The following is a 72,089-nucleotide window of genomic DNA, read 5'->3' as shown; positions in this document are numbered from 1 at the left end:
TTGCTATAAAATGCAAGCTACTTTCTCTATTTTTTTTCAGAATATGAGTAGTTTTAATTTATAAATTTTCCAAGGGCAGGAACCATAATTTGTGGAATATGATAATAATACCTCAAGGATCTTTTGTATCATTATCGTGAGTGTTGTCTCCCTTTGAGCAGAGGAGATTATAACTTCTCAATCCTTTAGGATATGGTCTTTGTGAAACATTGTGGCTGACTGGTGGTCAGCCTCCTGGAAATGAGTGTCTCCAACCTTAGCTAGTGCTCCACTGGTATAGACTTTGAGAAACCAGGGTCACCCCCATGCCATGATGAGACATCAAGACTTTTGTAGAGGAATCGTAATGACCATAACTCCTATTTTTACAATAACAGCATCCTTCACTAAAGTCCTATTCTGATGCTGTGGACGTGAACCTGGGTTTTTCAGGGTCATATCACCAAAGCAAAATCTGTCAGGTCCTGTCAAGATGGAAAACTTGAGCATAGTGATGGATACCATCGGATTGCCTTGTTCATTGTCTGAGGACTAACCTAGATAAGTTTGGACAGTCTCCTCACGAAGATAACACTTCTTAAGATCGTGTCAATAAAGAGGGACTGAGATCGGTCAACACAGGGATTTCCCAAACTGGCAAGATCACAGATCTCCAAAGTACTGAAAGTTATTATTATCATCAGTATTGTTATGGTTGTTCTTTTGAGACCCAAGGTCTTAGAGTAGTACTGAGTAAATACCTGATGTATTGAACTCTACTTCTTATATGAATTCTTCCAGAATTGTTCCAGGAGAGGGAGAGTGAAGCAAGCACGGACTGAATCTGCTACCAGCAAACACAAACAATGGCCCTGTTTGGCTGGTCACTTGTCTACCTTGGAGATCTCCAATTGTTTCCTAAGTTCAAATCAATTCAGTGTATAAGGTATCAGGCACAGTGAAGCAAGACAAACAAGACAAGACTTCATGTTAGGGAATTTGGAGTCTTTGAAAGGAAAGGGAATTTGAAGTGTTTTAAGGGAAATAAAAAGGGAGGCAAACAATGAAATCTAAACAGATTGAGAGAATACAATATCGTGTTTACTCGGTAGAAAAAGATAGCTGTCATGGACCCAGGATGGCAACTTTTGAGTCATACTTAGCTCTTCTCTCTCTGTCTCTCTCTCTCTCTGTCTCTCTCTCTTTCTCTCTCTCTCTCTCTCTCTCTCTCTCACACACACACACACACACACACACACACACACACACACACACACACACACACACACCCTGCCCCAATATCCATTCACTTGCCAAATCCTGTTCATTCTGTGTCCTCTCTCTGCTTCTGCTAAAACCACCTTTGTTTAGGCTCTCATCTCTCCTTGCCTGGACTATTTCAATAGTTTGCAAATTGGTCTCTTTGCCACGTCTGTCCTCTTTAATCCATGCTGCATATAGCTACAAAAAAAGTCAAGAAGGATGAGGACTGAGAAAAGGACTGTGAAAACTGTTTCCCAGCTTTCCGCTTCCCTCTAATGGTGGTTGTATTGGCTTTGTCTGTCCAAATCTTTCCAATTTAGTGTAATCAAAATTATCCATTTTGCATTTCATAATGTTCTCTATCTCTTGTTTGGTCATAAATTTTTCCATCCTCCATAAATCTGATAGGTAAACTATTCTTTGCCCTCCTAGTTTGGTTATAGTATCAGCCTTTCTAGCTAAATCGTGTTCCATTTTGACTTTATCTTGGTATACAGTATAAAAGGTTGGTCTATGCCTAGTTTCTGCCATACCATTTTCCAGTTTTCCCAGTAGTTTTTGTTCCAGGATCACTTTAGCAGCCACTTTGCAGCAATAATTGATTCCAGTGACCTGAGACTAAAGGAGCTGCTATGACAATCATTTTTTTCAGGAAACTTTTACCCCTTCCCCCAAGATAGCCAGCATTATTATTCCATCTTCCTACTCCCAGAATGCTGAGAGGAATTTGAGAAGACCTCAGATCCCCAAAGCCTTCTGTTTCTGAGGCTGGTTAAATCTTAATGGTTGGTTGCTGATCTTGGAGGCAGAATCAGATTCCAGGGTGAGGAAAGGGTTATCTCAATGCAGGAAACCTATGTCACAGTTTTTGTTCTGAGGCACTTGACTGGGTAAACACTTGAGTTTATTTTTTTAAAAACTCCTTCTCTATTGCTTCTTCTCTCTGGAGAGACCTGGGGCAAATAACTTGGTGACCTGGTGACCATATGCTTGAGCTTCCAGACAAATTGAGAGAAGTGGATACTAACTGGGCTGGAAAATGGGAAAATGAATGTCAGATGGCTTTAATCTCACAGAATTGCAAAACCTTTAAAATTTTTCTTAGTATAATTAGCACTACTAGTTAACTGCTATTGCAGCATTTTGCTTAGGGAAGCCAAGTGAATACCTTTATATACCATTCAGAATCTTTGGAAAAATTCCACTTTGAGCTAGAATAGGTACAACTATAAAACGTTATATTTTGCCTATGCAAAGCCTATTTGGGGCCTTGGGACATAGAGAAGATAGCTCTGACTCTTCAAAGGGATTTTGTTTTCTTTCAGAAATCACAGTTTGGAGGAAACTGGGTTAAAAATAACAACAGGAAAAGATTGGGCACGATGCTGCTGCACCAGACATTGCTAGTTTAGCAGCACAGCAAACCCCACTGCGCACCCACTTTTACCCAAAAGTTGGGACTGTGCGGAGTGGCAGACTACAGATGTTGTTCTTGTAGTTTGGAAGGGAGCAATGGAGGAGGTAGAGGCCAGAATCCATGGGGAAAAGGAGACTGGGCATGAAGTTCCACAGATAGGTCGCTAAAATTAGATATGAGGCAGGATGCATGATGATGAGATGATGGACTGGGGATCGGGAAGACCATAATTCTATTATGAGAGACATATCTCCTCTCTGAGTTCATGTGGCGGGTAACTGCTGCTGAAATATATTTACCACCACACAGGAATGACAGAGTTTTATTATGGTTAAGCATAGGTTCAAGTCTCAGAGAAAACAATAAACGAACCTAAACAATCATTAGAATTCTAACAAGGCCTCTTAATAGACAAAATTATGCCAGAATGACAGAGAAATACTTCTTTCATATAGTGTGAATTTGTATATTGTACAATCTCATATATTCCTTAGGCCATAAAAGCAAAAAGAGTTTCATAATCCCGGGCTTCCTTACATGTCATAAAAAGTTAAACAAACTTAGTTAAAGAGAGTCATAACTTCACATGTAAACAAAGCTAGTTAAAGAAACTTGGGATCAGATTACAGATCAAGCTATATTTAGAGGATTCAAAAATAAGCTGACAGAAGGAGAAGATGTACGTCTCCAAGGAATCAGCGATAATTGAAATTCTTCCTCTGACTTCTTATCTAAGGAAAATTGAAGTCCTTAAGTAAATTTTCACTAAAGTAAATTTTCATGGGACAGGTTTTGGTCAGGGGAGGATAATATTAACAGAAGACAGGCTGTCATTAACCAAAAGTTGTAGGAGGAATGACTTTGAGCCTCAAGCAATAAGAATTAATAAAAGGAAATAAAAAATAAAAAATTTTCATTGCAGTTTAAATCCTATCTCTGACACTTATTAACTCCTCACTTGACCACTCTGAGTCTCAGTTTCTCATTTATAAAATGGGGATAATAAAAGTACCTACCCCCATAGGGTTATTGTAAGCCTCAAATGAGATCCACCTCAAGCTTCCTATCTAAGGGTACTCTTGGGCCCTCTTCTTCCTCCAGTTAATACTATCTCGCTTGGTAGCCTTGGTAGCTCTCATCAGTATAACAAATTTAGTATTGTTATGAAGATGACTCTTAGATCTATATATCCAAGCTGTTCTTCCCTGAGTTTCAGTCTCACATCATTAACATTTTAAGCTAGATATCAAGGAGATATCTTAAACTCAACACGTCTAAAACTGGTTTCATTATCTTTCTCCCTAAAATCTACTTTCTTCTAAATCTTATTATTTCTATCTAAGGCACCATCTTTCTAGTATCTCAGATTCATAATCTAAGTATTATTATGGGCTCCTCACTCCACATATCCAATCAGTTGTCAGATCTTACCATTTCTACCTTCATGATATATCACATCTGACATTTTCTTCCTACTCACACAACTACCACCATAGTTCACTGGTGCCTAGATTTTTGCAACATCCTTCTGATTGCTGTCCCTGTCACAGTTCCCTCATGCTCGTTAGGAAGTTTAAACTAAGCCTTTGTATCCTTGATGACTTAACACAGTGTCTGGCATATGGTAGGTACTTTAAAAATACTTGTTGTTTAAGATATCTACAAGACATCCTATTTAAGATGTCCAGTAGTCAGTTGGATATATGAGGATGGAGATCAGGAGAGAAATTGTGGATAAATAGATTTGGAAATGATCAGTGTAGATATGATTAAATTCGTTGGAATGGATGAAACCACCAAATGAAATAATATATAGGGATAAGAGAAGAGGGTCCAGGACAGCCTGGGGGGATACCCACTGTTAAAAGGCTTGATCTCCCCTCCCCTCCTATCCCCTTCCAGGCTGGGGTGGGGAGCTTAGAGAGGAGAATGATGGCAACATTAATGATATTTTGTATTTAAATAGTACCTTAAATCTCTTTCAATTCTCTCAACAACTCAATGGTGGAGACAAATCTCATATCCTCATCTTACAAATGAGTAATAACAATACAAAAGAGTAGTGATAATAATAGCTGACACTTACATAAGTTAAGATTTGCAAACTTTCTGCATACAATGATTCATTTGGGTTTTAGCAATAATCTTGTGTGGTAGGCGTCATTATTATCCTCATTTTTACAGATGGAGAAACTGAAACTCAGGGAGGTTGAATTATCCGGTCAGTAAGTGACAGAAGCATTATTCAAACCTACAACTCCTACCCATCCTGCTATAAAAAGTGAAGTTCAGAGATATTAAGTAATGTAGGAAGCACAGCGGACAGAGGATTGGATTTAGAATGAGGAATATCTGAGTTCAGATTCTGCTTTAGAATTCTTGATGAAACATGTTACTCACCTGACAGAAGTGATAGACTCAGGGGCAGATTGAGACATATATTTTTTCAGACATGGTCAGTATTGGATTTTTTGTTTGTTTGTTTGGTTATGTGTTATGTGTTACAAAGGCTTTGTTTTTCTTTCTTTTTCAATGGAAGAGAGGGCTAAGTGAAAGGGAGAAGATGGATTTTCACTAACGGAAAAAAATTAAATTTCCCCAATATATTTGTATTTATTTAATTAAATATTTTAACTACATGTAAAATTTTTTAGCATCATTTTTAAAAATCTTGAGTTCTAAACTCCCTCTCTTTCTCCCCTCTCTCTGCATTGAGAAAGCAATCAAATTGACTTAGATTATACATGTGGAATTGTGCAAACGCAATCCATGTTTAATTGTTTAATTGTTTCAGTCATGTCCAGCTTTTCATGACCCCATTTGGGGTTTTCTTGGTAAAGATGCTGGAGTGACTTGTCATTTTCTTCTCCAGCTCATTTGACAGATAAGGAATTGAGGTAAACAGGATTAAGTGACTTGGCCAGGATCATTCAGCTAGTAAGTATCTGAGGTCAGATTAGAAATCAGGAAGATGAATCTTCCAGATCCCAGGTCTGGTGTTCTATCCTTGTGCCACCTAGCTGCCCCATATCCATGTGGTAAAAGAAAACACAGACCAAAAACCAAAACTAATTTAATTTTTAAAAATTCTGCCTTTGTCACTTACTCACTGTGTAATCAGGGAAGCTTGCCCTTTCTTTGCCTCCATTCCTTCACATATAAGGGGTGGGACTTGATGACTTCTAAGATCTCTTCCAACTCTAAATCCATGATCCTGTGCCCTTCCCACGGCCACACAACCTTTACATGGCACAATCAGGACTCAAACCCAAGCCTCTCATGACTCTAAATCCAAGGTTCTTTCTACTACATGATTTTACTTTTTAGTAAAAGGAAGAGGTCCTGGGCTCCAGACAAACTAAATGGTTTGGGCTGAACTTAGTACCTCTAAGGATATGGGGAACCAGAGGAAAGACTAGGTTAAAACCCAACTCTTTGTAGAAGCTCTATGCTTTTCGTAGGACAAAAACACAGAAGTCTTAGGGGGATTGTGGTGAAGAGAAATGGATCTGCATGAGCCAAATTTGAATTATCTGACATTTTAACTTAAGATCAATGTATCATCTCCTTAGCTTCAGTCTGGCAGTGGCTTCAATGAGCTGTAGGGTTGGAATGTTACTGCTGGATTATTGGCAATCATTAACTGAAATTCCAGGAATCCTGGGCAGCATGTGTGGACTTCAGGGGAAAGAAATGTTCTTTCTTCTGGCAAAGCATGGAGGACTAAAATCTGTCCTAGAGCTGACTCCTGGTTGGGAGTCAACCTCTAGTGTTTTAGAATGGCTCAGAAGTGGAATACTGATTCAGTTCGCCTCAGCAGAGACTTTCAAACAGGGGCTGTGTGATCCCTTGGTAGAAGTGTCATACAGGAGATTGCTATTCAGGCAGAAGTTGGACTAAAGTAGGGGTGCCCAGCCTTTTTAAGTCAAGTCAACAAGCATTTATTAAGCACTTTATTATATACCAGGCATTGTGCTAAATGCTTAGAATATGAATATAAGCAAAAAGAAATACAGTTCCTGACCTCAAAGAGTTTACATTCGAATAGGGGAAGACAAAACATGAAAGGAAAAGAGAAAGAGAAGGGAAAGGCTCCCCTCAGGGCATGGTGATGAAGTCCAGAGAGTCAAAATCAAAGCTGAGAAAGAAATGAAGGATGGCTGGCCTGTGCCTTTCTCAACATGGGCATTCTGGGAGGAACTCACCGGTGAGAGAGAGGGGCCACAAAGCTGGAGGGATGTTCCAGAGTAAGAAGGCCACAGGACCAAAGGGAACTTCCAGGTTGAGAAGGCAGCTGAGACATAATGGCAAAGTCCAGAGAGTAAGAAAAGGAAAGGAATGAACTTTTTTTAATAGTAAGGACTCCTTTTTAAAAGTTGAAACATTTTGCAGACCTCCACATACTAGCTATACTATTCATATGTGGTGATTCGTTAAATACATAATAATAAGAAGCAACTATGAACTCAAAAATGCTTTTGAACAGAGTCCTTTGTTCATCGCAGTAGCATCTGTGTCTTTTTGAGGGGGTGTAGCAGCAAATACATGCAAAAGATTTATCCAGTCTACAAAATAAAATGCTTGGTGGGTTTAAGAATTTGCAGGGCTCTTGTAATAATTCTATGATCCTCAGGGAGCTAAGGACCACAGACTGAGAATCAATGGTTTGTAGCGGACAGCCTGCATCCCCACATGGCTCGGTGATGTGGTGAAGAAAGACACGGGAGGCGAAAGAAGATAGACCAACTCTGTTTATTGATCTGAGGGTCAGGGTATTTATAGACAGAAACTGCAAACCTACACGACATTCTGATTGTCTCCTGCCCTAGTGATTTAATCAGTCTTATCTTAAAGACTGTGAGTCTAGAGGGCATCTATTTTACACATCCCTTGTTTTCTGTAATTCTCTTGTTTGTCTCACTGAGACAGCAACATGGTGGAGGGGAGGGGCATGGAGAGCCATTCCAGATGATAATGAGCACAGTCTCAAAGGACAGTTTCCCTAAAGGTCTATCCTGATCTTGTCAATGGCACTCCACCCTGGCCCTCAACAATGCTCAAGATGATCTTTGATGTCCCTTACAACTCTGAAATTTGACCTTGAGTTAGTGCTATCTTTTTTCTGGTTTCTTTATGAAATAGAATTTCCTGGATTTCCACAGCTGAAATCTTTGCATCTTTTTTTGGTCTCCTTTTGTTATTGGTCTGAATTTTGACAGCATATTGTTCTCAATCAGTCAAGTGGAATTTATTGTCTATTTAGTCCTAGACCAAACCTGCACAACTTGGCGTTAGGTAGGGGCCAAAATTAAAATAGGCTAAACTTCTTTGGGTCACAGATAGGTTTTAGTGTCTCACTTTCCAAGTAAAGGTATAATTAATGATTAAACTATTTTGCCAACAAATCATATTAAAAAAGGGGAAATTTCAATTAACATGAATGAATTACACTTATTACTTGACTTCTATTAATCATGAAATTATATTGATGTTAAAAAAATTACTTTGCTGCACTCACTTTGTCCCTGTTCAACATCAATAATGATAAAAAAAAATGCAGCAAGAAGAGACAACTCCTGTGCCTCTCAGACTAGAGAGAGACCGATGATGGTTGGTTATTGCAAGTCATGTGACAAAGAGAGTACACAGTGGCAACCCACCTGCCACAATAGGGCACGATAGTGACTAGTGGAACGTGGGATAAGCAGAGCAGGAACAAAGCACTCGTTACATCTTTACTTTCTTTCTTGTCCTCTACATTTTTTGCAGGCTGCCTGAAATTGGCCCATGGGTCATATGTTGTAGAGGCCTGTCCTAGGCAGAGCTACACATTTCCAAACCTATTTTACTTCTCAAATCCATCCAGATTCCAGAAATTAAAAGGCTGGCTGGCTCTCATGCTGAAATAGAGAGCTAATTTAGAAAGGCAGTTTGTTATAAGTGGAAAAAATATTTGAGTTTCAGTCAGGAGATCAGGGTCCTAATTCAAGCTCTCACTAAATAAACATATTTGACCTTGAGCAAATCACTTGATCTCCTTGACACTTTCCTTATCTGTAAAATGAGAGGGGTTGTAAATTAATGATATCCCAGGTCTTTTCCAATGTTAGACAGTTGTGCTTTGAATTTCATACAGCAAGCAGGGTCATTGATTTCTAGATGAAAAGTCCAAAATCCCCAAGCTTTTAGTCTCAAATTGTGCACAAAATTTCTAGCAAGACCTTCATGAAAGCACTTTTTGGGTTATACCCACTCTCTCCATATTTCCTTGTACTCTACTTTCCATCTCTACCATTCTATTTACATGAATTTATTTTTTTAATGTCACCAATGACTTTCTAATGGACAAGTTCAATGGCTTTTTAAAAAAATTCCAGTCCTCATCCTCATTTGAACTCACTACATTCTTTGTAGTGTTTTTTTGGGAATGTTGTAGACGGAAGCCTTGGTTGGATTCAGAGTGGATTTGATGACTCTGAAGTCCTTTCTCATTCTGAAATACCATTATTTGTAATTGATTGAATGGTTTATTCTTTCAACCAATCATTAAAGGATTTGATACAGATCACAGAGCAGCTCTCACTTTACAGATTTACATACATCTTTTGGATCAATGAATGTGTAATGGCCATGGGTGTGGAGTGATGTAATGGGGTATATGCAAGGAGGATTTTTTATCTGTTTTAGAGTTCAGTTTCCTAGGATCCATGGCCATGAGAATGTCTAGCTTCCAGGTGTTAGATAATAACTCCCAGAATAGCCCCAAGGATTCTAGTTCTTTGAATCATAGTGATAATCCTATTGCACTGCTCTATGAGATATGGGGGGTGTGTGTGACATAATTGATATTTGCTACTCTTGTGCAGAATGACTATATTGCTAAAGTTAACCTGTGAGCTTAATAGTGGCAAGATGCTTTCTTTGTCTTTTACCCTATAAAGCAAGTGGGTACTAGTCAGTGAGTAGGGAAACCACAAGTAATACGTAGGGGAATGCACGTACCTCCCTCAACTGGCCCCCATTGAGGCTTGAGCAGATTTAGGAGAGTGTACAAGCTGTGCTTGTCTCAACTGACCTCATCTAGAGGTAGAAGTAGTTGCTTTCCCCCTCTCACCCACCCCTTCAAGAAGACAATTAGGGAATGCTGTAGGAGTTAGTGCTTCCATTATCAGGAACACTTCTTAGAAGATTAGACTAGAATAAAGCTGATTATTAATCCCTCCAAAGGTGTCTGCCTGTCTGACCAGTTCAAGAGTGAAACTGTTAGAGACTGGAATCCAAAAACTCCAATGCCTCCCATGTGTTATGTGTTAAACATAGGGTACTAGCCAGTCTGCTGTTATAAATATTTTCTCACTCAAGGGATTCAGTTTTGTTTTCATTCTTCTTATAAACTAAGATTGTTAGTAAGATTTTGTAAGATTATGAACTGTGTGTTTGCCAATGGGGAATCAGTCTCTGCATATTGAAGACTGCTATGGATATATTTTCTGAGGTATCCTAGGTGAGAGCTATAAGTCAAAAGAAGTGAGAAAATATAATAAGGTGTACTTAAGCCCTCCATAAGAGTTCTTAACATGAAAGTTGATCATTCAATGCCATGCCTTTACAGAATGAATTTCAGTTTTGACTCTCCCAGCATCAGGACAAAGTAGAGTCCAGTTTAGATCTCCTATGGACAAGAGAGCCTTGGTCAATAAGAGTGCTAACCAAATTAGATTTCAAGATCATTTAGTGACTCATGCTGGCTCCAAGGCACATCTAAGCTGCTGTACTGTCTTAGAAAAGAGGCAATTACATATATAACCTATATTAGATTACGTGCTGTCTTGTGGAGGAGGGAGCGAAGGGAAGAAGGGAGAAAAATTTAGAACTCAAAATCTTATAAAAATCAATGTTGAAAACTATCTTTACATGTAATTGGAAAAAATGAAATGCTATTTACAAAAAAAATTGAGTCATTAAATATGTGACAATAAAAAGAAAAGAGGCGATTTCTGTGGGCTGGCTAAGTTCCAGAGGCAGAGGGGATTAATGAGGAGACTCATGAGATGATAAAGCAGTTACTGAACTATGACTGAAATGAAAGATTCCAGGATTTCCTAATGGAAAATACTCCTTGGTTAACCACCAGTCACATCTACCATTGCTACCCAGGGGAATTGTGGGTACAGTGGGATTCTTTCTTTTAGAGTATGAAGTTGAAAGCACATCTTAACCCTGTATTCCTGCACAGTACACCAGTTTCCCTATAGTGAATTATCAACTCTTCACATTTAGAATGAAAATTTAGGTCTTTGCTTCCTGAAGAAATGTTGGAAGTATAAACTATATTAAGGCTTACATTTGACTTTAACAGGTATGTTGCTTCATTATTTAACTTGACAAGACAATTCACAAGTCTTGTTTTTATATTTCCAACCTATTTTGATCCTAGTTGGTTGACTTACTCTTTAATTTTTTAATTCTTATTCCCCCAAGCCCTCTAAATTAGAAATTTAATTAACTTTACAAGGGAGAAAAAAACCCTCCAAAACCCAAAGAAGGTAATTACTAAATTACTTATTATTCCAATTTCTCTCCTGATTCATAACATGCAGGCTGTTCCTCATCTGGACCCTTTATAGGTATATGTAAGAGAAAATTTACAAGTCAGTTGTTTCAAACTTGGAATATCCTTCCTCATGGAAGTAAAATTTTCAATGGTGGTTAGCCTCCCAGGCTTAACTTATAAGGTATCATGAAAACAATGTTTTTATGGGAAAGTTCAACAAGTTTAATACTAAGCATTTCTTTATTAAGGGCCTAATGTATGAAAAGCACTCTACTAAATGGGAGTACAAAGGTGAGGTGAAATGGAAAGGTGGTTTTGGAGTCAGGAGACCTGACTGCTGTTTGCTGTGTGACTTCAGGTAGGTCATGTGACCTCTCTAGACCTTGTTTACCTCATCTGTAAAATGAGGCGATTGGATTAGATGGCCTCTGAGGTTCCTTTCAGCTTTAAATCTATGATGTCATGGATCTCTGCACTCAAAGAACCTACCTTCTGATGAGAGGGTGTAACATGGACACAGATGAATAAAAAACATTTCAAGACAGAGAGGACTCTAACAACCAGAGTGTGAAAGGCCTCCTGGGGGGGGGGAGGGTTCCCTAAACTTATTTAAGGAAGCTAGAAATTCTAAGGGGGAGAGACGAGGAAATAGTGCATTCCACACACGTACCAAAACAAAAAAGGGAGAGAGAATGCCGTATTGGGAACAGTTAGCAGGCAAGTTTGATTAGAACAGAGAGTTCCTTACCAAGTCCTGTCTGTTCTAACTTCACAACACCTTGAGTTTGTGCTCCGTTCTCCCTTCTGACATGGCCAGCACCCTGGTGCAGGCTCTCCTCGCCTCAGCACTGGTCTGTTGTAATGGCCTGTTAATGGTGTTTATATGTCTGCGTTCACACACATACACACACACACACACACACACACACACACACATACACACTCTTCCCTTCCCTTCTTGTTTTCTGGAAAATTCCATTGTACCCATCTTGCTAATCTAATCACATTCTGACCATGATATCTCCCTACTTAATAAACACCAAGGATATTCCTTTTCACCTTCAGGATCAAATATAGAATTCTCTGTTTCATGTTCCAAGCCCTTCATCACTTAACTCCTTCCTGCCTTGTTCCCCTGTGATGCAGTGACACTGACCTCCTCACTATTCCATCCCCCATGCCTGCAATACTGTTCTTCCCCACGAGGCCTCCGGGCCTCCCTGGATTCCTCTAGGTCTCACCTAAAATCTCACCTTCTTTCAGAAACCTTTCCCAATTTCTCTTCATGTTAGTGACTGAAGCATCACTCTGACTGTTATCCCCCTGCTCAATAACTATAAAAGTTCTTTATTATCTCCAGGAACAAAGACAAACTCCTTTGGCATTCAAAGCCCTTCATGACCTATCTTCAAACTGTGCTTCCAGCCTTATTATCATGGCAAGAGAATTTCTGGCTCTTGCTGACGCCATGATAAGGGGAAGACTAAGATGAGAAAAAAGAACTGGCTACCACTGTGATAAGAAGGGAGCTCTGTGCGATGCTTCCGTTATACCAAAAGCATAATCAAAGTTTCGAAACAAACCAAGACTCCCGATCTGACCTTCCTGATTTGGTTGCTGTTCTGTCCTGTCTGACTCTTTGTGACCCCATTTGGGGGGGTTTTCTTGACAAAGACACTGGAGTGGTTTGCCAGTTCCTCCTTTAGCTCATTTGACAGATGAGGAAACTGAGGCCAACAGGGTTAGGTGACTTGACCAAGGTCACACAGTGAGTTAACATCTGAGGCAGGATTTTAACTCAGGAAGGTGAGTCTTCCTGACTCCAGACCTGGTGCTCTAACCACTATACCCCTAGCTGCCCCTAACCTTCCTGATGCAAAGTCCTTATGGTCCCCCTTTTGAAATGTATACCCTTATCTTTCCCTCCTCCTTTCTGTAAAATTCCATTGAATGCATTCTGTTTATGTATTCCCATTCTATATAGAAGGTGGCCAAAGCTGATGCTAGGAGCTGTTTAACTTTTAATTCAGATGAGCCTGTACTCTGTAAATAAAACTGTAGATAACCATCTCTGGATTATATGATTGTCAGCAATACCTAATCCATTGACCCCTCAGATAATTTTTATCACAATATACATTACTCCTCTTTTTTTACCCAAATTGGCCTTCTGGCTGTTCCTTTAACTCTACACCTAGTCTTCCTTCCTTTTTACTGGCTGTTTCTATGCGTATAATGTAGTCTCACCTCTCACCTCTGCCTTGGTTTCCTTCAAAGCCCCTCTCTATGCCCAGGCTATTTCCTCACTTCCACTCATTTTCGTGGGTTGGGTCCTCAGAGGGTGCCTGATTAGATTATCTCTCTCTTTGGGGTTCTAAGGCCAGCCCTGAGGTCAGAAAGGATTTCTAGTACTGTCATACATGAACCCCTACCAATTTGCTCCCCATCGACTGTTCAATTGGTATAAATTCACAGTCCATAGTTAATCAGCTTTTAATTAGGAACATTTCCTAAGATATGGTAGTAAGAAAAGCTGGTACAAAACATTTTCTCCAAAAAGTCTGTGATTCAGGGTAGCTAGGTGGCACAGTGGATAGAACACTGACTCGGGAGTCAGGAGAACCTGAGTTCAAATCTGATCTCAGACATTTCCTAGCTGTGTGATCCTAGGCAACTCATCGTAACACAGATTGCATCAAAAAAAAAAAAAAAAGTCTGTGTGATTCAGTCTTCCACAGGTACACACAGAGCTCAGGGGAGAGGGCCTAGGACACAAATGGCAAAGTGGTAACATCCTGTTTGAATAAAAATCCTTTTAACCTTGAAGTTTTCATGAAACTCACCTGAGGGGTGGATAGCTCTCTGATTGACTCTGAATGTCAGGATCAAAAGATGCACTTCTCTCTATCCTTAAGAGGTCACATTTCCTAACGCTACTTTTCCTCCATGTCTCTACTTTGTCCTTTCTCAGCTTCTAGTTGGATAGATTGTTTGTGAGTAGTTTGGTCTCTTTGATGATATAATCAATAGGGTTTAGAGACACCAATTCAATGCCTTCTTATTTCAGGTTCATGAATCTGGCTCCTCCAAAAAGCCCAAAACTTAACTCCCAAAGCGGTTGCTTGAATTCTGCAACTGAGAAAGGCTATGGGAAAATTGATACTTTAATGCATTGTTGGTGGAGCTGTGATCTGGTCCAGCCATTCTGGAAAGCAATTTGTCCAAAAAGCCCAGTAAGTTTTGCTTAACTATAACACATTTATAATGAGTTCTGTTTTTCTTGCTTTCTTAATGGGAGTGGGTGGGAGGGAGAAATAGGAGGGACAGAATTTGGAACTGAAAATAAAATAAAATTGAATTTTAAAAAATGAATGTTCCATCTAAGATCTCCTGCTTTTATATAGTCACAAGAATGTATCTAATTCAACACATTTAGTTATCTAATGTGTCCAAGCACTTCACTTCTTCCCAAATTGAATAACTAGGTTGTTCATACTTAGTTTATCCATTTGATTTACTGATTCACGACAGAGGTGCTCACTGATTTTACACCTTATTGTGTAACTTAAAGAGACATTCTTACTAAAAGTATCAGGGCATGGAACATCTGTTAGTTACATCATTTGGTGCTGGAGTATGGGATACTCCTCTTCAGTTTCCCTATATACATATTGTCTTCCCACACAGAATATAAACTCCTTCAGAGCCAGAAACGTTTTACATTTGTCTTTTTATCATGAACACGTAGTAGGTGCTTAATGCATGTTTGCTGATTGTTGACTATCCATCCTTTAAAGTCTAATTCAGACACCATCACCTTCATGAAATTTTTTTTGTTCTGGTACAGTAGAAGGAGGACTGACTCTGAAGTCAGAAGACTTGGGCTCAAATTCATCCTTTGATCGTTTACGTAACCCAGCTTCCTCCCAAGTCTGTGATGTTTCTCATGCTCTTGTATATGTAGCAGGGGACACGATACCTGATTGTTTAAGAGAATGCTAAGCACAACTCTACATACCTGCGTAAGGGAATTAGTAATTGGTTCTAGAGATTCCTGGATTTAGGGTGGGGGAGATACACAAACAGAGATTGCTTGTGACAGGGAGGAAAAAGAGAAAGACTTTGGAATGACAGGTGTGGAAGTCGGCACCATCAGGTCTGTATCTGCTTGAGACTCTAGAGACTTCTAGAATGGATGACCTTTGGGATAGTTATTTGTCTTCTGGCTTGAGCTGAGATCTCATTTCACCCCTAGATGAAGAATACTTATGTATTTTTTAATCTATTCAAATCCATATAACTTTTCTGATTTCTGTTCACTGTTTTCTTGTATAAATGAGTTTACTCTGCAAATTCATTATTTATGATGGTCTTATCTAACTAGCATTTGATGGAAAGGAGCTAAGCTGGCAAGTATAAATAAGTTAAAGGTTACTCTTTCCCTTAAGAGTGGCTTGGGAAATAAATTTACTCCTGAACCCAGGCCCATACCTTAGGACCAGAGATATTTAAAGAGTGGCAGACAGATATTACTCTAGGCCGTTTTATTTCTCAGATATTAAAGGAAAGAGTGCCTAACTCAGAAGCTGGGGGCTTTCCTGCTTCTTTTTCACCTTCCCTAATCCTCTCCTCCCCATCCCCAGTTAGCACTCTGGTGGTATAGATAAGGCACCTGGCTTCCCTCCTCTCCGCAGAAGTGAATTAAACCTCAAATCACATTTATCCAAACCACACAGAAGCTGTCTGTATATTTAGATAACCCACACCATATCTTGCGCGCGCGCGTGCACACACACACACACACACACACACACACACACACACACTACCCTTTGCACTTACTGAGTAATCCTGTGCAAATCACTTGAACTCCTTGGACCTCAGTTTCCTCATCTGTAAAATGAAGGGATTGGACTGGATGACTTTAGTTTAGATCAGGTCCTTCCTCATCTAGAACTGTAATATAGCACTTTAAAAAAATTCTATGACAACTTTGAATAATTGAGTTCCAAAGCTTACTGGCACAGGACTTTCTTCCTCATTGGTGGGGAAGGGTGGGGTGGAGTTGGAGAGAAGAGAGAGAAGAGTCTCTGAGTCTCTTGGGGCTCTGCAGTAGCTTGGGGTACTTCTGGCTTCCAGCTTCAGGAGAGAGGGTGGATGATATTAACCCCATTTAAAATTACTGAAGCGAGAATAAGACTCTGGGAAGACACTAACATGAGAGGAGCTAACCATCTCCATCAATGAGGAGAGAATTTCTTATCATTAGGTTTTGGACTCAGATTAGAGTTGTGTATTATACCTCTTGTGTTCATAGTCCTATCACCTTACCTGATGAGTGGATTCCTTTATCTAAATTTTGTATCTTTTCCCAGTACCCATCATTTCTCTGAGGTCATGGTCCTCTTTGAAAATGACAACATACAACAAACGACAACAAACAACACATAGTAGGTGTTTAATAAAATTTTGCTGATGAATGGAGAAAGAAGAAGCTCTAAGCTAACCTTAAATATCAGTCACGTGGAAGGAGGATTCTAGTGATTCTGCTTGATTATAGCGGGCATAGCAAGGAGTAGTGAGCGGAAGTTTCAGGGAGGCAGATTTTGACTTGTTGTAAGGAAATACTTGCTAATAATTAGAGCTGTCCATGAGTGGAATGGGCTACCAGGGATGGAGTACCTTGCTAATCACGAAGGAGGCCTTTAAGCACATGCTTAATTTCCACAGATACCATGGAAAGGATTTTTATTTGATTACAGACTGGGTTGGATGACTGCTGAGGGCCCTTACAAATCTGAGGTTCCATGATTCTGTAAATCGACAATCGACCCAGACAGAGAATTTAATTAGCAGATTCAAATGACCAAAACTGGAAGACAATCTGAAAGATCCTAGAGCTGTGACCTTTGGTCTTCACCCATCAGCATCTGAGAAATTAAAGGCTGTTGAACTTGGATCTTTGGGAAAAACAACTCTGAAACACTCCCCAGAGGAGTTTCTTGCCTGACTGACCCTGAAAACATTAACAGAGTGCTGAAATCTGGAAGGAGACAATGAAAGGCAAGAAGTCTTCTACGTGAGATTCAGATAGTAAACAAAGGTCCTGGAGAACACAGGGATTTGTTTTCTGTTTGTTTGTTTTAGTGTCAGAAGAAAGGAAGGATTCCGGAGTAAGTGAACATAAGATGAACTTGATTTCTGTATTCCTGCAGAGGAGAATGAAGGGGTTCAGAAGACCTAGAATAACTTTTTTTTCTTTTTTTTTTTTTTTCTTTTTTTTTTCTCTTCTCTTTTTTTTTTATTTTATAATGTTTAACAATCACTGCCATACAATTGTGATTTTATGCCCCCCACCTACTCCCCACTCCCCCCCTCCCTCCCCACGACTGCATACAATTCTGTATAGATTCTACATATACTTTCCTATTGAGTATATTTTCACTATAGTCATGCTATGTAGTCAGACTAAGATAAATGAAAGAAATCGTATAACAAATCAGAACATGATACACAAACACATGCACATACACAAACATGATCTGCTACAATATGTGAGTGACTTCCATATTTCTCTCTCTGAGTGTGGCAGGCATTTTGCCTTGAGATCCTCCATTGGGATTTTTTTTTTTTTTTTGGTAAGAAGTTCTTGTGTTATTACAAAAATCTAAGTCTACCAGAAAAAACTCTCACACACTGTGGTTGTTGCTGTGCATAAAGTTCTCCTGGTTCTGCTCCTTTCACTCAGCATCAGGTCATATAAGTCCTTCCAGGCCTCTCTGAAGTCTTCTTGTTCATCATTTCTTATGGCACAATAGTACTCCATTACATTCATATACCATAATTTATTCAGCCATTCCCCAATTGATGGACATCCCCTTGACTTCCAGTTTTTGGCAACTACATAGAGTGCTGCTATAAATATTTTTGTACATGTGGGACCCTTTCCCATTTTTATAACTTTTTTTTTTCTGAGGTTCTAGGGCTGGTGGGAATATAAGTGGAAATGAGCACAGCCATCTAACCTGATTTAGAAATCTAGAGATCAAGAAACTGCCATCTCTAAATGTAGGAAACTGGGGGTGGGGGTGAGGTTGGGGGTCCAAACTAGTGGATGGGACACGGAAAGGCAGATCAGGTTGGAGTTAGAAAACTAACTCCCTGTAAGCCAAGTGATCAAGACCAGCCTGAACAAACCCAAGTATATTGTAAAGCATTTGCTATTGTTACGTAGTCATTTTTTTGGTCATGTCTGACTCATCATGACCCCATTTGGGGTTTCCTTGGCGAAGATACTGGAGTTTTTTGCCATTTCCTTGTCCACAAGCATTTTCTGGCATCCTACAATGTATATTCCTATATTTCTCTCTATAATATATTCATCTACTATATACATACAAATCTGGCCTGGCTAGATAAGAGTTTTTATTATATTAACCATTAGTTCAAAAGTAATAGTAATATAATAAAAGAGTAATAAAAACAATAAATAAGTAATAAAAATAGTAAATGAATGGTAATAAAAAAGTAACACTACCTTTTTCTTTACAGAGTAAATACTCCTTCAGTGTAAAGGTCTCATAATTTCAAAAAATGACAGGCCAATTTCTTTATCTGATGTCTATAATTAGCTTCTGATCCAAGGGTTTACTTCCTGGTATTTTAGCCATGGAAACAACCATTCCCAAGTGGAAGGAAGGGATGAAATGACTTCTCTGAGGGCACTCCACTACAGAGGCAAAGCCAATACTAGAATTTAGGTCCTCTTGACTCCCAGTCCGATGCTCTTTGTCCTATACCACAGATAGGAATAGGGTAAAAGAATGGAACTATCATTTTGTAGGTATCAGGTACTCTTGAGCATGGAGCGGGTTGGTACCTTCTCTTCAATTTATGTTCTTAGAAGAGCTACTTAGAACAGTGAGAGGTTTAGGAACTTGCCCAGGGTCTCACAGCTGGTAAGAGGCAAGACTTGAACTTGGGTCTTCATTTAGAAATTAGTTTTCTATTCCCTACAATCTGCTGCCTCTCACTACATTACTTCTAAAATTCAGGATCAGAGACACTGAAAGGACTAGTCTTCCTTCTTCTCAGCTTAATTCATGGTAAGGGTTATATTCTTAGCATGCTTCTAAGGGAGTAGTAGAGAGCTTCCCTCAGAACCAGGAAGACCTGGGCTCAAGTTCTGACTATGACATATACTAGCTGTGTGACCCTGAGTAAGTTACTTAACGTCTCTCTGTTTTAAGCAACTTTATAATACCAAGAGTTGAAAAGAGGGTGTTAACCTATAATGATCACTAAGTATTGGTCAGTGAGAATTAAGTATTGTAGTAGAACTGAGACTGATATTGGAACCTACTATTCTCATGTGCACTGTGCTCTGTATCTCTTGTAACTCACATTACAGTAACTCTTTTTGGGGTTACCATGTTGCATTGTTGATTCACTGTGTGTCCGTGAAGAGAATCTATTTAGAGAACTGTCTGAGAAAACCTGCCTGTTCCCTTGGTATAGCTGAATGAAATATACCCTGGATGGGCACAGATGATTCTCACAAGAAATAATAAAAATGAAACCGTGACCCTTGTTGCAAACAACTCAGCATACGGTTTGATAGTTGCTGACGTCTTCACATATGCCTTTTTACTAAAACTGGCCCTGATCTTTTCATTCTTTTGGAATTCCACCCCCGCCCCTTTGAGATAATCTTGAAAATTAATTCCCAAGGGTCTTAACAATTTTGCACTGCTCCGCACAGATTTCCTCCATATGCATTTGGCCAGATCTGGGCACTCTTCCTGACTTTGTTGGCTCACATGTTACTTGTATTTGCACATGTGGCACACTGTCCAATCATGGGAACAGATTGCCATAGAAACATTAAGAGACTTTAAGATTTCACAACTAGTCTTTGTCCTTCTAGTTTCATCTGTAACTGTTCCCAAGGAGGTTTTGATTTTCTTGGATCTCATGCCAAGCTTCAAACTTGTTTTTCCTCTTAATGTTTTTTGCTATTTTGTGAGAGGATCCTATTTATAATCTTCTGCCATTTTGTTTACAAATAAGCTTATAACGCTAAACCTCTGTTATTTTGGGAGGTTTTGCCACTATGATTAGGGCAGCTAGGTGGCTCAGTGAATAGAGCTCCTAGCCTCTAGCCAGGAAGATTCATCTTTGTCAGTTCAAATTTGGCCTCAGATACTTACTAGCTGTGTGACCTTGGGCAAATCACTTGATTTTTTTTGCCTCAGTTTCCTCATCTGTAAAATGAGCTGAAGAAGGAAATGGCAAATTGCTCCAATATCTTTGCTAAGAAAACTTCAAATGGGGTCACAGAGAGTAAGAGATGACTGAATAGCCACAGCCACCATGATTGACAAGGAGATCAAGTATTTGTTTTCTGAAATGGCTTCTTACCTTTGCTGTTGTCATTATTTCTCATCCTTTAAACTTCTCTAAGAAATTAATATAATCAGAATCAACATCTTTGGTTTCAGTTATTTTCTATTTTTCAGAGTAAAAAGCTTATTTAAATTAGTCAGGTTAGAATGGCTATGATTTCTTACCACAGTTGCTCTCACCTTTTAATAATTGGATATAAATTTTGACTTTCTATATAAACAGTCCAATGATCTCACTGATTATGAAATATCTTCCCTGTGTAACAAGTCCTTCCTTTCTGTGAAGATGAGTTATGAAATATGAGATTAAATTTTTGATAAGGTTGTTCAGCGTTTGCCACTTCAAGAATGTTCTGGGTCCTGACTCCTTTCTTGAAAAAAAATTAATGATGAAAAGGGTGTGACTTCTGAGTAATCTACAAGCCTTTGGCATCTATTTCTTAATCCTGAATCATACTTTCATATGTATACATATGTATATAGGTATATGTTTACCTATATATCTGTAGAAGACATATGATACATTTTACTGGGAGAGTCAACCTCCCGTGGGTCTACATTTGTATTGAAGTCACTGAATATCAAGGCAGAGGTTAAGTTGGTTTTGGGGAAGAGCAGGATCTCAAATTCTTAACAGGATTTCTCTACTCCACTCTCTGTAACAAAAGTTGGTGTATAAATTATAATGATCTTTATGACCTGTAAAGGGTCCCCTTGTGTATTCTCATCTGAGCTCTACAGGGCAAGATAACCAAGTGTCTAATAAAATGATGTTACTTCTTGTCCATGGCCACACAATGAACTTAATCCCATCAACTCTTTGTCTCCTCTAAGAAAATCTATAAACTATCTTTCCCTTCAGGTTTTTCCGGGGCCTCATTTATAGAGAAAATGTCAACACCGTTATGGCTGTGGTTGTGGATTAACTTGCTGGTCAATGAATGCAGCTCTTGTGTTGAGAGTGCCAACAGCTCAAGGAATGTTTGTAGGTGGTTCAAAAGGTGTGTTATCCTTCGTAGTTGACAGAGTGAATATAGTGGTGAGTAGATTTGGAATCAGCAAGACCTAAGTTTGAATCTCTCCTCAGACATTTACCAGATGAGTGCTTCTGGGCAAGTCACGTAACCCTTCTCAGCCTTAGTTTCTTCATCTGTAAAATGCAAACAATGGTAGCACCTACCTCATAGAGTTATGAGAATCAAATGAGATACTAAATATAAAGCATCCAAAGCATTTGAATTTGATGCTAAACTTCAGTCCTGAAGAAGACTGAAAAATGCCAGAGCTCTCTTGCTTTTGCCAACTCTTCCTTGCCCTTCATATAGGGCAGGGTATTCATCTCTAGCAATAAGGAGACAGTTTCATACCAATGGACTTTGAGACAACTCTTATACTACTTACAACCCGTGTGACCCTAAACAAGTCGCTTCATGATTTTAGGATTCAATGGTCTCCTTTTGTTAAAGTAATATTAGATGATTTTGAAGGTCCTTCAATGGACCTAGTTAGAAATTTACACAAAGTAAGAAACAATGGATTCTGAATGAGGCCTTGAGTATTTCTCCAATGGAGTCAAGGGTATGGATTTTATAATAGTTTTTTCAGTTATTTAGGGACTTAAAAAAAAACTTTTTTGGGGGCCAATATTGTTAATCCTGTTTTTGATGCAAATTATTGACTTAAGTTTGGCATTTCAAAGAACAGAAATGCCTCATCCACCTTAAGCTATTCTCACTACAAGGTTTATTGGAAAATGTGCAAACCATATGGACAAACCTATTCACACATAAAGGATATGAGGAGACACACATTTTTTCACATATCTCTCTGTAGCCCTTGTCTTTGTTTGGTTCTAAGAAAATTAAGCTGCACACCTAAATAGCCCTATCCTAAACATTAGATGACTTGTGGATCTGAGGGACTGGGCAGTTTTATAATAACAATAGGTAGCATTTATATAGCACTTTAAGGTTTTCAAAGCACTTTACAAATATTGTCTCATTTGGTCCCACAACAACCCTGGGAGACAGTTGATATTATTATCATATCAATAATTATATTATTTTTATTATATTATTAATGGATGCAGAAGCTGATACAGGCAGAAATCAAGTGACTTGCCCAGGATTACTAGTAAGAGTCTCAGGCTGAATATGAACTTGGGTGTTGCTGACCCCAGGTCCCATGCTCTATCCACGACTTCAGTTTTATCCTGAGGTAGACAAAGGGAGCTGTGTTCTGAATGGCTGAAACTATCAGTTGAAGTGGATGTTATTCTCCCCCCGCCCCTGAAGCCCCTGGGTTGAGAAATGTCTGTTGAGTTTCTAGGAAGGGTTGGGCCGCCCCCCCTTTGCCTAGCAGCCACTCTCTGTTGTGCCCCCTTGCCTACCAGCAACTTGGGCCCCTGTCAAAACTGTTCTGTGAGATATGTTTGCTGTTAAAACCGCAAGGCTGTACCGGGAAGTGCCAAGATGCTTAAAAGGCACACACACCTTTGTTCAGGGCTGCCTCCTCTGGATTTTTCCATGAGACAGCCGCTGGCCCGGCTCACAAAATTCCCAATTGACTCTTGCCTGTGCTTTTTCTCGGTCCGTCCATTTCACAGTCTAAGTGGATTGTTATGGTTGTTGCCACATAGTTCACACTTCTGATTTCCTTAGTTCAGGAAGCCCTAGGCTATACTCCTGACTGTCCAGTCTTTCTCTACCATTTAAAAAAAACCCCTTTTCACCCTGCAAGTTTACTCTACCCACAGTCTTCACCCACAGGAAATACTTACTATCGCACATCCTCTCCCACTGATTGGCTGATTCCTTCCAGAACCTCCCCTTTCAGGAGGATGCCTAGGTCAACCATGTTTTCATAACTTCTTAAGGCTTCACTCTGTACTCTCTGGACTTTCTCTGCCATGCCCCAGGAGGGTAACTTCCCCTCTCACCACCCTTTCTCACTCCTAGCTTTTTTAGTTTCCTTTTATGTGGTATCTTCCCTCATTAGAATAAAACCTTCTTGAAGACAGGCACTGTCTTTCTGTTTGTATTTGCATTCACAGGCTGTAGCACAGTGCCTGGCCCATAGTAATTGCTTCATGAATGTTTGTTGCCTTGACTTGGTTTAGAAATTTTCTAACCCAATGAAGATCTGGCAAATTATTTGTGACTTACAGTCTTAGAATGAATGAAAACACATTTATTAAATACTTTCTTTTTACCAAGCACTGTGCTTTAAAGGCTGAGATACAAAGAAAAAAGTGAGTAAGTACCCACCCACCAGGAATTTATATTTTAATAGAAGGAAGTAATACATGTAGGGTAGCCAGGCATGGATATTTTAGTTTGGGATGTCACACTGGTGGTAAAGGGATGCCTTTCTAGTGGCAATGGCAATAGTGATTTGATTATGGTTTCTGAGAAGGACAGCAGTGCAAGATTGGGGTTGGTGGTGAGGGGTGGGTAGAGGAGGGCGATGTTAGAGACAAGAATGGAGGTATAAATGGAGGCCACTTTAAAGAGGATGGCCATGTTAGGGACTCACCAACCAGGGATAGGGGGTTACAGGAGGTAGGGAAGAGATTCCTGAGGTGAAAGAGTTAAGTGGCACAGGACTTGGTCTCTATACACAATATATGTGGTAGGACTCAAAACTGCAGCCTTTCTTCCTGAATCCAAGGTCAGTCCTCCATCTATGGGCATGGCAGAAGAAGCTGTGGGAGAAAAAGAAAAAGTCAGTTTTTAGCTGGACCATAGAGTAGGGAAATGGAAGTAATATATAATGAAACTGGAAAAATGGGTTGGTGCCAAGTTGCAGAGGGCTTTAAAAACCAAACAGAAGAATTTATATTTGATCCTATAGGCAATGGAGAGCTACTGAATTTTAATGATAGAAGAGTGATATAGTCTGATCTGAGCTTAAGGAAAATCTCTTTAGCAGAAGTGTGGCAGATGGAATGGACTGGAGACATACTTGAAGCAGGGAGACCAGTTAGGAAGGTTTTGCAATATTCCAGGTGAGAAGTAAAGAAAACCTGAATTAGGGTGATGTTTTAGATTGTACTATTCCTGCTGAAGTTATGATTGAATATGTGATAGCAGTGTATCTTTGGCATCACTGATCATTTGCCTCACTGTCCTTTATAACCTCCATTGCTGTCTTTAGTTCCTCCTTAATATTTGCAAATATTAGACTTTTCCAGATTGTTTCGAATTCTATTTCTTTATCACCCTGGCTGGTAGTTTTAAAGAGCTATTGAGACCATGCTGCCTTTTCTCCCCTATCTTTCACTGTGCCTTTTGAAACTCTGGCCATTGCCAGGATAGAATTGATATCCTAGACCATATTGAGTCAAACTGTTTAAATCACAAGACTAGTATAGCCTAATGATTCCCACAGTACTCATCATTAGTTTCAGAGACAAATCTCCACTGAACCACCAAAGTAGTTTCTGCCAATCATTTTAGCAACAGGCAACTTTTTGTCTGTGCCTCAAAAATTTGGGTGCCTGCCTCAAAAGATCAGCCCATAGTCTCTTCCTCTATGAACAGTCCAATGTAGCTGATTTCTGTACATTTACAATTTGTCATCCTTTTTGTCATTTATATCCTTTGACTATATCTACTGGGGAATAATTCTTGGTTTGACAAATTTATATCAGTTCTCTACATATCTTGACCATGACATTTATTGGTAATATTTGATGCCAATAATATTCCCAATCTTCAGTTTCTCTTTCCACTCTTTCTTAATTGATTCTATTTGCGAAAAGGCTTTTTAATTTTATATAATAGAAATGACCTCTTTTGTCTTTCATGATCTCCTCCATCCTTTGTTTTGTTAAGAATTCTCCCTCTAGGGTGCTGTTTGTGGAGGGGGGAGTGGAGGGAGGGAGAAAAAATTTTGGAACTCAGAATCTTGTAAACGTGAATGTTGAAAACTATCTTTGCATGTAATTGGAAAAAATAAAATAGTATTAAGTGGGAAAAAAAAGAATTCTCTCTTTAGCCAAGTCTGTGAAATGTATCTCTTCTTGTCATCTTTTTTAGTATCTATTTGGAGCTCTTTGTGTTATATTTTGTAAAGTATTGATCTACATCTGATTTCTGGCAAACTATCTTCTAATTACTTCTAATTAATTAATTACTAATTAATTCTAATTACTTCCTCAGTAATTTTCATTCTTAGTTATACCAGGCACAGGGCCGGTGTCTTATTTTGCTGGTTTCTTGCTTGTACAGTTCCACCCATATACTTTTACATAATCTTTTTTTTCTTCCCAAAGCATTGCTGCTTTTCTTGATTTTATGCTTTTCCACTATGAATTTTTGTCATTATATTCAACCATATAATAATTCATTATTATTTCATTAAGTCTCTCAGGCTGATTGAAGTGCTAAACTTGCAGTCAGGAATCAATTCAAATCCTGTTGAGGTTCAGGGTGCTGGGGACTCCAAAATACCAACATGCCTGGGGTCCTGCTCAAATGAATTTGACTCAAGCCTTCTTTCAGTCAAAATAAAAGTTTATTAAAGATTCTCCATATTGACTCTTAAGGAACCTAAGCATTTGTAACGCTTTTATTAACAAGCGGGCCAGATAGAATCTCAGCTAGACAGAGTCTGAGCTGGATTGAATCTGAGTGCCTTCATGGAGGCAAAATGGAACTTAAATACAGAAAAGACTGAGGGAAGAATTCAAGTGTCCCCAAGTTGGGTGAGGCGGGGCGTGTTCCAGGGATGGTCTTGATAGGGGAGGTCAGTCTGGAATGTAGATCAAATCCAACGAGGATCTTGATGGGAGTGGCCAGTAGCCTGCAGAATGGGATTCAGATAGGATCACAGGCTAGGACATATGGACCTCAAGAGAATGCCAGATCAAATAAGGGGAATCCAAGGGGCCCTTCAGACAAATAGGACCAAAACTCCCCTGGGCTAAGAGACAAAGGTCTAGACTTGGGCTCGTACCCTGTCGATTTCACTTCTAACATTTACTTGTAGGTTTAGTCAGTGATAGTAGCTGAAATACTCAAATATAATTGTTGAGGTTCAGGGTGCTGGGGGACTCCAAAATACTGACATGCTGGGTCCTGCTCTAATGAATTCAACTCAAGCTTTCTTAAAGCCAAAGAAAGACAAAGTTTATTAAAGATTCGCCACTTGGGGTTGACTCTTAAAGAGCCTAAGCATTTGTAAGGCTTATATTCACAAGTGGGCCAGATAGAACCTCAGCTAGACACAGTCTGAGCTGGATTGAATCTGAGCCCCTTTATGGAGGCAAGATGGAACTTAAATACAGAAAAAACTGTAGGAGGAATCTGGGGGTGGTCTGGTAGTCTAGGGTGATGGGAGGAAGGGTTTAGGGACGGTCTTGAAGAGAAGTCCAAGGAGGGGTGACTGGTCAAGGGTTGAAAACAGCTGGAGGTCATCAGGAGATATCAGGCTAGGGAGGGTTTAGGTGGGAAGCAGGTGGGGCAATCCAGGGATAACAGATTATGGAAGGCTAGGCTAGGCCAAAGGCAACAGATTTAAATATGAAAGATTCAGGAGGACCTGGCTACAAATCTGAGTATGAAAGGCCAGGTTAAGTGGCAAGATTCAGGGGGAACCAGTCTGCAGATTTGACTATGAAAGGCCAGGTAGGGGGATTCAAGGGGAGTTCAGGGAGGTTCACAGAGTCTGAACCCCATCATAATGACTCAAAATAAGGAGTCATGTGCATCTGGACAGGAAAATAAGACTTTATAGGAACTGAGCTAAGTTTGAATTCATCCTCCCCAGAGACTTACTGTGGCATAGGGGAGACTATGTCCCTGAGGTGTTGGAATGAAAAATTTGGGTAGTTTTTTTGTTATATTGATGAGGTTCAGACTCTGGGAGCCTCCTTGAGCTCCCCTTGAATCTTCCCACTTAATCTGGCCTTTCTCTTCTCAAATCTAATCTTCCCATTTGTTCCGGCAGTCTCAGGAAGCCCATGGGCTTTTCATTATCATTTCAGGTCTCTGTTGCACTCCCCACCCTTGATCCCATTAACCCCATACCCATACTGTCCCTATCAAGATCTCTGGATTGCCCCACCTGCTTCCCACCCAAACCCTCCCTAGCCTGATATCTCCTGATAGCCTCCAGCTGTTTCCAGCCTTTGACCTTCCTTGGACTTCTCCTCAGGACCCTTCCTAAATCCCTCCTCCCATCACCCTGGACTACCAGACCACCCCCCCCAGATCCCTCCTATACTCTTTTCTGTATTTAAGTCCCACCTTGCCTCCATGAAGGTGCTCAGATGCAATCCGGCTCAGACTCTGTCTAGCTGGGATTGTGTCTGGCCCGCTTGTGAATAAAAGTGTCACAAATGCTTAGGCTCCTTAAGAGGCAACCCAATTTGGCGAATCCTTAATAAACTTTGTTTTCTTTGGCTTTAAGAAGGCTTGAGTCGAATTCATTAGAGCACGACCTGGACCGTCAATATTTTGGGGTTCCCAATCACCCCTAAACCTCATCAATATCATTAATGTAAATAAAACTTTGTAAAAGTTATTTGCTACTAAGTAGTTAGTTGGGCTGATGATCACCAGCATGTAAGGGAAGGGGGAGTAAGGAAGGGGAAACACAATCAGTGGGGGCTTGAGCAGATGGAAGCAGAGAAGAGACAGCCCTTAAGCCCCACAAGGTGGGGGATGGAGAGTGAGGCCATGTGGGGTCTCATCGAGATGCTGGGAGGCCAGGATGCTCAAAACATTTCAAAACTCCACTGACAGTCATCTTGACCTTGGTCTTACCACTGGACTCTGATGACTCTGGAGGAAAGAGAGAGAGGCTGATGACTGCGCAGCTCGGTCTCACAAGGTTTCTTCTCCCTTCTCTCTTTTTCTCCCCAAAGCTGAGACAATCTTTGAAAAAAGCCCATTGTGTTTTAAATGGAACTACTTAACCACACCTTTAAATGACCAGTGATTGAATGACCAGTAATAGGTCCACCCCAGGTCTCTGAGGCATATTATTTAGGTATTGATGGCTTAGAATGAGTGTAAGTAGCATTTCTTTTCTATTTTGATCAGAAACTCTGAGGATCTAGCCTTGCAGACTGATATGTTTTATGGTAAACTGAAGCCATTTTTTGTCTCAATTCCTACTTAGCCCTCAGTCATAGAACAGGTGTGACCTCCGACAAATTGAGACCTGGGAAAGGCCTTGATTTAGAAAGGCCAAGGTTACCCACTGCATCCTGGGCATTTCTAGTTATCTTGACCTTGGTCTTACCAATGGACTCCAATGAGTGGAGGAAAGATGAAGGCTGATGACTTTGTGTAGCTCTGCCTCACTGAAATCCAACTCACAAGCCAGTCAAGACATCATGCTTGCTCTGTCATGATGTTGAACAACTTCTCTGCACATTATTGTGACTCCTGGAATCTGACTCCTCATCCTCATCTGTGAGGGGAATTTTCATCCATTGACATGATGTCACGCCCTGCCCATGTACCAGTCTTTTGGTACAGTTTGGTATCATAGGATCATAGATTTAGATCTAGAAGGGATCTTGGAGGTTCTCTAGCCTGCCCACTGCTTCTGTTTTACATATAAGGAAACTGAGGGCCTGAGAAGCTAAGGGATCTACCCAAGGTTCCTCATTCTGTTGACCTTTGTCACATTTCCACATCAGTCACGTACCATCCTAGTCATACTCTGGGCCCTTCTTCTTTCTTAATTCAGCTCTCCCAACTCTGACCACGAATTCTTCACAAGTCACCATTCTTATTCTCAAGTACTTGTTCCCTTTAATTTTATCCAGACCCTTAGCTCTTTGCTTTACCTGGCCTTACTGGACTCTTTCCCTGCTCTTATTTCTCTGGGGCAGCTATGGCAATGCTACATTCTTTCTCACCTTCGGTTCTCTCACCACTTGACCTTCAGGTAAATTCATGTATACACTCGAACCCAGGATCATATCAGATCTGCTTTTTCCTCTCTTGTTCCCAGGTGGCCAAGCACTGCCAGAGGAAGACACAGAACTGTATAGAATCAGGCAGTTCCACACTGTCAAACCTTAACTGTATCTTACTGCTACTATATTAATTTCTCCTACAATCCTAAAGTCAAATTTCACCCTGCCCTTCCCCCCTACCCCAGTAACTATTTCAGACTTTGTCCTCTCTTTTCAAGTCTCCAATCCCACTTTATCCTCCAGCTTTTATACTCAGTGCATAGGCTGAGTTCTTGATTTTATTCTCACCTCTATCTATCTATCTACCTATCATCTATCCATCTATCTATCTATCTTCTGGCCAGCCAGATATGGATAGATGGTAGTCATATTCTCTCCCAAGAAGGGATCCCAACTCCTCTACTTTAGAAATGAGGAAACTGAGACAGAAAGCAGTTAAGTGATTTATCTTAGGTCTAGTAAGTGGCAAAATTAGGATTTGAACTTACCTCCTAATGATGGGGTTCAGTCTCTCAGAACCTCCTTCAACTCCCCTTGAATCTCCCCACTTAACCTGGCCTTTCATACTCAAATCTGTTGCCCTATCTGCATCCTACCCAAGCCCTCCATTGTCTCATACCCCCAGTGGCCTCCAGCTGTCTCCCACCATTGATTACACCCCAGCATCATCAAGACCACCCCAAGATCTTCCCTCAGTCTTTTTCTGTATTTTTAAGTTCCATCTCGCCTTGCTCAGATTCAATTCAGCTCCAACTTGTCTAGTTGAGACTGCATCTGGCCTGCTTGTAAATACAAGCGTTCCAAATATTTAGGCTCCTTAAGAGTCAACCCAGTAGGGCAAATCTTTAATAAACTTTGTTTTTCTTTGGCTTGAAGATGGCTTGTGCTGAATTTGTTCGAGCAGGACCTGGCATGTGGGTATTTCCCCAGCACCCCTCAGACCTCAACATATGGTTCCTGGTAAGGGAAAACTCAAAAGGGAGAACAGTTAGATGTCAACTGGAAAGGACCCTACCAAGTTATACTCACCACTCCAACAGCAGTGAAACTAGAGGGCCACCCCAGCTGGACTCATAATTCTAGGATTAAACCAGTGTTACCTCTTGGTTTCCCCCCAGAAACTCGGGAATATACCTGTGAGCCTCTGAAGTGAGAGGATAACTCCACGGACAAACTGGGAAACTCATTAGGCAGGGGAGGAGTTGAAGATTGTTGGGTATGTCACTCCCACCCACTGGGCAGCACTCACCTCCTGCCACGGGCTGTTTTTTCAAAAGCTCCCCTCCCCAATACGACTTCCTCAGAGGTCTATGCCACCCCTTTTATGTTGGCCACCCCTCTGTGGGCTACTCTTTCCATCTCAACACCTTGCTTCTTCTTGGGGAAATATTCCTGTAGAAGTTCCACGATCACTGAACCTAATACCCCTATTAAGAGAGGGCTTGTAAAAGTCTCCCTTGGTCCTTTGACCTGCATCACCTGCATAGATACGAAAAGTGATAGGTGCCTCCCGAACTTTACATCATCCAGCTGTACTAATTGTCTGGGTCCTGCTCGAATGAATTCGACACAAGCCTTCTTAAATTCAAAGAAAAACAAAGTTTATTAAAGATTTGCCAAACTGGCTTGACTCTCAAGGAACCTAAGCACTTGTAACACTAAGGGGGCCAGACGCAGTCTCAGCTAGACAAGTCGGAGCTGGATTGAATCTGAGCACCTTCATGGAGGTGAGATGGAACTTAAATACACAAAAAGACTGAGGGAAGATCTTGGGGTGGTCTGGTTGATACTGGGGTGTAATCAACAGTGGGAGACAGCTGGAGGCAATTGGGGGGTATCTGACAATGGAGGGCTTGGGTAGGAAGCAGATGGGGCAACAGATTTGAGTATGAAAGGCCAGGTTAAGTAGGGAGATTCAGGGGGACCTGGTTACAAATTTGAGTGTGAAAGGCCAGGTAAAGTGGGGAGATTCAAGGGGAGTTCAAGAAGGTTCTGAGGGACTGAACCCCATCACTATGACTCCAAGTTCAGTGTAGTTTTTCATTGCAACCTATGGTCTGAGGCAGTTCTGGGAAAAAGGACTAGGGACCTCCCTTCTTCCCTCTTCTCCTTCCCCTAAGTTCATATCTCTTGATTCCTAAAGGAAAAGAAAAAGTCATTGAATGGACTGCTCTTTCCCCAGGAGTCCCCTAAAATATGGAAACCTCCACCACCTCCTAGAAAAAGTGTTTCCTAAGCCTGCCCAAGTCACCCTAGCCCCAGAAATTTTTAGGGCAGGTCCACATATTTATGAAACAGCTCTAGGAGCTTAAAGGGTTGGCCAGGACCTTGAAGTGACTTTGGGCAATAAGACTGTTGATTTGCAGGCTGCTTCCCAAAGGACAGGACTAGGAATTTCAACTTTTCATCTCAAATTTTTGCTCAATTACTTTACAACCCAACAAATTCCGGAGTTGGGTGGACAGCATTTTATTTCATTCTCCTCCTTCTCCTCCACCTCCATCTGTCCTCACTTTAACCCCCAATGAATTATCTGCTAGAGGTATAGAAAGTATCATATGTTGGCTTTTTCTAAGGGCTAAATCTTGTTATTTTCAATCTCCTAAGAGTCTGAGATGTGTACTCCCTTTACAGAGTTTAGTGAAGGTCAGTCAGGGACTCAAAACTCTTCTCTCTTTCATGGATGCTGAGTCAGATAAGATGGACTCAATTATGCTGAGGGAAGGTAAAAATGAATCAGATGGTATCTAGGAGACAGAGGTTTGCACTGGCTACAGGGCAAGGATGAGGATAGGGTTATGATTCCACTTAACCAAAGGTCATGACACACCTATCCAGAATGCAGATAAGAATGAGGAAGTAAGGTAAAAGCTATTGTACTTTATTCATGGGAGTCCTGGCTCTCTATCCGGGTCCATTTTCTCTCCATCCGGGTCCATTTTCTCAATCTAGATACATCCGGCAAGGTTGGTTTTCTGGTTTTACAGCTCATAGCATCTGAGAAGCAAGGAACAACCAAAAAATGAGAGAAGAGATGGAAAAGCCACAAAAATCAGACAATTAGACCTTCCTGTATATTCTAATGCCCACCTCTAGTCTACCTGCTCAGAGTAACAATTCATGTTTATCATTAAAAAAAACCAACAAGCTTCTACAGACTGTATGTATTGGTTAGCAAGCTGACCTCAGAGATGGGAAGGTCCAAGTTTAAGTCTGCTTCTCTATAATATCAGCTGTGTGACCCTGGGCTAGTCCTTAAACCTCTCAGGGCTCCAGGAATCTTTCTATGTAAGTTGCAGAGAAGGTGCTGACCTACCTGCATTGCTAGTTTCCTCACTGAGGAGTTTCTAATACCAATGAAGTCACAGATACTATCCTAAATTATTCTTTCCTTCATGCAACAAATATTTATTTTTGTATCTTCCATGGTAGATACAAATGAGATGTGGTCTCTACCTTCTTGGAACTTGGGGTCTGATAAGTGCATTATGACATATGTAAGTAATTATAATAGGTTATATAAGAGATAAAGTGTCACGAGACTGTTATAAAGTGCTCAGCAGAGGGAGAGATTACTTGACTGAGTTTCTGGCTTGGTCCCAGATTAGTGAATGCCAGATGTGATCTTTCAATAAATGACATACTATTTGTACCCCTGTCCTCATTTCAATTCCCTGCTTAATTCTCTACCCTGAAAATGTATACCCTTTGCAATCATCAAATCGTTTTCTTCAACACAATGTATTTGTGTTGTCTGGAAAGGCTTTATGAAGGAGGTGGCATTTGAATGAATCTTGAAGCATGGGTAGGAATTGGACAGGCAGACCCGAGTCAAGGATGGAGGAAGACAATTGGCTTTCCAGGCAGAGATGTGCCATTAGTTGATCAAGGGCAGGGAGATGGGAAAGTGCAGGGACAATTTGAACAGGATCCAAGTAGTCTACCTTGGCTAGAGCCTAGAATGGTTAAAGAGAGAGGATTGAAAGACAAGTCTGGAAATGTAGTCAAGTTCTTGTTGTGTTCATCCTTCATTTTCAAAGAGGATCATGACATCAGAAGGCAAGAAGGTGAACTTTATTTGCCAAGCTATGTGGCTTATGAGCAGCAGGGGAAAAAAGAGCAGACATGTGCTCCAAGAAGATTCATTAGGCCCCAATGTGTAGGATGAATTAGAAAGAATTGAAAATAAAGGTTTCTGTTGTCCTTCAGTCCTTTCTTGACAAAGAGTAGTTTGCTAATTTCCCTTAGGAAACCATTTAGAAGCCTGGGGTAATATTTCAGGCCAGTGCTAAGAACTGAGGTGTCCACTCTTTGGCGCTTCTATCTTAAAGACCATGTAGCCTGTCTCCAGTTCGCTCTCTTCAAAAAGAAAAGATGGAATGTGGACCTTCATGACCTGGTCGGTCTGGGCCTGGTGATTTGAGGGCTAACTCCCCTCTTCTTCCTCTGGCCTCCACTCCCAGAACTGAGGTGTCAATGGGGATTCTGTAGTTCTGAGCCAGAATAAAGCTATTAACGTAAATATGAAAATTACGAGTGAAGCACATTTGGGCAAGGGAGGTGATAAGTTCAGTCTTTGATGTGTTAACTTTGATTTTCCAGCAGGAAATGCAAATGGAGATGTCCAAGAGGCACTAGGAGTTACCTCTTGGGAAGAGTCAGGCCAAAGCTATAAATGTGGAAGTTGTTTGGCTAAAGTTGATGGTTGTAGCCTACAGAGCAAATGAGATGGAAGGGAAAAAACAGAGAGTAAGAAAAGAAGGAGGTTGAAAACAGAATTCTGGAGGATACCAACATTTTAAGGGGAGAATGATGAGGAGAAAGAGACAGAGGAGTAGCCAGAAAGATAGGAGAACTGGGATGAAGGCCAGAGAGGAATGTTCCAAAGGAAAGGAGAGTGTGCAGAATCGAATGCTACAGAAAGGGTCAAAGGATGAAGGTAGAGAAAAGCTTATGGAACTGTCATTTAGGAGGTTATGGTGACCTTTGAGACAGCAGTTGGAATGATCTCCTATCTCATCAATGCCTACTGTTTTTTTTTTTAAGTCCCAACTAAAATCCCACCTCCAGGAAGCCTTCCTCAATCTTTCTTAATCCTAGTGCCTTACCTCTCTTAATTATTTCCTATTTATCTTGTATATAACTTGTATGCCTATGTTTGCTATCTAGCCTTAGATTGCAAGCTCCTTGTCTTTTGCCTCTTTTTGTACCCCTAGTCACTTAGTATAGTGCCTGACAGTAGTAGACACAATAAATATGTATTAACTGACTGAGTTCTAGTGTAGTAGAAAAAGCACGGGATTATTTTTTGCTTGACCTAGGATAAACCAGCTAATTTCTTTGGACCTTAGCTGTAAAACAGAGACTTGCACTAGTTAATTCCTAAGGATCTTTTGAGTTCCAAACTGATGAATCTCTCCCTGATTGTCAGAAGAGTGGTGGATGCAGAAGTCAATTTTTAAGAAGCTGACTGAGTGGTAAGAAAGAGGAGGCAGCCAGTGTAGACTACTTTTTCAGAAAGTATGGGAGTGGAGAGGAAAGAAATACTAGACAGAGTACATAGCAGGGTCTATGGAAGTTTTTTTCTTCCAGTTAAAAATCTGTTTTTTCTCCCTTCTGCTCCTTATTCTGTCTACATGGGAAGGATGGAGTTGAGAAGAGTGGCTCTCCTAACTAGTGTGACTGATTCTTTTGGACCACTATTTCAGAAAAAAACCAGGAAGCATGTCCAGGAAGGACATGCTTCCTTTTATTTCACTTGGTCACCTGGTGGCCACTTCCTCTATGTCCTCACCAGATTGCCTCTCCAACCTACTCTCCCTCCTCCCCAATTCCCATTCTCTCTTTTTTTCATCAAAGGCTCCCATTTGTTTTGTGTTTAGTCTCCCCTATTAGACTGTAAGAAGTAGCTGAGTGGAGCAGTGGATAGAACACCAGGAAGATTCCTCTGCCTGAGTTCAAATCTGGCCCCAGACGCTTCCTAGCTGTATGACCCTGGGCAAGTCACTTAACCCTGTTTGCCTCAGTTTCCTCATCTGTAAAATGAGCTGGAGAAGGAAATGGCCAACTGCTCTGATGAGGTTTAGGGGTGCTGGGGACCCCAAAACACCGACAGTCCAGGTCCTGCTCGAATGAATTCGACTGAAGCCTTCTTAAAGTCAAAGAAAACAAAGTTTATTAAAGATTTGCCAAATTGGGTTGGTTCTTCAGGATCCTAAGCATTTGTAACACCTGTATTCACAAGCGGGCCAGATAGAATCCCAGATAAACAGAGTCTGAGCTGATTGAACCTGAGCTCCTTCATGGAGGGGAGATGGATCTCAATACAGAAAAGACTATAGGAGGGATCTGGGGGGTGGTCTGGTAGTTCAGGGTGATGGGAGGAGGGGTTTAGGGAGGTCTTGAGGAGAAATCCAAGGAGGGAATTCAAGAAAGGTCAAAGGCCAGAAACAGCTGGCGGCAATCAGGAGATATCAGACAATGGAGGGTTTGAGTAGGAAGCAGGTGGGGCCATCAAGACATAACAGAAAATGGCCACTAATTTGAGTATGAAAAGCCAGGTTCAGCAAGGAGATTCTAGGAGAATTCAATTTGAGTATGAAAAGCCAGGTTAAATGGGAAGATTCTAGGGGAGCTCAAGGAGACTCCCAGAGTCTGAACCCCATCAGCTCCAATATCTTTGCCAATAAAAGCCCAAATGGAGTCATATAGAGTCAGGTATGACTGAAAAACAACCAAACAATAATAGAATTATTTTTAATGTTTGGGGATGATTCTTTTTTAAAATTTATATCTTTAGCTTAACACAGACCTTAACCCGCAGCAAACTGTTAACGATTTTACATTCATTAGAAAAGAAAAAAACCCAACCTTTTAGCAAATATTCCTCACTGACTATATAAAAAAAAAATTGTCTCCTTTTACACTCTAAGTCTAAATTTATTTTATTTAATTTAAGATTGAGGACATCTAGTGGGACAGTAGATAGAGAGCCTGTTTCAGAGTCAAGAAGGCCTGGGTTCAAGGTCAGCCTCTTGATTAATAAACATTTGTTAAGATTCTACTATATGATAGGCACTGGGCTTAGTGCTGGGAATGCAAAAAGAGGAAAAAGTCAATTCCTACCCTCCAGGAGCTCACAATCCAGTGGGGAGAGGAACATGCATACAAACAAGCTATATAGACTGGAAAAATAGGAAGTACTGATTTAAGAGAGATTGGAAAAGACTTTCGGTAAAAGAAAGGATTTTAGATAGGATATACATAGCGCGTGTGAGACCTTGGGCAAATTACAGTTATAGATCTATTTTGGTCAGGGAACTTCCCTATACTGGTAAAGTCAAAAGTCTGGACAAAAAGAAAAGGTAGGCTATTTGTGGTTTTTTTTGGGTAGAGGGGGAAGACCTAAGCATGTTTGTAGGCTAAAGGGAAAGAACTGGTAGGAGGGAGGAGTTTGAAAAGGCAAGAGAAGGGTGGTGAAATTGATGGTACCGCGTTTTGGTGGGAGCAGAAGATGTGATCGAGATGACAGGTGGAGGGTTAGTCGAGAGAAAGATAGGCATTTTTGCCTCTGAGACCGGAGTGAAGAAAAATGGGATTAATGAAGTATAAAAACTTTTGAAGGCACTTTTTCTGGGTGCCATTGACCTCTAAATTTCTCCATAGAGAATTAAACAAAATTTTATCTACAGGTGGGTAGGCTACTAGTGGGAATTTGAAAAGAGATTCTTATCAGCGCTTAAGGGGAGTGAGATAAAGAAACCGAGAGCCTTGTGGGCCTAGCAGAGGTCGGACTGTATGAGCCTCTAGAGGACCCAGTCAGGCCTCGAGTTTCCCCGCATTCCTCATCCATGCTTAGCTGCCTGCCAGCAGGAGCAGAGAAGGTAAATACCGAGCTTTACCAGGGAGTTTGGGCATTAATGAAGTGGGTGAGGTAGAGTGCAAGAGGCTAAGACATTTTAAGATGCTAACAAAAACAGTAGAAATTGGTTGATAATTCCATCTAGGTTGCTTTTGGAGGCAAATTAAGAAGGTTTGAGAGGTAGTGAGAGAGATCACAATTGAGGGCAAATATCTGATGTGGTGAGAGGGCTAAGACAGGAAGAGCGCAAGCAAAAGATGGGATTTGGTAAGTACTAAGTGGTAGAAAATGAGTAAGAAGTGAAATAATTCTAAATTATGGAAGAAAGTCCTAGGAGTGTTTAGGGATACTTATGGGTAGCTTTTGTAGAGCACTAAATTATGTTTATCACCATTTAAGGAAGCCAGTAGAAGATACTCTTCCTTTATTGTTGTATCTAGACTTTTTAAACCTACACTGAAAACTGTTTACATTAGAAAGTAATGACATATTAGTAATTAAAACTGCTTATTGTAGATAAAAAGCTGGATGTTGGTTCCTGCTGATTGGAAAATCTGAGTTCAAATCCTGCCTCAGACACTTACTGACCCCAGGTTATTCACTAAAATCATTTTCAGCCTCAGTTTCCTAATCTGTAAAATGGGGATAATAATAGCACCTTCCTCAAAGCTTTGTGGTAAGCATCTAGTGAGAGAATATGTACCGTGCCTGTTAGACAGGGAAGGGGAACCAGCATTTGAACAATTCCTACTGTACGTCCTGCGTTGTGCTAAGCTCCTTGCCAATATTATCTCATCCAAGATAACTGTGAGGTAGGTCCTGTTATTATTCCTGTTTTACAGCTGAGAGAAGGAAGTCAGGCAGTGCTATGTCCACTGTGGCCCAACTAGCTAACTAGACAGGAGGGCTGGAGGGACCCCTGAGGTGAAGAAACAAGCTCTACAAATGCCAGGTAGCACATTCTGTGTAATTTATAATCTTAAGAGAATTGTGTAGATCACTGAGGGGCTGTGACATGGTCACACAGTCAGTACTGGAACCCAGGTCTTAATGCAGAGGCTAGGCCTTTTTCCACTATCCAACAGTGCCTTTCATAGTACTATATGTCAATTATTATTAATATTATCATCACGCTTGTCTTTTTTCAAATGGGAGGCTTTCACGATTAAGTGAGTTGCCCAGGCTACACATCTAGTAAGGGTCTGAGGCTACATTTGAAGTCAGGTCCTTCTAACTCCAGGGCCCGTGTTCTATCCACTGAGCCCCCTAGCTGCTCTCTCTCTCAGATTTCTCAACATGGCAAAAAAAAAAAAAAAAAAGACTTCTGCCTACAGGGAGAAACTTTAGTTATCTGGAAAACTCTGAAGTATAAAATGTTTAAAGAAAAAAAGGAGGAAGCTTTAGAGATCTGGTGTGGTGTGTAGGACAGAGTTTGGTCCTGGTAATTCTGGCAAGTTTAGCTTTGGGTTCATGTGATGAAAAGATTTTGCAGGCTGGAAAGGAAGCTTTTCTGCCAATCGGAGACTGAGCTAGGGAACTGAATTCACCCCACAACTAAACCCAATCCTACTCCTTAGGAGTCAAGGAACTCCAGTCCCAGGCTTTTCTGCTTATTCCTGGCATCTGAGGGACAGGACAAGACTCTGCCTCCCTTACCCAGAAACAAATGCTTTCCAGATGTGTGAGCAGCTGTTGCTGGGGAGCAGAGAGGAACGTGGTCCTAAGCCAGGTCCCTGGGACCTAGGGGCTGTGGAACTACAGCCAGATGGTGGGTTTTTCAAAACAGCATATACAGCCAGGAACGGAGGAACCCAAGGAACAAAGAACTCTTCTTGTTTCCACTGAAGGTGCTGGTAATTCCCTTACTTCTCCAAAACTCTGCTGTCCAGGCCAGCTTGTAGCTGGGCTGGGTAGCAATGCCTTTATCTGGTGGGTCACCCAGTACCACCCAGGATCCCTGCTGCTGCTGGCAGGGGCATGAATTACTTCTCTGCAGCATCAGATTATAGGTATATTTTCTTGTGGTTGCGCTTCTGGTTTTGCCTGGGTAGGCATGGAAGGGGTTAACCCTGAGGGACCTTCATAAGGTCAGGTTACTTCCCCTTAAAAATATGGAGAAGTTTCCTATTGAGATGGGCTGGGGGATAGGAGGAGTCTAGTGAGTGTGGTGTCAGCTACTCCTTCACAGGGGAGGGCTGGGTCTTGGCCTGGCTCAGAAGACCTAAGGGTGAGTTCAGGGGGGAGGACAAGGTGTTGGGGCCACAGCAGCAACAGCAGCTGGAAGAGGGAACATGGTGAACAGCCGCAGCTGGAGACTGGAAGGTGAGCAGGAGGCTCTGCTTTTGAATTGCTTTATTTGGACATGTTCCCGAGGAGTGCTCCCCTCTTTGGGGTCCTGGCTCCTCGTCTCTCTGTCTGGTGCTCCCACCCTTTTAGAAGGAGAAGCATCTCGGTATTTGGGGTTGCTGATGAGCAGGCTGGAGCAAGAAATCCCTGCAGACTGACTCTAGGGTGGGATCTTTGACCCTTGGGTAGGAGCATTTTGTAGGAATTGAGCAAGGGGAATAGAATCAGAGATGCCATTTGCCAGATATGAGGAAACTGAGTCCCTTTAAGGTGAAATCAGTTGCCTGCAATCTATCTAGTCAGTTAGGGACAGAGTCAGGACTAGTACCCCAGGGAATAATGACCAGATCCTTGGATTTGGCGTCAGCCCACTTGGATTCAAATCTGGGTCATTGATTACCTGCGGGGCTGAGCCTTAACCTCTCTGGATCCCAGTTTTCTCACCTGTAAAATGAAGAGGACAGAAAAGATGACCATTAGAGTCCCTTCTGGCTCTAAATTTATTTCCACTATTCACTATATATGCTATACATTTTTTTCTTAATTACATGTAAACAAAAGTTTTTATTTTTAATTTTTAATTCCAAATTCTCTCCCTCCCTTTCCCCTTCCTTAAGAAGGCAAACAATTTGATAGAGATTATACATAAGCAGTAATGCAAAACATTTCCGTAAGAGAATAATTTTCAACTCTTTCTTAGGGAGATGAGGGACAAAATGGGAGAGAGAGAGAGAGAGAGAGAGAGAGAGAGAGAGAGAGAGAGAGAGAGAGAGAGAGAGTGTGTGTGTGTGTGTTCCTATAGAAGTATGGGACTACAATGGGGTTTATGTAGGTTTATAGGGACAGGAAGTGACTTGAGAGGTGAGGGCCCTATAGGGTAGAGAATAAAGCTTAATTTGGATGGATGCTGGGGGTTAGCACATAGACATTTTAGTGACAAAAACAGGAGTAGGGCCAGCCTAAGAGTGTGATTTGAGGAGTAATATAAAGGGAAGGTACAAAGAAGGAAGACCTCAAGTCAGCCTTGGAAACTTGGACTCTGGCCAGTCCCAGTTGAAAACTGACACCATTGGAAGAAGTTGGTCATTGTATGTACTCAGACCTTTCTATTCTGGGTGGTATCTCTCTCCACTCCAGTTAAATTCAATTCAACTTACATTGTTAAGTGCTTGCCATATACAAGGAACTGGATTATTCTATCCTCATAGAACTATACAGACCTATGGATTAGCAGTTAATTAGCAGTTAACCAGCTGCTAGTGTTTCCTTCAGGTCATTGCTTCACCCCTTTAACAAACTACAGTTTATAGTGTTACCTTATCAGAAGCACCAAGGTCCTTGCCTTTTTTTCTCCCAATCTATCTGCTTCCTCTTACCCCTGTACAACCTTCTTTATCATTCTAGTGCTTGTTGCAGATCCAGGGATGAAAAAAAATCTATGGTTCAGGGAAGTTGAGTGGTAGGTCCCAGGCAGCATGGCTGGGATTAAGGATAGTCGCTGACTAGAACAAAATAAAAATAATAGCTATAACCTTTACATAGAGCCTATGTGCTAGGCATTTTAAAAATGTTGTCTTTTTGGATCCTCACAACAACCCTGGGAGGGGGGAAGCAAGTAATATCCTCATTTTACAGTTAAGGAAACTGGGGAAAAAAGATGTTAAGTGACTTGCCCAAGGACACACAGCTGGTAAGTATCAGGCCACATTTGAGTTCAGGTCTTCCTCAATTCTGCTCCAACTAGCTACACCCAAGTCTCAGAGAGGACCACTTTTTAATGAGGACTACTCCTTTTTAAGCACCTACTAGGTCAGGTACTGTCCTAGGTGCTGGGGATACAAAAACCAAAACTCCAGGTATTTGCATTGCATGGTGTGACAGCTACAAGTGCCTACATGGACAAATCCATAAAAAAGGCAGTTGGAAGGCATAGATTCTAATTCCCTAGAGAATTAGCAAAAGTCTCTTGTGAGAAGTCCTACATTCAAGCTGGGCTTTGAAGCGAGCCAAGGGTTCCAAGAGGCACAGAGATAAGGAAGGGGAACATTCCTAGCATAGGATATCTGTATCAGTAGAAGGAATCTGTACTTTAGGAGTTCACTGTGCAGTTGAGATGACAGATTCAGGCCTTAATTTAAAAAAAAAAAAAAAATCAATATTATAGTGAAGGCTCAAAGTCTAGAGTGGATAATTTGTGGGTATGGTGGGATGCAGGGAAAAATTTTCATTTAATATTTTATTTTTTTCTTAATTACATGTAAAGAAAAGTTTTTATTTGTTTTTAAATTTTGAGTTCCAAATTCTCTCCCTCCCTTCCCCTTCCTTGAGAAGTCATGCGATTTTATATAGATTATACATATGCAGTCATGAAAAAACATTTCCATAAAAGAACAATTTTTAAACCTTGTCTGGGGCACCTAGTCACTACCTAGCTCTTTTCTGTCTACTGAGCAGGACCTTTTGACAGTTCCTGGGACTTCTGGATCAGTAGTAGAACTGAGTCCCTAAAACCTTATTCCTCCACAGCCCACACCTCCCATCATCTGACCTTCATCCTATTCAGTTGTGGTGGAGCTGGCTAGATGCTGGCTCTCTGATGAGGGACACTTGGTTCTCACAGTACAAACTTGTTTTTCTGAAGCTCCCATAGGAAGTGCCCTGCTGGGCTGGCCCAGGGCCCCATCCTGACTCAGACTTTGGAGCAGAATGCAGGGAAACCACAACTGAGCTGCTTCCCATTCGCAGGTCAGCACTCTCTCCACCCCCCAGGTGGCCACACCCATCTGCCAGAATTAGGGGTCTGATGGTATATCTAGTGGTCTATATCTGGATTTATTAAACCCTACCCTCACCAACTTCTACCTAATCCATCATCACTTCTGCTGTCTATGCTTTTAGAACATATATGCCCAGAGTCCAAAAGATAGTCCATTCAGACCTGATTCTTGGGGGAAAGACTATAGCCATTCGAAGGCAGGGTAATGGATAGAGTATCGGACTTGGAACTGGAAAGACCTGGGTTTAAGTCTTGCCTCAGACTCTTAGTAGCTAGGTGACGCTGGGCAAGCCATTACTCTTCTCAGCCTCTGTTTCTTCATCTGTGAAATGAAAGATCTGGACTTGATAGAATCCAAAGTCTCTTCCAGCTCTAAATCTACAAGCTTATGATTCATACTTGGGGTTTATAGATATCCACCCTAGGAATCTAAGGACAGTGTAGGAAGCTTTGCTGAGTCATGTTAGTGGATGTGGGACAGTACATAGAGCACTAACAGGCTGGAGGGCCAGATACTAGAATTCTAGTCTGAGCTCTGACAATTCTTGCCTATATGACCTTATGCAATTCTCCTAAGCCCAATGTCTTGGGTTAGGGGTAGAGCAGAAAGAGTACTGTGCTTTAAGTCAGAAGAGGTCTGGATTCAAGTCCCCTGACCTCTGGCAAATCATTTGTGCAGATTCTTTAAACCTATTTCTTCACCTACAGAAGAGAAACTAATAATACCTGTAGTATCCACCTCACAGGGTTGTTTTGAAGATCAAATGAGACGATGTGTTTAAAGCATGTTATCAATGTGAGTTATTGTCCCAACCTCTTTACCATCTACTGGTATTTTGATGGCAAAGAGATTTGACCAGGAACATTTTGGAACCATGTGGAGGGTGAGGATGGCGGCCATGGTTGAAAATAATGTTACTGTTAGTCGTGGGGGTCATCCCACTCGACTCATCAGCCCACCTTTGGATGTTTCTTGCCTTCCCTCCCAAAACGGGACAATTCAGTGGTTAGTAACCTGCCCTCTGTTCTCTGTCCTGTTGCTACTACATCCTCCTGGATCTTCCTCCAGTTTGACAGCTCAGACAGCTGTGATGGTGTCAGGGTCACATTATGGTCCTAACTTTTGTTCTTAAATTGCACTGATGCAGAGGTTTCTTCTTTTTCTTCTATTTCAAGGAGACCTAACTGCTCCTGGGAAGTAAAAGTTCCTAACCTCCATAGACAATTGAGTCTTTTCCCTCCTCCTTGACCCAGGACCAAACATTGGCCCTGCCCCCAAGAAGCAGAGGAGAAACCCCTTGCACAGGCAAAAGAGCAGGAGGACTCAGGCCACAGCTAGGATAGCCCATCTCAATGGAGTTCTATTGGGAGCTTTTGTCAGACTGCAGAGATGAGGGTATCCAGGGTAACCCACTGGATGGAAGCGTTTGAAGCATACTCCCCTCACCCCCAAATCATAAGAGAACTCTCCTCTCTGTCTCCCACCCCTCTGAGGCAACATTCTTGCCATTGGCAAGTGACCTTCTCTACTAGATTGCTGAGATCTTACCTCTTTTTGCCTTTTCTGCTGTTCAGACAACAATGAGAATATCCTGAGTAGTCCTGCTAGACTTCAGCCATTGAGTTTCAAAGAGTACCCCAGCTGGGCATGGCTTGGGGGATGTGAGTGGAGCTGGATTTCAGAAGCAAAACCCTCCACAAAAGTCCTGAAATTTAGGGATATTGGGACAGGGCTGACTGATAGCTCAAAGTACTATGCAAAGGTGTGTAGGTCTGAAATCTAAATCCCCTCCATAACTCAACTCCTGGGAGTCTGTGAGTGCAAATGCAGACTAATCCTGATGTCAAACAAGAAAGCTGGCCCTGTCTCCTGTGTTTATTTTCCTTATTGACATTTGCATGTTTGAAGGGCTCCTAATTTGAGGAAGGCTATACTCTTCAAGGTAGAGGTCTCAAGTACAGTCTTGTTCAAACGCCTCGTTTTACAAGTGAGGGCCAGAGTTTATATGACTCAGTGAGTTAGAGGAAGAATTGGGTCTTCCAAGTCCTAGTCCAGTAAATTTCTTCTTGATCCCACACTGCCTCTCAAACCCATCAAAAACCTGCCTGACTGCTTTAGGGATAATAAATAATTCCGGTCTTCCACTCCCCCTTTTTAGGGGAGGATCAGGTGGGAGAGCTGGATCTGTGACTTCATTAAGAACTTATGGGGAACTTGGAAATTCTCTCTCCCAAGGCATGTTGGCATGATCTCTGTAGCTCAGTCTTAGTAGACCACAGTCACCCAGCCAGGGTATCATAAGTGTGACTTCCTGATTGACTCTGCCTCTCTATTCATTGTCATTGACACTTGTTCTCTTAAATTATATATTTTAAAAATAAAATATACAAAATATAAAAATAAAAATAAATATTTTTCTGTCCTTAACTCTAGTACTGAGCAGTGTTCAGGAACATGGGCCAGCTACTATTTTGAGGAGTGGGGACATTTACCCTCCTTTGTCTAGCATTTACTATGCTGGTAGCGAAGGTGCCTGTAGGCAGCTCCAAAGTAGACTGACTCCCTCTTGTTGTTACAGGGTTTTCCTCTTAGTGGCTTCAGCTAATTGTGGGGCAGTGGAAAGTTTTGGAGTTAGATGTCCAAATTTCAGTTTTACTAGTTACTAGCTCTGTGACTTTGATCAGATCTTTTAATTTAATTACCCCTAGACTTCCTTTTTCCTGGCTGTAAAATCAGTTAATCAACAAGTATTTATTTATTAAACACTTAGATTGTTCTAGGCTTGGCCCTATTTGGTAAGGATGAAACAAATCGTGCCCTCAGGCAGTTTACATGCTAATGAGGAACACTACCAGTCAGTAAGTAGTGAATATAGAGTAGGTTGAAGTTAACCTTAGAGGGAGAGGCATTAGCAGCTGGTGCCACTGGGATAGTTCTTGTTGAGTCCTGATTCTTCATGACGCCATTTGGGGTTTTCTTAGGAATATTGGAGTGGCTTACCATTTCCTTCTCTAGCTCATTTTATAGATGAGGAAACTGAGGCAAATGGGGATAAGTGACTTGACTAAGAACACACAGCCTGTAAGTGTCTGAAGGTGGATTTGAACTCAGTTTTTCCTGACTCCAGGCCCAGCACTCTATTTAATGTGCCACCTAGTTGCCCAAGGCTTCTCATAGAAGGTGTCATTTCAGTTGAATTTTAAAAGAAGTCAGGGATGATAAAAGGCAGAACATTGGAGATGTGAGGGGCAACCAATACAAAGACACAGAGATGGAAGATCCACATTTTTAGCTTCTTGGAACAGCAAGTAGACCAGTGTGGTCTAAAAGAAGGGGTTAGACTAGATGACTTCTGTGGTCTGTTCCAGTGTTAAATCCTATGACACTAATTCCCACTAAGGTTTTTCTGGTGCTGCCTTCACCTTAGGTTTGCTTCAAGGTATCATCTTCTGAATTAGAATGGGTAGAAGGTAGAAGGACCAAATTGCTGACATACAAAAGGGGCCATACCTTAACCAAATCTTATCCAGAGTTTGGGATCAGAGAATCTGTATCCTTTCATCCAGGGATCTATCTACAACTGACCCCTCTGGTAAAGATTCCATCTTTCCCTGGCTCACCCATGTGGATCATAGTTAGAGATCAGCAGAGCTGGAAGAATCATTAGCACTCATCCGGTTCCAATTTCTTCATTTTGTAAATGTTTATAAGCTCTTTTCCTCCATTAGTTCATCAATGCCAATAAGGCACCTCTTCCCTTCTGCTCCTACCCCCAACTTTTTAGTGCCGCTTACCTATTGGCAAACAGTTTCATTCTCACCTCCTATGGAACTCATTTTCCCCACTCCTGAAAGGCACATTCAAGCAGAGTTGGATAATTTGCTCCAAGGTCAGCATGGCGCATGCTGAAAAACAGTAATCCCAGACTTGAATTATTCTTTTTCTTATTGCACTACCTCCAGACCAATCAGACTGGCCAGATGTTTTTTTCCTCTACATGATATTCACCTCTGTTTTTGGATCTTCTTGGCATGGGCTGTCCTCATTTCTACCTGTTAGAGTCTCATGCCTTCGCTTTCTCCTTCAATTCAGGTGCCACCTTCTACATGAGGGCTTGCCTGATTCCTACTCCTTGTTTACACTAGCCCCATCTTGAAATGACTTTATCTGATTTTCTGTATATATTGCTAGCCCCTAACCTACTTGAACCTGTGATTTCCTTGGTGTAGGGAACTTCTATGTGAGGAACTTCCCTCTATGATTACAGTTTATATTGCTGTCTCTGCATTTTGTAGCCTTAAGGAACTTCTCAGACCACTGGGAAGTTAAGTGACTTACCCAGGGTCATACAGTCAGGATGTGTTAGAAGTGGGACTTGAACCCAGACCTTCCTGGCTTTGAGGTGGACTTTCCAGCCAGTAGACCCAGCTGCCTGTCTGTTGGGCACTTAGCAGGTGCTTAATAAATGTTTGTTGAATTGAGTTGACATTGATTTCTCATAGTAACTTCAAATGTTCCCGTCCATCTTTTTCACCTTGAGCTATCCTGCCCTGAAGAAATTCCCAAAACTTTGAATCTTGATCTCTTCCCTTCCCTGAACCCTGAATGCATGGGAAGTCTGAAGCACCTGGTTCAACCTTTGATTATCAGTTATCTTAAGTTGCTTCCAAGTTATTTTGCTTGGATTAGGTTTTCCTGACTAGATTTCATGCACCTTAAGGACAGGGATGGCGTCTTCTATTTTGAGACCCTGCTCAGTACCTTGTACAGGACTGGTCACAGGGCAGACACTTAGGAATCACTTGGTTGATGGATTGATAAATCTGGGTATGTCTCCTATTTTTAAAAATCCTTAGAGGGGCAGCTAGGTGGAGCAATGGATAGAGCACTATCTCTAGAGTGAGGAGGACCTAAGTTCAAATTTGGTCTTATGTACTAGATGCGTGACCCTGAACAAGTCACTTAACCCTGATTGACCCCCCCCCCCAAAAAAAAAATTCTTAGGGAATGGATTCCCCCATTCTAGTTCTATGTGTTAGCAATGCTATCCTCTAGTTGGAAATTGGAATATGATCACAAAGGGTATAGATAGGAGCACGTAGACCATGTAGTAGCCACAAAGTAATTCTTCCACTGTGCTCAGAGTTGGAAGGTACTTTATGTGAGTTAGATTTCCCTTTGGGGGTCTAGAATGTTGGGAGAAGTGTGCTATAATGGAAAGGATATTATAGCATATATAGAAGCCCTAAATTTGAATTGTGACCTTGCTATTTATTAACTCTAATCTAAAATGGAAATGATAATAATTGCTAGCATTTCTATAGCATTTTCAAGTTTATAAAGCACTTTATAAATTTTTTTTCCATTTGATCCTCACAGCAACCTTGGGAGGAAAGTGCTGTTATGATCTTTGTTTTTACAGCTGAGGAAAACTGAGGCATACAGAGGCTAAGTGACTTACTTAAGATGCCACAGGAAGTAGATGCCTGAATTTGAACTCAGAGCTTCTTGACCCTAGGTCCAGAGCTCTATCCACTGTGCCTCCTAGCTGCCAAGGGCAAGCAGGACTGAGTTGGGTGAAGCCATGAAACCATTCCTATGAAACCTGAAGGCAGGTAGGTGGTCCAAAGGATAGAGCATTGGACTTGGAAGTCAGGAAGACTTGAGTTCAAATGTGACCTCAGACACTTAAATAGCTGTGTGACGCTGGGCAAATCACCAAACCACTGTCTGCCTCCATTCTCCCATTTGTAAAATGGGGATAAAAATAGCACCTTACTCCCAGGGTTGTTAGTAGGAGCAAATGAGATAATATTTGTAAAGCTCTTTGTCAGTTTTAAAGTACTATGGAAATGCTAGCTGTCATGGATGACAATGATGCTTGAATTACCTTCCTCAAAAGGTTGTGAGCAAAAAAGCCCATGGTAATATGCCTTACTACCTTTGCAATGCAATAGCATTATATAACATGAGCGTTGTCATTATTAGTGCAGATGTAGAAAACTTAGAGAAGATCAGGAGGCCAGCAAAGAAAATAGTTAAAAGATCATTGTGCCAAAAGAATTGACATCATTTTCCCAGGGGAATGGAGGGCTGAAAAAAGAATGGTCCTCCTTATTGTATATTTTTTGGGTGGCCTAGGAAATGGAGTAGATATCTCCATTTCTACCAATAAAAAGACAGAAAAGAATAAGCCATAACCTGCCCCTTCTCCACCCCCTTACAACTAAAACAAGTCTCCAGAAGGCACTTAGGTTAGATAATAATAACTTTCTGAACTTAAGGTTTGTGAAGAAATCGTTACCAAAGGAAATTACGTAACCTCCACTAAAGTTAGAATTCAGATCATAGGATCAAGAGGTCTTCTAGTCTAAGAAGACTTTTTCTCCTTCATTTTACAAATGAAGAAACTGAGTCCCAGGGAGATTAAAGTCACTTATCACTTGAGTATTAAGGAACAGAACCAGGATTTGAACTCAGGCTCTTTGACTCTAACCACAGTGCTCTTTCTGCTATATCATGACCCAAAAAAACATTGATATTTATCTTTCTAGGCTAACTTCTCCCAGAGGCAGTAAACTGAATCGAATCCTTCTAAATAGCTAGATTCAGAGTGAAGAAGCTGGCTTTAAACTCCAGCTTTACGAATGACTATGTGTCACCTTGGACAAGTCACCATCTCTCTGACCTCAGTTTCCTTCTTGTAAAGGGAGTAGGAGTGGTGAAACTAGAAGACCCCTGGGGTCGTTTCCACGCTTAATTCCCTCATCCCTTTTTGGGCTCTTAACTTGTATTTCTTGCTACCAGATATTTCTTTCTTGTCCTCCAATTAGATCTCTTGGTATTATTGAAAGCCATCTCCTCTGAGATCCCTTAAAGCCGGGCTCCCGGCCTCTTCTACTGTGCGTCTAAACTCCAACTGCCCATTGGGGTGCTTTTGGCAGACTGTAACCTGACACCCTTTTTGCTCCCAGCAGGGCCTGTGTGTTGCTGACCAATCACTTTGTCTTTATCCCTTCTCTGGAGCCCTAGGCAAAGTGTGGACCTGAACCATTGAACGTGACCTTCGACTGTCTCAGTTCTGGTTAATTTTTACCTCTTAATGCTGTTCATGGTCCTCCCCTTATCTTGCTACATAAAAGCCCAGGACAGGTGCTGCAGACCTCTCCTCTGAGACTTTCCCCCACATCCCTGCTCTCCCTGCTCTCCCACATCCAATTCCCCTTCACCTCTACCCCTACCCCCTCACACTGCCACCATGGCCAAAGGCTTCTTCATCTCCAAGACGCTGGGCATCGTGGGTATCCTTTTTGCAATAGCGGCTATAAGCACCATCATCGCCTTAGCAGTTGTATACTCTCAGGAGAAAAATAAGAATGCGTCGACCCAACCAGAGAATCCCACCGCTCCTGCCGTCCCGGTCACGAGCACAGCCACGACCCCGAGCACAGCCACGACCCCGAGCACAGCCACGACCCCGGAACAAAACCTACCTTGGAACAGATACCGACTGCCAAAGTCTCTGATCCCTGAGAATTACACTGTGCAGCTAAGGCCCTATCTGACCAAGGATAACCGGGGCCTATATATCTTTACGGGTGAGAGCACTGTTTGCTTCCTTTGTAAAGAAGAAACCAATGTCATTATCATCCACAGTAAGAAACTCAACTATACAATGAAGGATGGCGGCCACCATGTGAGTCTGAAGGGGGTGAGTGGCTCCCAGCCACCTGAAATTGATAGGACTGAGCTGGTGACAACAACCGAGTATCTGGTTGTACATCTGAAAGATAAACTGGTAGTTGGTCATTACTATGAGATGGAGAGTTCCTTCACTGGAGAGTTGGCTGATGACCTGGCTGGCTTTTACCGCAGCGAGTATACAGAAGATGGAGTAAACAAGTAAGAATTGGGGCCCAGCTTTGGTGGAGGTATCTCTTACCTCTCACCCCACCACAGGTTTTCTTTATAGAAAGAGGAATTTGGAGAGTTTGGGGTTCTGAAGAGCAAGGCACAGCAATGGAGTGGAGGTTGACCAGGGAAGGGGTACAAGTAGGAACCTCCCACCCTTTAAGGCTTGGTCATGTTAAGAAAAGATCCCCTAGAGAAGAGGAGAAAAAGACCCTGTGGTGTTTCCCATTGTGGGGAACAGGGAGCCATTGTGGTTTGGGTCTGACAAGTTCAGTATATCATGGAAAGTCATTGTGATGCTGTGAAATGAGCACAGGACTGAGACAGAAGATCCGAGTCGACATCTTGGTTCTACTATTTCCTTAGCTTTTGACTACGGTCAAGTCCCTTATTTCTCCAAGAATCAGTTTTCTTAGCTGTAAAATGAAGATAATCAAATTTGCCTTATTGCAAAGAAAGGACTTTGCAAACTATAAGAAGCTAGGCCATTTTTTGGGGGGTGGTAGAGGTGAGGGTGGGTCCAGACCTATGATTTAATTGATTTGGGGAACTCCCAAATGATGAAACTCCCTCAGCCATTGTGGATCTGGTATTGTCCTATAACTATGGTCTTAGAGTTGCCTGGGCTGCTGAGATGTTAAAGTGGTTTTCCCAAGGCCACTCAGCTAGTGTTTGTCAGAAGTGGGGTTGTTTTGGAGGTTATCTTTGGAAGTAGCCTTGGATCTAGCCTAGGTAGCCTACCCCCTACAAATAAGGTCCCAAGTCAGATGGGCTCTAGATGTTTGTTCCAGACCCTTGGGAAGAATGGGAGTCTGGATCAACCTTGTCTCAGAAGGACTAGAGAGAATCTGGGCTAGTTCAAAGGTTGACCTAAGGATTCTGAGCCCAGGGACTTAATTTGGTTTGATACCCTGAGCACCATCCACATCTACCATATGGAGAATCTAAAACCATGCATTTGCCCCTGAATTAATCCAGTTTTCCTAAGGTTTTCTGGCCTTAAAGGTGATTATAATGAAGGCTGAAACTAGAATAACTGTATATGTGCTCCCCATCCTCTCATTCTGACCCAGTTTCCAATCCACATCCTTGGGTTGGGTTGCATCTAAACTCAGTGCCTTTTTGCATGGACCCCAGAATCTATATCTCTGTTAGTTCCTCTGCTAACTAGATGGGACAATAAGAGACCTCTCCGTGGTTGCGATGATGTAGAGGGTATTTAAAAAAACCCCAACAACATTTCTAATAATGATAGTAATAACAAGAATTTATATAGCCCTTCAAGGTTTGCAAAGTGCTTCACATATGTTATCTCATTTGATCCTCACAGCAACCCTGTGAAGTACCCCCATTTTACAGATAAGAAAACTGAGGCTGAAAAAGATTCATTGACTTACCCAGGGTCACACAGCTATGTAACTTTCCAAGGTAGGCTTTATACTCAGGTCTATCCTGACTCCAAGTCCAGGGCTCTGTCCGCTGAGCTGCCTCTAGGTTTCTTAGGCACAGTTGCATGATTGCGGTTCAGTTGTTTCAGTCATGTCTGATTCTTTGTGACCTCATTTGGGGTCTTCTTGGCAAAGACTGGAGTGATTTGCCATTTTCTTCTGCAGCTCATTTTACAGGAGTGGAAACTGAGGCAAACAGGATTAAATGATGTGCCCAGTGTCACACAGCTAGTATGTTTCTAAGGTCAGATTTGAGCTCAGGAAGAAGAGTCTTCCTGACTCCAGGCCTAGTGCTCTATCCACTGTGCCACCTTTCCCTTCCCCTGGTTCAGGCAGTCCTCTGGTGCCTAAGGTTTAGCTCTGGGCTTCACTTTCTCTTATCTGTGAAAAGAACGTAATGGATGGTACAATGGGAAGAGTGGCATTAGAGGAACTAGGTTCAAATCCTGCCTCTGGTACTTTATTACCTGTGTGACTGCATTTGGGGTTTCCTCAATGAGGGTTTTGGACTAGATGATCTCTAAGTTCCCTTGGAGTCCTATGACCTCTAAAAGCTACTAGTCAGCTCACAGTGTTGTTGTGAGGCATGTCCTTTGAAATCCTTAAACACGAATTCTTGCTGCTGCGATTTTGGTGTCCTTTGCCTCACTGTCCTTCAGAGGTAGCCTGAATTCTCAAACTCTGTACTAGAGGGGAGTATAAGCTCTGGGCAACAGAACAGAGTACCTGTCTAGCTAGGTACAGGGCCTGGCACGTAATAGGTCTTTAATAAATGTTTACTGATTGATTAATGGTAGTAGCTTCCCATTTGGTGATGAATTCTCTAGTCAAGGCAATCTGTTATTATTGGGTGTATCTGTCATCATGGAGGGCCAATAATTCCCATCTGTGCTCACTCAGGGTGTTGGCCACGACACAGATGCAAGCACCTGATGCACGTAAATCCTTCCCATGCTTCGATGAGCCGGGCATGAAGGCCACCTTTGACATCACACTGATCCACCCCTCTGACCACATAGCCATCTCCAACATGCCTGTCATATGTAAGTCTTCCAAGATGGGGCTTACTCTCCTCTCTCCCATTCAACTCCCTGTCCCTGGACCTCTTGAGACAAAGATTGTGTGAGGACAGTTAGTACCACCTGGAGCACAGTTTGTTGAGGAGGCAGGGATGGTGGTGGGGGCTAGGGATGTGATGGTTCCAAAAGATGGTCTCACTGCAGGTAAAGAGGTGGGCAACCTGGCTGTTGCCCCCAAGGGACTTGGGGAAGGCAAAGGGCTGGGGAGAGGGGAGTCACAAGAGTGGTACCCTGGGAGGGAGGTGGCTGTGCTGCTTGCTAGCAGGAGGCACAAGGTTGTCATTCTCCCTATGCTACTTACAGGTCTTGGACTAGTGATAATCTTCAAGAATGAGTGAGGTGGTGTTCTGGAGGCAATAGGGAGCTAGCAGAGGCAAGTTGCTATTTTACCCTCTTCTCATTTGTGTCCAGCTTCTGTCCAATATGAGAGTAACTGGAACATCACTCATTTTAAGACCACCCCAAGGATGTCCACTTATCTCTTGGCGTATATTGTCTGCCAGTTTGAAGCAGTGGAGAAAATTGAACATGGTGTACAGGTATAAAATTCAAGGCCAGGGCCAGGCCATTTTTCTGAATTGGGCCCTTCCATGTTCAGAATTCCCCCTCTGCCCCCCTACCTTACCTTACCCCTCCTTCACCCCCCCCCCCCCCCACCTTCCCTAGTGGATCAGAGAGCATTAGGGGATATGGAATGGGCAAGATCTTTTTATACTTCATAGAAACATAGACAGACCTTAAAGAAACTCTGGAAGTTTCTTAGTGTAGGTGAGGTCCATAAGAGTTAAGTAATGTGTTTAAGGTCACACAGTAAGAGATCTGGGCTAGAACCCAAGTCGGCTCATTTCCAGCCCAGTACTCATGCCTCCATCTCATATTCCCCTGCAAGCTCAGAACATAAGACAGGAGGCTGCTGGGAAAGAGCATAGACAGAAGGAAGAGGGCCATGCCAACATAAGAACCCAGAATCCTAGCCATTCAGTGTCCCTGTCAACACTCATGTCCTTCCCAGCATAGCAGATCCCTCCTACATACCTGTTCTCCCTCTCCCATCAATACACTTGTTTCTCTTTATGCCTCTCTGTGGCCTCAGCCTCTCAGACCTTCAAAGCCTTCTTTTCTAAGGACCAGAGCTCCCTTCCACCACCCTCCCGGACTCTCTTCACCCAGGTTCTTTTTGGCTGAAAACAACAGAAATAAATGTCTGTGTAGTAAAAGGTGCTAATGCCAGGACATCTCTCCCCTGACTCCCCAATCCAGGACTCTGACCCTATCCCACCCTCCTGGTTCTGGCTATGGCCTGGGTTGTTTTGTTTTTCAGTCTTTAGCTGGATCTATTCCTTTACAGATCAGAATCTTTGCCCGTCCCAAAGCAACTGAGGAAAGACATGGAGAATATGCCTTGAATGTCACAGGCCCCATCCTTACGTTTTTTGCAAATCATTACAATACGTCCTACCCATTGCCTAAATCTGGTAAGTAGAGCCAGATATGCAGCAGTGAGTGCCTTCCTGGGGCCTGAGTAAGCCTTTGGACCAAAATATTGGGGTGGGGGGCAGCTTTGCTCAATGGGCCTCCTTCTTCAGATCAGATAGGTCTGCCAGACTTCAATGCTGGAGCCATGGAAAACTGGGGTCTTGTGACCTACCGGGAGAATGCACTGCTGTATGATGAGTTATCTTCCTCCATTAGCAACAAGGAGCGCGTGGTTACAGTGATTGCCCATGAGCTTGCCCACCAGGTACCACATTCTGCCACAACCTCTATGGATCACTTCTTTTTACCCCTTCAGGGGAAGGGATGGGGCATTTAATCTTTGACACCCCCTTGATTTGACTGTTCCTGTGTTGGGTGGATGTGCATGAAGGCATGTCTAGTTGGGTCATAGATTTGTAGCTACAGAGAACTTAGAACTAGAAGGAATCTTGAAAATAGTTTACTCCAATACCCTCTTTTTATATATAAGGAAGTTGAAGACCATACAGGAAATGTGATTTGCCCAAGGTCATGCAGTTGCTAAGTGGCAGAGACAGGATTTGAATCCAGATCCAGCTGATGAAGGGGTCCAGGGGATAGAGATCACAGGTCCCTAAATACCTTTTATTCCTTAAGTGGTTTGGCAACCTGGTCACTGTGGAATGGTGGAATGACCTGTGGCTGAACGAAGGCTTTGCTTCCTATGTGGAGTACCTGGGGGCTGACTTCGCTGAACCTTCCTGGAACTTGGTGAGTAGATGTTATATGTTGAGATTCTCCTGTGTCATAGGGCCAAAGCCAAAAGGGCAACTGAGTTTCCTATGCAAAGAATTCAATTCAGTTAAATTCAATAAACTTTTATTAAGCAGAAGATCACCTAATTTGTATTAGGTATTGGGAGAAAGAGGAGGAGGGGGAGGAGGATGGAAAGAAAGCAAAAACAGTCTGCCTTCAAAGGACTTGCATTCTACTGAGTGGGATGTACAGAGTGGAGAGCACATGTACAGAGATACAAATAGGATCCAAATCACAACTTTCCCCATCATTATATTGCGGGTTGGCATAAGAAATTAAATGGGAGTTTTGAGGGAGCTGCAAATCACACACAAAGGCCAGCAGATAACACGGAACCTAGATTTTACAATAAGTAAACATTCCATAAAAGAAAAAGAAACAATTCAGGGTCTTTCTCTGGGATGAAGGGAGGGCCACAGAATTCTATGCAGATTTTTTCAGATCACAGGGGGCACACTGTGCCCCTAACCCCTGTGATGTGGAAAGGATAACTATATACAAAGTAAATACACAGTAATATAATATGACAGGGGAGGTGGGCTGGAGGGGTGGACTGTAACAACTTGTAATTCCCCTGACAAATGAACCCCACCCCCCAGTTTAGCTAATCTGTGCCTTGAGGGCTTGGAACCATCTCAGTTACACCCTTCAGAGACTGACTGAACTTCATAGAAGAGAAAAGGGTGGATCATGTATTAAAAATTCATTATTGATAGTTATGGTTAAAATAGCTATTAATAAGTACTAAAATATTATGCTAAATAGTCTATAATACGATATTCCAAGTATATATTCACATATTATACATACAATGTATAGTTATTACATAATACAGAATTAACATAATAGTATAATATTAATTTCTCTGAGACCCAGATTGTGAAGAACTTTAAATGCCCGTAGAGGTAACAGGCTCAAGCTTCTAAAGCCGAGGAGTCACTTGGTCAGAATTGTGTTTTAGGAAACATCTGACAGATCTAGAATCAGTCAATGACTTATGAAGGGTGTGGGGTTGAGAGGGGGATTAGGCAGGTACTCTGCTCTCTCCTTGTTCAGCTGTAAAGGTTTGGGGTGGGGCTCCTTCTGGCTTTGCAGAAAGACCTCATAGTACTGAATGATATCCACCGAGTGATGGCTGTCGATGCCCTGGCCTCTTCCCATCCACTGTCCACCCCTGCAGATGAAATCAACACCCCAGCCCAGATCAGTGAGCTCTTTGATACGATCACCTACAGCAAGGTAAGGCCTTCTGGCTAGAAGTACACAGTAGCATCCTACTCTGCTTGGGAGGTGGAGATAGAGCTATTTTAACACCTTCATCATACCTATGTAGAGCCTTCACTGAGTCACCCAATAGAATTTTACAGAATCTATCTAAGTCTCATGGGATTATAAGATGGAGTAGTTTAATAGCCCTTAAATAATATTCTAGGCCAATTCTTTCACTTTACGGATGAGAGAAAATTGAGGGCTAGAGTGATTTGCCCAAGGTCATACAACGAAGAGCTAGATTTTGAACTCAGGCCCTCTGCAGTCCCTGATCAGTCATAGATGTAGAACCGAAAAGGAGGCCATGTTGCCTCTCAGAAACAGTCTAATCTCAGTGTAACTCTGAGCTAGCCTGAAAGGGCTCAGTTAGCCCTAGGCATGCCCTTGTGTCTATCTTGCCCCTTTCCTGAGGAGCTCCTTAGCACTGGAGAGCACTTACCTGAAGCCCTAGATCCAGGCTGCCAGATTGTCTGCCCACTGACTTCCCTGGCATAAAGTCTCCTTGAAACTTTCCTCTCTCTAACTGCATTTTTGAGGGCCCATCTTTCATCTTTCCAGGGAGCCTCAGTTCTTCGGATGTTGTCCAGTTTCCTTACAGAAGACCTCTTCAAAACAGGCTTGGCGGTGAGTACTTAACTACAACCCTCTCTTGGCAGGCAGGAAGGATGAAAGGGAAAGATTGCACAAAGTCCTGATTTGCCCTGGTTCTGTTCCTAGTTCCCCCTCAGGTTTCACTTTTCCTGAGGCCTTCAATCACAGAAGCCTTGGCCAATAGTACAACTTGGAATAGATTGAGAAACTTTGGGATTTGGAGGAAGCTTGGTGGTGGAGAGTTTTACATTTTATACTTGAGCAAACAGGTCTAAAGAGACTAAGTGACTAACCAAAGGTAATACAGGTAATAAGCAGCTGAGCTAGGACCCCAACCTAAATCCTCTCACTAAATCCGAGAGTCTTGCCACTCTATCTAACTGATTGTCTCTCCACAGTCCTACCTGCATGCCTTTTCTTACAATAATACAGTCTACCAGGATCTATGGAATCACCTCCAACAAGTGAGTAAACAGTTTATTTCCTTCTTGTGAGAAAGCTTCTATCCCTGGATAGATGGCGCTGTACAATTTACATTGATCAGAATCGTTGAACTGTAAGGGCCCTTAGGGATCATTTAGTTTTTGAGTCCAATCCCTTGTTTCAAAGGTAAGGACATTGAGGTCCAGAAAGATGAAATGTCTTGTTCCAGCTCACCTGGCTAGTCACTAACAAGGCCAGCCCTAAGACTCTGGTATCTCTGACTTCCGGTTCTGTGGTGTGTCCATCACACCTAACTTCCTTTCCAAAGCCTGCCCTAAAGGCTAGGATTAGGCCTCCATATTGGCCCACCCTGACTCCCATACAGGCAGTACTGAGAGCTAAGTTAAAGATTCCCACCATGCCCAGGAGTCCACTTGTACTACATGCATGTGTCTATGAGTATGGGGGTAGATAGCAGCTTATTGTGGAAGAGGATCCTCAGAGGATGGAAAACAGGGCATTCATACTGACTGACATTTCCTAGATGATATTATAGGATGTGGTCCTTGAAGGAAAGCAAAGACCCGTAGAAAGAGAAGACAAGGGATACATATTCCACTTTGTTTGCCTCTGTAAGAGTACTCAGGGTGTTTTGTGGAAGGACAGGAGTAGGGTCCATGAGGGAGATAGTGAGAGGAGTGGAAATAGTTGTCTTGCATACTTTTGCGGGCCAACACTTTTATCACTCAGGATCATTGGATCATATAATTTAGTTAATTAATCAAAGGATATGTCTTAAGGAGCAGTGCTAGGCACTGGCCACCCAAAAAGAGACAAAAGACAGACCCTGTGCTCAAGGAGCTGATGTTCTAAGAGGAGAGATGACACATACAAACTATCTACAGGATAAATTGGAGAAAATTAATAAAGAAAAGAGACTGGCATTAAAGAGGTTCAGGAAAGGCTTCGTTAGGAACTGGGAGGCACCTTAGAGCTCATCTTGTTCAATTCCTTCACTTTTCAGACGAGAAAACTGAGGCTCAGAAAGGTTAAGTGTTATTGTTACTGGCAACATAAGCAATAAATTGGGCCAGACTGTTTGGACTCAAGTGTTCTAACTCCGCATGTCATGCTCTTTCTACTATGCCACACTATGTTTGTTCTTTTAGGGCAAGGTTTCTTAAACTTTTTCCACTTTCAACCCCTTCCTTCTACCCCCAGAAATTTTTATACGACCCCAGTATATTGGTATACAAATCAAACACTCACTGATAATAAATCATAAAGAAATTTATTTTAAAACATTTCCTTGGCATACATATAATTTTACCATTTACTAATGACAAAAGCAAATCTGCATACCAATGAGATGGATCCACTTGTTCATTTTTACATAAAGAATTAAATCTGCAGAATATTTGATACTGCAGGACGTAGAGCATCTTCAAAGTCTTCAGTGTTTTTCAGACTTGATAGATTTATAATCATCCATGTTGAGAATGCTGTTTTGCATCAGTACATAGTTTGGAATGGCAGAAGTATGTTTACAGCTGTTTCAGGAATTGTTGGAAATTCTGTCCTAATCCCAAGCCAAAATTCACGTAAGGTTTTTGTACATACAATAAAAACACTGCAGTTTATAACACACAATATTCTTGAATCTGACCAAGGTATTTCTGGCAGCATTCATTGGTGTTGCATGGTGTGGTGGCATGCGCACTGCAAAGTGCACATGTGTAGTCAGAACCAAGAAAGCAGTGAAGTTGCACAATGCAATGTGGGCAGTTCCTCCCAGAAACACCTCGGATTCATTACGTTTGGTTTTGAATTCATTTTCGATCATTGAGCATTCAGAAAACTTATACTGTTGCCAAATTTTTTGGGACCCCATATGGGATTGAGACCTACAGTTTTAAGAAGTGCTGCTTTAGGGGATCTGAAGAAATCCAGTCTTCTGAATCTATTTAATCCATTAACATTCTCCTATGCTTTGCCCATAGAAGACCTTGGGATGGGCATGGAGTAGACTCAAAATTGTATTTTCTGTTGGACAGGTAGAGATGTTATAGATTCAGAGGCTAGAAACTTCAGCTGGTAAGAACTTTAGAGGCTGCAATCTTCTCTCAACTGCCAGTCTGTGGCTTTCTTTCTCCATTCAGGCTAGGGATGGTTTGGAATTTAAAGAAGAGCAAGGTGAAACCAAGAAAGGGAAGGGGGAAGTCTGCTTTACTCTGCCCAGAGACGATCTCAGCCAATACTGGGTCACAATGTAATTCTCTCTGGGAAATGGGATCGTTTGGTGCCTCAAATCTGAAAGGACTTTTCCATCACTTAATTTGCCTTTTCATATAGGCTGTGGACCGCCAGTCTGCTGTGAAATTGCCTGACTCTATACAAAATATCATGGATCGGTGGATCCTCCAGATGGGCTTTCCTGTGCTGACACTGAACACAGCCACTGGTGTTGTCTCCCAGAAACACTTCCTGCTAGACCCCACCTCCAATGTCACTCGTCCCTCTCAGTTCAAGTGAGTCAAGGGTGAATCTAGGTTCGAATTGGAAGGACAGTGGAAGTGGAAAAGACAACCCTCTCCTCACCCCACCGTAGTCAAAATTCGTAGTAACTAAGTCCCTCTCTGAAAGATATTGCATGGAATTTTCTCTGGCTTGTATTTAATTAGTCCCAAGCAATGAAGTCCTTAACCCTCTCTTTGACTTCCCAGGAGATGATTCTACTAGAAACCGTCAGCCCCCATATCTATTGAGGCTAAATGAAAATATCACTGACTGGCAGTTTCTTGTCCATACTGTCCCTGGCCACTGGCCAGGGAAGAAGTGGTACCCACAGCTCAGGAGGGCATCTCCCTTCAAGCCCACCTTAAGAAACTTTCCCTCGGATGGGGTTGTGTTGAGAATTGTTGGAGCTTTGATGCCTATACTAATTATCCACAGAGACTTGTGGAACAGGCACTTGAACTTAAAGGGGAAACTGGGCTGAAGCATCCCCCTCCATGTGTCTCAGATCTACTTTCTCTGGGATGAGGGAATGAGTACTCAGAAGAACACAAGGGAATCTACTTGTCTTTCTCATTACAGCTACCTGTGGAAAGTACCTATCTCGGCAATTAAAAGTGGAGGAGAAAACTATGATCAATGGCTTAACGGAGGCCAGTCAGGTATTCCTGCTTTGCTCTTGGGTGGGTGGGCAGGGTATGTCCCCCATTGCTATTCCCAGGCTTCCTCTTGGGTATTTATATTCGAGCATTTCTTCCACCCCAACTCCTCCAATTTCTAGGGTGAAAACCCCACAATTCTGGATTGTGGAAGTCCATTTTCCTCCAGCCTTTTATAGGCAGAGTTTAGATTAAGTTGATAATTCCTAACATTTGTAGAGAACTGCATGATTCCAAAGTGTTCTCATACCCATTATTATTTCATATTATCTCCATACCAGTGTAAGGTAGGTAGCACAAGCATTATCCAGATGTTAGAGGAAGAAACCCAAATCCAAAGAAAATAAGGTCACATGGCTAGTTAATGATACACACAGGACTAGCAGGCAGTGATCTACACTCTCAAAACATCTGTCCCAGAAGTCAGGGCTTTGGTTCTTTTTACTACCTTTTTGCCCCATCCATGGGCAACCTGGTCTTAGAGATGCTATGTCTTGGACCCTCAGTGCACTTAATAACCTACTCATTTTGGGTGAACATGTGGATAGGTGTGGGCGGGTTGTGTGTATATGTATGTATATATGTAAGATCAGAACTGAAACTTAATCGAGTGAAATTCTCATGCTGGCTTCCCAACATATCTCTTTATCTGCAGAGACTTTTGACGACTTTAAAGTGACAAGCACAAATGATTGGATACTCTTGAACATCGATGTGACTGGCTATTACCTGGTGAATTATGATGATAACAATTGGAAGCAGCTTCAGAATCAGCTACAAACTAATCTTTCTGTAAGTGTTTGAAACCCTTGCTTCCTGCCTTTACTCAGAAACCAGTGGATCTATGTTTCTGAGGGAGCTTAGAACCCATACTCTGCAATCCTGCCTATGAATTTAGATAACTTATGGTGAAACTCAGGGAAATGTTGAGGATTTTTCATGCCCTAAACTTTCTTGGTACTCACATTCACATGTAAACCTTAATGATATTTTTATTTCCCTCCCTTTAGGTCATTCCAGTCATCAACAGGGCTCAGATCATCCATGATGGCTTTAACTTAGCCAGGTAAGCATGTCCTCCATCCAATAGGGCACACACCAATGGGCTATCTAAGCTTATAGGAATAGAAGAATAGGAAACAGGGATAGAGAGAGCCTTGCATGAGGAAATAAAAAACCTCAACTCTAGTCTTGACTTTCCCACTAACTAGTCAGGCGATTTTGGGGTAAGTCACTTAATCTCTCTGTTCCTTAGTTTTCTCCTCTGTAAAATGAGAGGGTACAAATAGATGATCCTTAAGGTCCTTTTGAAACTCTTAACATATCTGTGATTCTGGGACAAACTCCATGGCCTGGCCATCTCTGGAGGAGAAGGAGGACTAGACTCAGAGTCGGAAGGTCCAGGTTTGGATCTCGGCTCTGACACTTTCTGTATGACAATGGGCAGGACATTTCACTTCTTTAATGCTCAATTTCATCATTTGTAAAATAGAGATAACATTTATCTTGTCTTCCTGACAGGCTTATTAAGGGAAAAAATGCTTTATAAACCTTAATTTCCTATATAAGTTGAGTTAGGAAAGGGAGAGTAAAGAAAACGCTTGAAAGTTTGAAGATGTAGCTAGGATTGCAAGGGGAACTTTTCACTTGGGTCTGGAAGCCCTGAGGTCCTGTTTTTATGCTCAGGGCCCAATATGTCTCAACAACGCTGGCTCTGGACAACACACTCTTTTTGGTAAAAGAAGTGGAATACATGCCCTGGCAGGCTGCCCTCAGCAGTCTTAGCTACTTCAGGCTCATGTTTGATCGATCAGAAGTGAACGGCCCCATGCAGGTAAGAAAATTTAGTTGAAGGTCTAGGTTGAATGAAGGTCATGGTGGACCTGAGTTGGGGTAGGCTAGATGGTAGGAAGAGCAAGTGTTTGGCTATGTATGGTATGATTTTTAAGGGTAGAAGGACAGGTCCTGGGTCCATAAGAGCATCCATTCACAATGCCTGAAGCAGTACCTGAAATTCTGTCATTAGAGTTTCATTTCTTTAGTTTAAGTTTTTGTCTTATTTTAAAACAGAAATATTCCTGGGAGGTCATCACATATGAAGTTTTATCCATCTGTCATATATACTTCAGAATGAATAAATTAGATGCTTTTATAGGTGCTGGTTTAAAAAAGGGAGTTGGAGGAAACATGGGATCCCTAGGTACCTGATATGAGGGAAGTGAGAGTCACCATAGGAGGTGGTGGATAAGGGGACAAAGAAGGGAAACATATTTTGCAAACTTTGTAGTTTCTATCTTGGCCTATAGAACTTCTGAATTCTTTGTCACACATGGGCTAAGAGGAATTTGGACTCAGAATACCAGAGTAGAACATGTATGTCCTTCCTTGTGTAAATTCAGAAAGAACATCTATGGCTCACTATGATCTTAGGGGATGAACAGATTGGCATCTGGGACAAACTTGACAAATATGTTTATGGCATGAAGGGTATTCTCAAATAAACATTTAAAGACAAATTCAATTGATGGGGGGATAAAGGGAGAGATCTCAGGAACCCACAGAGGGAGACCCTGGTATGATGCGAGGTCACTGCTAGGGAAGGTGGCACCTTTGTGGACTAGAGAGGAAAAGTGGGAAATAGGGTATGCTTGGGCCAGGGAGAATCTCTCTTTGAATAGGAAGTTATCTGGTAACTTTCTATTTTAATTAGTAATTCTTACTTAGCGAGAGGAAGTGTGATGTTAAACCCCAGCTTTGGAGTTAGGAATATCTAGTACATACTAGCTGGGTGATCTTAGACAGGGTTAATTGATGTATCAATGCCTTGTAAGCATCTCCCTAAAATTACAAATTAAAGATGGTGTGCAGATCTCTGATAGACAAACATAATTGGGAGGGAGTTTCCATACTGAGAACTCCCCCAAATCCAGCCAAAATAAACCAAACTCATTAGGTACTAAAAGCTCAGTAATGAAAGAATTGAATAGAATCTTAGAATCCTCCAATTTTGGGTGCCCAAGAGCAAAGCTAAAGCTGCCCCTCCCTAGTTACTGCTCTAGGTCTGAGGCTCTTAGGAAGGATCTAAGGTGTCCAATAAAGAAGAGATAGAGAGGAGATCTGGACGTCTTCTGGTTGCTTGTTTGTTGCATTATGCTACTTAGGATCAGAAAGATTAATCTGGAAAGGGGGCAACATGAAAAGCTTTTGAAAAATCTTCTTCTTTCCAAATAGAACTATTTGAGGAAACAGGTTACTCCATTATTTGAATATTTTAAGAATATCACCGATAATTGGACGAAACGTCCTCCCACACTGACGGAACAGTGAGTATATATATGGGGACTGTGGGCTAAGGGTGTGCAGGAAGGAGTACTATGTCACAAATGAGGGAACTTACCTCAGAGCCCATAATCTTTGTTTTCAGACACTATCCTGGAATGTCTTTTGTTGCCCTCAACTTTACTGGGCCAGAGAGATAGACACCCCAAAGACCTAGGTGCTGAAAAATTGTCCTCTTCCTTTAAAATATATCCTGGATAAACTGGATCTAATCATTCAATCAGTAAACATTTGCACACATACAAAGTACAGGATAAGAAGCTATATATCAGTGGTTTAGGGTTAGCCTTCAATCCAGGAAGACCCAAGTTTAAGTCTTACCTCTGATACATACTATAGGCTGTGGGGATCCTGGGCAAGATGATTAACTTCTTAATGACCCAAGGTGTCAAACCTGCATATAGCCAAGTGGGGCATGAAGCAGATTAAAATGGAATTGAGAAATGTTTAGCAAAATAAACAAAAATATAATGAAACTTAGATAATGCTAGTTTGTGACTTTTGTAAGTCAACTTGCAGCCACCAGGGCTAGGTTTCTATTTGAGTTTCACACCTCTGCATAGATTCAATCCCTATCCCTCTGTGTCAGGCACTGTGCTTTGTGCTGAGGATACAAATACAAGTCAGTCAACTAGCAGCACCTGCTATGTACCAGGCATTGTGCTAAACACTAAGGACACAAAGAGGCAAAAAAAACCTCTCATGTTTCTAGCTGCTGGGGTCATTGTTCTAGTAAACACTCTCATCTCTTTCAGTTATTTCACAGTTGCTATCATGGGAACAGGAGTCTTTTATGAACAGGGGAAGAAGTCATTTTGTTACCACTGAAGATGGCTATGGGGTTGGGCTGCTGAGTTAGCCTGCCCTACAGGACTAAGGAGATAACTTCTTGGTGGAGTTGGGAGTTTGTTCAAAGAAGGGAATGTCTTGGTCCATTTAAGGGTTTTCCATTTTTAAAAGACAATTGGTGCTAGGGAGAACTACAAATTCTGGGGGTGATTGTACTAAATGCTTGCCTAGTCTCCTTTGCAAAGGTGGCAAGTTTACTCTGAGACAAGTTCCTTGGTGTTCACAAGAGAGGGGCTTTCCCCAATCCCCATTTGCCTACCTATACTCTAAATGCATCTTCTTCCTTGGGCAGATACAATGAGATCAATGCTATTAGCACAGCCTGCTCTAACGGTCTTGCTGAATGTGGGGACCTGGCCTCAGAACTATTCAGCCAGTGGATGACAGACCCATCAAACAATCCGTAAGTATTGTTAGTATATGGGAAGTATATGCTAAACACTAATCAGGGGTGGGGAGGGTGTGTGTGGGGGAAGGTACTTGTCCTGTGGCCACATCTATAGTCATAAAAATGATGGAATATTAGGATAGAAAGGGGCCTTAGATCATTTTGCCTAATCCAGAGGTTCCCAAATTTATTTGACCTATGCCCCCTTAAAGAAAAATTACTCAGCATCTCCCTGAAAATCTACTTTCTTTAATTCTTTAACGGTTTTTTTGAAATTTGTGGCATTTCAAAAAAATATAAATTTTTATTTTAAATGATGCATCTTAAATTTAATAATTTATTGTAAGTTTGTGGGGGATTTTCTTGCATTGAAATTTTGATGATGCAGGATTGTTTCATGCAGTCATATACTGTCCACAAGTCATCACATACACATATTCCTGCTGATGCATGATGAACTTCCCAACAATACCTGACAGTTTCACTGCCAACACTTGCTTGTTAAGATCTATTGGCGGACTTGATCACTGATGGGTTATAACTTTTCTGTGTTTATTTGAAAAATAATGTAATCACTGTGACTAACTATTACACAACAGATGAAACATGTATCAATGGTTTTTCAAAAGTCTCTTCTTTCCTTACACTTCTACCACCCCTTTATTTTTATTCAATGCCCCCTACCCAATTGTACTTGAGGCTGCTACTACCTCCCTGGGTCATTCCAGCACCCCCCAGGGGGTGGTATCACCTACTTTGAAAACTTACAAATCCCTTAATTTTATAGATGAGGAGACAGACCAAGATAGGCCAAATAGCTTTGAAAAGCCAAAGCTAGAACTAGACACCATGCCTGACTCCATGTCTAGTGATGTTTCTAGCTGTCTCAGAGGTGACATTACCCCAAGAGTCTAAGAACTTGAAAAGACACCCCTGCCCCCTCCATTTCCTTCCTTTGCTAAATCCCATCATTTGTAAGCTTCTTAACTTGCTATTTTGGTTCTAGGATCCACCCCAATCTGAGATCTGCCATTTATTGCGAAGCCATTGCCAGAGGTGGAGAGGCTGAGTGGGACTTTGCCTGGAACCAGTTCAGAAACGCCACCCTGGTAACAGAGGCTGATAAGCTTCGTGCTGGACTGGCCTGCAGCAAAGAAGTGTGGATCTTAGAGAGGTGTGTGGTGTGTGATTAGGTGGGAACAAGTGAAAAGTAGCTAAAAGCAGGTGAAATCTAGAGCAAGGGAGAAACAAGTGGCCATCCCTGGACTTCTTCTCTTACTTTCTCTCCCCCACCCCATTCATGCATTTGACATGTAATAAATGCTTTATAAATGGTGTGTGTGTGTGTGTGTGTGTGTGTGTGTGTGTGTGTGTGTGTGTGTAGTATAATAGCCAAACCATAAGTGATCCCTAAGTTATTCTGGGTGGCACCAAGGCATGGAATCCTAGAGGATCCATGAGGATTTCATGCTCTGAGGTAATCCAGAATCCTCTGGAGTCCTCTGAAATCCCCAGCCTACCCCAAAATGCAGATAGCAGGCATGGAGGATTTTTTAAAATGCTATTATAGCCAAAACTAAACAACTTCAACCAATAACTGAATTCAAAGAGTCAAAAGTGCTAAAAACAAAATATAACTGAAAGTCCATGAAAACAGCTACCCTATATCCTAGGAGAGGGAGACTTGGGCTTTAACTTTGATTCTACCACTGACTAATCCTGTGAATTTGACTCAGTTTCCCAATCTGTTAAATATAAGGGCAACTACAATGGAAGGCCGTTGTACAAGCATTTAACTTTCCCCAATTCAACTAGATGCACTTGACCAAAAATAAAAGAGAGAAAAATAACTATTTGAATAGTAGTGGCAGGCCACTCTACCCAATTAGTGTCTATCTAGAGTAAGTATAACATAAAGAGCCTTCCATGAAGTTGCCTGTTTTCTTCATCAGCATTGGTTATCACATAGCACCTCTAATAGGTGACCATCTTGTCCCCCTGACTGTGATTCTGGATACTTCATTACAACCAGCTTATACATTCTGCTGAGGCGGGTAAAGTTATTAAGAGGCATAAGCTTGGTGAGCCTTCCTAGCTAACATTCCTGTTCAGCCAGAAGTCCCTTACTTGTTTCCTTGTGTCCTGTCGTACCTCACCTTGAAACTTAAGGAAGGAACATTTCCTTGGTGGTACATGCATCGCTTCAAAGGATGACTCTTATGTCTAAAGCTCTTCCAAGAGTATTTCCCCCCAAAATATTTTTCCTGCTAGCAAAGTCTTTGCTTGTGTTTTTGTTACTTTTCCTTTGAGTAGAAATTCTACTTCCCACCTCTCTTCTCATCAGTAGATTAACTGGGTGTAACAAAAATTAAGCTAGTTCTATAACAACCGCCTCATATCTATTTGTTCTCTGAGAGTGCTTACCTTGTTTTAAAAAAGTTTATTAATATCTTGGTTTTTTTCTGTCATCGTTATTTCTGAACACACCCTTCCCTCTTCCCTATTCAGTGAATTATCACTTGTAACAAAGAAGGAAAAAGGAAACGGGAAAAAACAATTTAGCAAAACCATCCAACCCATCAGTGGATAGGTTGTCTTCTTTTAAAAATATCCAGCCCTTTATCAGCTACAAATGTTTCAATATACAGGGTTTCCCAAAAGTCTTAGTGAAGTTTTCACTAAGAGAACTGCACCAAGACTTTGGGGACATGCTGTACTATACTGTAATCCACTGGTTATTCAAGGGATTTTCCCAAGTAATTTTGACTTTAGGAGATCTCTGTTCACTTTATAGCTGATGTTAGAACCTAATCTCTTTCCCTTCCCTTTTCCTCCTCCCCTAAGAGGCTACTCCCCAGGAGTACCTACTCTTCAAAGCATACTATTACGAGTAAGGAGGATATTTCTTTAATGCTTATAATATCTGCAATTTTGCCAGTGAAGATACTTGAACCACCAATGCAGATGGCAATTCCCCTCTGAGACTTAATAGAAAGTCTTACAGAATTCCTATGGCTGTAAAGTCTATGGCCCTGTTTGATGTAGGGATGAGTCACTCTGACTTAGCTTGACTGGTCTTTGACAATAGGAAAATAAACAGGAAAGTACTTTGGCTTCTGGGGAGAAAAATACTCTTGCAACCTTAGTTCTTACAGTTAATTTTTAACCTAATAAACCCATAGAAACTGTGAAAAATGCTACCTTAGCTAGTCTTGACTTTCTCTGTCCAGATACCTGTCTTATACTCTGAATCCCTCGCTGATCCGGAAACAAGACGCAACATCTACCATCAACAGCATCTGTAGCAACGTTATTGGGCAAAGTCTGACCTGGAACTTCGTTCGAAGCAACTGGAAAAAACTATTCCAGGAGTGAGTCTGTTGGGAGAAGGGCTTTGGGGAGGGATTACTGGACTGGGCCTGCTATATGTGTGACATTGGGAAAGTAATTCCAATCTCACTGCCTGTTTTTTTCCTCATCTGTGAAGGTAAAGACCTGGACTAGATCTCTAAGGTTCCTTCTTTTCTTTTGAAGGGGGAGGTGAAGCAATGGGGGGTGTGAGGGAGGGGTAAGTGACTTCCCCAAGGTCACACAGCTAGTAAATGTCAAGTGTCTGAGACTGGATTTGAACTCAGGTCCTCCTGAGTCCAAAACTGGTGCTCTATTCACTGCACCACCTAGCTGCCCCTCTAAGCTTTCTTCAAACCCTGACTTGTTTGATGCCCTTCCCTTCCTGTGAAGGGGCTTGAGGTTGGGAAGCTGGAGAGTTACTTGTATTGATGAAGGCATTGGCCAGAGAACATGGCTTTGAATTAGAGACTTGTAGAACAAACAGACTTGCTCTGATTTGATTATTAGACTTTGATTATTAGATTAGGTAGGTTTAGAGCCTAAAAAACAGTGATTAAGTGGAGGCTCGCTGTGTCTCTTGATGATGAGAGCTTCGATGACCTCACTTTATCCTGAGGAAGTGTTGGCCCCTTGGGCAAGGAGGGAAACAGAGAGCAGTTCTTCTGATTTATTCATCCCTCTGTGCAGTTATGGTGGTGGCTCCTTCTCCTTCTCCAACCTAATCCAGGCTGTGACCCAGAGGTTTTCCACAGAGTTTGAACTACAAGAGGTAAGGCTCTTTCTTGGTTATCTCATCTTCGCCTGGGCAGCACCTTCCTTAGAAGAACCACCACAGAGGCAGGAGAGGTTGCAGGCTCCTGCCTCATTGCCTCAGCAATAAGACTGATTCTTATTTTCTCAATGGATCATTGCATAATCCCTTTGGGCAATCATGGTATGGTGGGAATAAAACTAAGTTAGGAAACTCAGGACCTAGTACCCGCCTGACATGGGTCAAATTAGTTCTCTCAGGCCATTAGTTATTTGTAAAATGAAAGGATTAGCCTAGATGGAGCCATGTGGTACAGTGGAAAACTTAAAGGACATCTATTGGAGAGGGGGGTGTTAGCGTGGGAAGAGTATCTTGCAGCTTAGATTTTCACTTCCTATGGAATATGGGCTACTATCTCTGGAAAGGGTAATTTCTGGAAAGGATTTCACGGCCCTATGGACAGATCAGCCTTCCTCCCAAGACAATGGCTTCCAGACAGTGATATATGTGGCTAAAGCAGAAGGAAGATGTGATTAATCTTCTCTTTCCTCTGCAGCTTGAACAATTCAAAGCGGACAACATGGATATTGGCTTTGGTTCAGGAACCCGGGCCCTGGAGCAGGCTCTGGAAAAAACCAAGGCCAATATTAAATGGGTGAATGAGAATAAGGAGCTTGTGCTGAATTGGTTTATTGCCCACAGTCAATAGGTTTCCAGTTGGTGAAGGTAGTAGCAGTGTTCCCCTGTGTGGCCAATGCTGAGGTGCATCTCTCTCTCTCTTAAAGGCTTGAGCCCAGCCAGAAGTGAGGTGATGAGGGATGGACTATTCTAAAAAAATCTTTCTGGGCCCTCTTCCTTGCCTCCATCCTCAGCCTCATAATACCATTCTTGATACTTGGCATTATGTGCTCCCCTGCCTTTCCTCATGCCATTTCAACTTAGCATTGACAGAATCTGAACAGAAGCCAAAGTCCTGGGTGCATCATGGACTCACCTTACCAAGGAGGCATTGTTTTAGGGCTAATCTCAGGGAAGCCCATGTGCCATGGGTTGAATGACTCAGATAGGAAGTGGAGCCTTCTCTGGCTACCATCCCTTCTCCCTCCTCCTCCCTTTGAAAGCCTTAGCATCTGAGAAATCAATGGGGGGTATATTTTTTTCTAAGGGAAAATGTAAATAAATGATTTCTGATGACCTTTATAGTCTGTTGTCTTTTTTCAATAGTAGGAAAAAACCTCAAGACAGTTATACTGACATTCTGGGATTGGGGGAGGAGAGGAGGGACATGGTGCAAGGAGACCCTTTCAGCTCTTCCTGTGGCCTGTTTCTCCAATATCTTGGAATCTGGAACTGGAATCTTTGGGAGTGGTGCCTGAATAGGAGTCCAGATGCCAGAGAATCTGCAAGGCAGAAGGTGACTCCCTCCAGGAAATTGTGGGAAGATTGTACCCACAATGCTCCTGTTAATATGGGTGTGGCCTCTAGCCACCGAAAATGTTTGTTGAACTCCAATCCATTTGCAATGTTTATTCAACTCCTAAATCTCCATTGTAGCAGGAAGGGTTGGGGTGGGTATGTGTATGAATGGAGATGATGGGAATTTGGAGAAGAGGGATAGAAAGGACACAGCTGCCAATATCAGCTAATCTTTGTTAGGTCTCCAGAATTTCACACTCTGGTAAGTTTAGTGAGGGCAGAGACCATGTGCCATGTTCTTTGTGGGCACCGCAGGGCTTACCCATGCTGCACTTACAATAGGTGCTCAGAAAATTTGTTAAATGATTGTGTGAATGAGAGTCCTCTAAACATTTTATTAATAGCTTTATTATCATCTTAAACATTATCAAACACGAACAGGTCAATATACAAATAGGAACAGGAAAAAAAGATTGCATTTGAAATGAGATCTCTGTTATGTGTGGTTCGTTTTCTTTTTAGTGTATATTAGATTTAACATGGTAGTAATAAAACACTGTATCCTTTCAGATCTTCCTCAGTTCTCTTCCAGGTAAATGAAAGTCTTTTTTTTAGGAATGCATAAGGGTAGGATATGGCACCTATACCAACAAAAAGATCAGGAATGGGGTCTGAGAGAGTTGCTGAGGGAAAATAATGGTCTGCTTCCCTTAGAGGCAAATGAATGCTCAGTCCTGTTCCCCCTGCAGGATACCTGTGGGATTTAGGGGCAAGGCTTCCCGTTAATGAAATGAGATGAAATGAAATGAATAATAAAGAATAAATGTCTCTGGTATCACAGAGACATTTAATCCTGTCAATTGATATGAATCCTAACCAGAGGCAAAGCTAGAGAACCGTGTGTGTGTGTGTGTGTGTGTGTGTGTGTGTGTGTGTGTGTGTGTGTGTGTGTGTTCGTTCCATCAGACATGTACTAACTGCAACAGAGGTGGTGTAGGGAACGACTTCATGGCATGACTTGTAGGTGTCAAAAGTCAAAGTTTGGGATGAATGACTAATTTTATGACTAACAAAGCGCCTTCTGCCACAAGGAAGAGGCTTTGTAGAGTGTGAGACCCAGCCTACCACTTAACATCTGTGTAACCTTGGTCAAGTCACTTCATCAGTCTCTTCATTTGTCAAATGGGGATATTAGGGTATTATCTGAAGATCAAAGAAGACCATAATTATGAAAGCACTTTCTAACCATTTTAGGTAGAAAAGGAATTTGGGAACTATGATTTCATTTTTTATT

The 72,089-nt window shown here is 41.7% G+C and overlaps 1 protein-coding gene across 1 annotated transcript; it reads left to right on the top strand.

The window, feature by feature from the left end:
- The first annotated feature begins 39,661 nt into the window (after nucleotides 1-39,661).
- On the top strand, nucleotides 39,662-70,579 carry ANPEP (alanyl aminopeptidase, membrane). Its single transcript, XM_072618415.1, has 21 exons — nucleotides 39,662-39,735; nucleotides 49,511-50,438; nucleotides 52,796-52,938; nucleotides 53,386-53,513; nucleotides 54,323-54,449; nucleotides 54,561-54,715; nucleotides 55,087-55,200; nucleotides 56,341-56,484; nucleotides 57,073-57,138; nucleotides 57,504-57,569; nucleotides 59,881-60,056; nucleotides 60,625-60,704; nucleotides 61,357-61,493; nucleotides 61,712-61,767; nucleotides 62,388-62,535; nucleotides 63,933-64,024; nucleotides 65,182-65,292; nucleotides 66,284-66,451; nucleotides 68,508-68,648; nucleotides 69,316-69,397; nucleotides 69,936-70,579. The coding sequence occupies exons 2-21, from the start codon at nucleotides 49,795-49,797 to the stop codon at nucleotides 70,086-70,088; spliced, it is 2,931 nt and encodes a 976-aa protein (XP_072474516.1). The 5' UTR covers nucleotides 39,662-39,735; nucleotides 49,511-49,794; the 3' UTR covers nucleotides 70,089-70,579.
- Nucleotides 70,580-72,089: the final 1,510 nt, after the last annotated feature.

Source organism: Notamacropus eugenii, chromosome 1 (assembly GCF_028372415.1).
Source record: "Notamacropus eugenii isolate mMacEug1 chromosome 1, mMacEug1.pri_v2, whole genome shotgun sequence".
Taxonomy (NCBI): domain Eukaryota; kingdom Metazoa; phylum Chordata; class Mammalia; order Diprotodontia; family Macropodidae; genus Notamacropus; species Notamacropus eugenii.
This window is presented reverse-complemented; position numbering and strand designations above follow the sequence as displayed.

Excerpts from the sequence above, each read along its gene's own strand:
- ANPEP (XM_072618415.1), top strand. The coding sequence starts at position 49,795 with ATGGCCAAAGGCTTCTTCATCTCCAAGACGCTGGGCATCGTGGGTATC. Across the intron at positions 62,536-63,932 it reads AAGTGAACGGCCCCATGCAG|AACTATTTGAGGAAACAGGT; the intron begins GTAAGAAAATTT and ends CTTTCCAAATAG. Across the intron at positions 66,452-68,507 it reads GAAGTGTGGATCTTAGAGAG|ATACCTGTCTTATACTCTGA; the intron begins GTGTGTGGTGTG and ends TTCTCTGTCCAG.